At 40.5% G+C, this 70888-nt stretch overlaps 4 protein-coding genes across 4 annotated transcripts; all 4 read right to left on the bottom strand.

Annotated features, from left to right (window-relative positions):
• Nucleotides 1-28776: 28776 nt before the first annotated feature.
• LOC139469277 (ras-related protein Rap-2b-like) lies at nucleotides 28777-30853 on the bottom strand. Its single transcript, XM_071251421.1, has 2 exons — nucleotides 30839-30853; nucleotides 28777-29154 (listed from the first exon to the last, which is right to left on the bottom strand). The coding sequence occupies exons 1-2, from the start codon at nucleotides 30851-30853 to the stop codon at nucleotides 28777-28779; spliced, it is 393 nt and encodes a 130-aa protein (XP_071107522.1).
• Nucleotides 30854-42790: 11937 nt separating this feature from the next.
• LOC139469266 (ras-related protein Rap-2c-like) lies at nucleotides 42791-43438 on the bottom strand. The gene has a single exon (XM_071251411.1). The coding sequence runs from the start codon at nucleotides 43436-43438 to the stop codon at nucleotides 42791-42793; it is 648 nt and encodes a 215-aa protein (XP_071107512.1).
• Nucleotides 43439-50692: 7254 nt separating this feature from the next.
• Nucleotides 50693-62583, bottom strand: LOC139468650 (mitotic spindle assembly checkpoint protein MAD2A-like). Its single transcript, XM_071250772.1, has 5 exons — nucleotides 62506-62583; nucleotides 59066-59212; nucleotides 54997-55117; nucleotides 53748-53848; nucleotides 50693-52814 (listed from the first exon to the last, which is right to left on the bottom strand). Exons 1-5 carry the CDS (start codon nucleotides 62573-62575, stop codon nucleotides 52648-52650), a joined length of 606 nt encoding a protein of 201 aa, XP_071106873.1. The 5' UTR covers nucleotides 62576-62583; the 3' UTR covers nucleotides 50693-52647.
• Nucleotides 62584-65655: 3072 nt separating this feature from the next.
• On the bottom strand, nucleotides 65656-69439 carry LOC139468567 (ras-related protein Rap-2c-like). The gene is made up of 2 exons (XM_071250628.1): nucleotides 69068-69439; nucleotides 65656-65946 (listed from the first exon to the last, which is right to left on the bottom strand). Exons 1-2 carry the CDS (start codon nucleotides 69437-69439, stop codon nucleotides 65656-65658), a joined length of 663 nt encoding a protein of 220 aa, XP_071106729.1.
• Nucleotides 69440-70888: the final 1449 nt, after the last annotated feature.

Raw genomic sequence — 70888 nt, 5'->3', positions numbered from 1 at the left:
TAACTTTAAATACACTTTCACACCCATGCAACATTGTTTTACTAGTTTTAGATGTGCCGAGCGTCTTTTTCAACATACATGGAGACGTGTAACCCACATTCCCTGATAACTGGATACTGTTGAAAGCGGCCATTAGTCCAACATAATCACGCACCTATCTTGCATGTGTTCCTCTTTGTGTTTCAGATTAAGCTGGTCTTGAGTTCAAACGATCTTCATCTTTTTTAAACGAAGGGCGTGTTTACGTCACTACATTCACCATGAATAGGCTAGACAAACCCTATGAATTCCACAAGTGTGAAGGGAATGGAACCCAGGTCTTGACGAACGCATGTGGTAACCATGGCAGCAAAGCGCAACTTGATTGGTAACATACTGGCCTTTCCTCCTGAAGAGAAGTCTGGAAACACACAAAAACAAAGTCTGATGAGATAGGATCTGATATACTGATGTTTGCCTATGTTTTCAATGGAAGGGATGCACCCAGCACACAGAACGGACTGCTACCACGGACTGCCACCTGGTGCACCATCGGTCCTAAAGAACATCGGGTCTGGGATTCCCAATGACACTCAGACCGTTTCCATAACAAACATTGCACCATGTTGAGTATCGGCCTATGTAGCCGGGATATAAAAAGGTTCTCCTGTCAATGACTCCGTGAATACGTTTACATGAGGTACGTGAGATATCTCCTGCATTCCACACAGAGAACATCAAGGAATTCAATGCTAGACATGCGTGGGTACACAGCCAGGATCCTATGATGGAACTTCACTGTGGGAACCTAGAGTAGAACAGGTCGCCGGGAGTTGACGGATTTTGGAAACTCAAGACGTGATGCAGTTGAAATTTGGCTTAACAGATTGTCTGCACTGATTAACAGAACTATAAGTCTATTACAGATAATAACACACAGATCTTTGTGGATGTGCAAATCCTTGGATTCGCTGCAAAACTTACACAAGTACCTGTATATGCATATCATGGCTCACGTGCTTGTGTCACAGAGGAAGACTCGGGGGAAATGAGTTGGAAGACCAAAGGATGAAAGTTAGACAACACCTAGTCCGGTCGTGCTTGCCTTGCCATGTTCGAATATTCGATCTGAATCGACAGCTTGACATTAACGCTGGCAGAATTGGAGCTGACCACAGCAGAAGAAATAGAAATAGTAATGATGGCCGTAGTAGAAGTTGTAGTAGTTGGCAACTTGCAGTAGTTGACGTTGGCGACTTCCTTCGACCTCCACATAAGTATAGTTATAGCAGTATCTGTACTGATATGAAATGTCGGTGTTAAACATTCAAGGCTTCAAACAATGATAGTGATGGACGTAATAGAAGTAGAAGTATTAAGCTGCAGTAGTAAGAGTAGTAGAAGCTACAGGAGGCGGAGTGGTGACAAGGATTGCATCATTAACATAGGTACTGCTGTATGATACTACAGTAAACTACGTTTATAACGAACTCAAAGGGACCACTAATTTTAGTTCGTAATAACCGTAAGTCCTTATATTCATATATACGGCATATATACAACAAGGCCGGGACTAAAAAATAATTTGTTATATCGGGAAGTTCGTTATAAACGTAGTTTACTGTACATGCAGATCTACTAGTGGTGGTGGTGATGACACCGATGTTATGTTAGTGTTAGTGGGGCTACGGTGATGGCAGTCATATTAGTCTTAGCTTTCATGGTACAGGCGGTGTGGTGATGGCAATGATACTAATCTTAGCGTTCTTGGTAGAGGCGGTGTGGTGATTGGCAGTGATACTAGTCTTAGCTTTCATTGTAGCGGCGGTGTGGTGATGGCAGTGATACTAGTGTTAGAGGTCATGGTAGTATGTGTGTGCCGATGGCATTGATGCTAGTGTTAGAAGTCGTGGTTGTGGTGGTGGTGGTGGGGTTGCGATGGCAGTGATACTAGTCTTAGAGGTCGTTGTAGGGGGTGGGTGTTCATGGCAGTGGTACTAGTGTTAGACGTGTTCGATGGAGTAGTAGTAGTGGTGATGGTGGTAGTGGTAGTGGTAGTGGTAGTAGTTGTAGTTGTCGTGGTGGTAGTAGTAGTAGTTGTAGTAGTAGTAGTAGAAATGGCAGTGGTGGTAATACTAATAGTGGTGGTGGTATTTGTAGTTGTAGTTGTAGTAGTAGTGGTGGTGGTAGTAGTAGTAGAGGTGGTTGTAGTAGTAGTAGTAGCAGTAGTAGATGTGGATGTGGAAGTAGTAGTAGTAGTAGTAGTAGTTGTAGTACTAGTAGTGGTGGTGTTGGTGGTGGTAGTACCAGTGGTGGTATTACTTATAGTGGTGGTGGTATTTGTATTTGTAGTTGTAGTAGTAGTGGTGGTGGTAGCAGTAGTAGATGTGGATGTGGAAGTAGTAGTAGTAGTACTAGTAGTGGTGGTGTTGGTGGTGGTAGTACCAGAGGTGGTAGTTGTAGCAGCAGCAGTACTTGTAGTAGTAGTAGAAGTAGTGGTAGTAATAGTAGAAGTAGTAGTAGTAGTAGTAGTAGTAGAAGTAGTAGTAGTAGTAGTAGTGGTGGTGGTAGTAGTGGTAGTAGTAGTAGAAGTAGTAGTAGTAGTAGTAGTAGAAGTAGTAGTAGTAGTAGTAGTAGTAGTAGTAGTAGTAGTAGTAGTAGTAGTAGTAGAAGTAGTAGTAGTAGTAGTAGTAGTAGTATTAGAGGTAGTAGAAATGGCAGTGGTGGTAATACTAATATTGCTGGTGGTGGTAGTAGTAGTAAATAAATGTAACAGTCGAAGTAAAAGTGGCAGTGGTACTAGTTGTGGTGGTAGTAGTTGTAGTAGTAGTAGTGGTGGTGTTGGCGGTGGTAGTAGCAGTGGTGGTGTTTGTGGTGGTGGTGGTAGTAGTTGTAGTAGTAGTAGTGGTGGTGGTGTTTGTGGTGGTGGTGGTAGTAGTTGTAGTAGTAGTAGTGGTGGTGTTGGTCGTGTTGGTGGTGGTGGTAGTAGTAGAAGTAGTGGTAGTGGTGGTGGTAGTAGTAGTGGTTGTTGTTGGCAGTAGTTGTAGTAGTAGTAATGTTGGTGGTGATAGTAGTAGTGGTGGTAGTGGTAGTAGTAGTGTTGTTGTTGTTGGTGGTTGTAGCAGAAGTAGTAGTAGTTATGGTGGTGGTGGTAGTAGTAGTAGTAGTAGTAGAGATGGTTGTAGTAGTAGAAGTAGTGCTGTTGTTGTTGGTGGTAGCAGTAGTAGTAGTGGTGGTGGTGGTAGTAGCTCTAGTAGTAGTAGTATTAGTATTAGTGGTAGTAGTAGTATAAGTATTAGTGGTAGTAGTAGTAGTAGTAGTATTAGTGGTAGTAGTAGTAGTAGTATTAGTGGTACTTGTAGTAGTAGTAGAGGTGGTGGTGGTAGTAGCTCTAGTAGTAGTAGTAGTAGTAGGAGTAGTAGTAGAGGTTGTTGTAGTAGTAGTAGTAGTAGTAGTAGTAGTAGTGGTAGTAGTAGTAGTAGTGGTAGTAGTAGTAGTCGTAGTAGTAGTAGTAGTCGTAGTAGTAGTAGTAGTAGTAGAAATGGCAGTGGTGGTAATACTAATAGTGGTGGTGGTATTTGTAGTTGTAGTTGTAGTTGTAGTAGTAGTAGAGGTGGTTGTAGTAGTAGTAGTAGTAGTAGTAGTAGTTCTTGTAGTAGTAGTGGTGGTGGTAGTAGCACTATTAGTAGTAGTAGTAGTAGTAGAAATGGCAGTGGTGGTAATACTAATAGTGGTGGTGGTATTTGTAGTTGTAGCTGTTATTGTAGTAGAAGTATTAGTGGCTGTGGTGGTGGTAGATGGAGTAGTAGTAGTGGTGATGGTGGTAGTGGTAGTAGTTGTAGTTGTCGTGGTGGTAGTAGTTGTAGTTCTTGTAGTAGTAGTGGTGGTGGTAGTAGCACTATTAGTAGTAGTAGTTGTAGTAGAAGAAGGGGTGGTTGTAGTTGTAGTAGTAGTAGAAATGGCAGGGGTGGTAATACTAATAGTGGTGGTGGTATTTGTAGTTGTAGTTGTAGTAGTAGTAGAGGTGGTTGTAGTAGTAGTTGTAGTAGCAGTAGTAGTAGAAGTAGTAGTATTAGTGGTAGTAGAAGTAGTACTAGTAGTAGAAGTAGTAGTAGAAGAAGTAGTAGTAGTAGTAGAAGTAGTAGTAGTAGTTGTGGTAGTAGTGGTGGTAGTAGTAGTAGAAGTAGTAGTAGTAGTGGTAGTAGTAGTAGAAGTAGGGGTACTAGTAGTAGAAGTAGTAGAAGAAGTAGTATTAGTGGTGGTAGTAGTAGTAGAAGTAGTAGTAGTAGTAGTAGTGGTAGTAGTAGTAGAAGTAGTAGTAGTAGTAGTAGTAGTAGTAGAAGAACAGGTGGTGGTAGTAGTAGTAGAGGTGGTTGTAGTAGTAGTAGTAGAAATGGCAGTGGTGGTAATACTAATAGTGGTGGTGGTATTTGTAGTTGTAGTTGTAGTAGTAGTGGTGGTGGTAGTAGTAGTAGAGGTGGTTGTAGTAGTAGTAGTAGCAGTAGTAGATGTGGATGTGGAAGTAGTAGTAGTAGTAGTAGTAGTTGTAGTACTAGTAGTGGTGGTGTTGGTGGTGGTAGTACCAGTGGTGGTATTGCTTATAGTGGTGGTGGTATTTGTATTTGTAGTTGTAGTAGTAGTGGTGGTGGTAGCAGTAGTAGATGTGGATGTGGAAGTAGTAGTAGTAGTACTAGTAGTGGTGGTGTTGGTGGTGGTAGTACCAGAGGTGGTAGTTGTAGCAGCAGCAGTACTTGTAGTAGTAGTAGAAGTAGTGGTAGTAATAGTAGAAGTAGTAGTAGTAGTAGTAGTAGTAGTAGTAGTAGTAGTAGTGGTGGTGGTGGTAGTAGTGGTAGTAGTAGTAGAAGTAGTAGTAGTAGTAGTAGTAGTAGAAGTAGTAGTAGTAGTAGTAGTAGTAGTAGTAGTAGTAGTAGTAGTAGTAGTAGTAGTAGTAGTAGAAGTAGTAGTAGTAGTAGTAGTAGTAGTAGTAGTAGTAGTAGAAATGGCAGTGGTGGTAATACTAATATTGCTGGTGGTGGTAGTAGTAGTAAATAAATGTAACAGTCGAAGTAAAAGTGGCAGTGGTACTAGTTGTGGTGGTAGTAGTTGTAGTAGTAGTAGTGGTGGTGTTGGCGGTTGTAGTAGCAGTGGTGGTGTTTGTGGTGGTGGTGGTAGTAGTTGTAGTAGTAGTAGTGGTGGTGGTGTTTGTGGTGGTGGTGGTAGTAGTTGTAGTAGTAGTAGTGGTGGTGTTGGTCGTGTTGGTGGTGGTGGTAGTAGTAGAAGTAGTGGTAGTGGTGGTGGTGGTGGTGGTGGTAGTAGTAGTGGTTGTTGTTGGCAGTAGTTGTAGTAGTAGTAATGTTGGTGGTGATAGTAGTAGTGGTGGTAGTGGTAGTAGTAGTGTTGTTGTTGTTGGTGGTTGTAGCAGAAGTAGTAGTAGTTATGGTGGTGGTGGTAGTAGTAGTAGTAGTAGAGATGGTTGTAGTAGTAGAAGTAGTGCTGTTGTTGTTGGTGGTAGCAGTAGTAGTAGTGGTGGTGGTGGTAGTAGCTCTAGTAGTAGTAGTATTAGTATTAGTGGTAGTAGTAGTATAAGTATTAGTGGTAGTAGTAGTAGTAGTAGTATTAGTGGTACTTGTAGTAGTAGTAGAGGTGGTGGTGGTAGTAGCTCTAGTAGTAGTAGTAGTAGTAGGAGTAGTAGTAGAGGTTGTTGTAGTAGTAGTAGTAGTAGTAGTAGTAGTAGTGGTAGTAGTAGTAGTAGTGGTAGTAGTAGTAGTCGTAGTAGTAGTAGTAGTCGTAGTAGTAGTAGTAGTAGTAGAAATGGCAGTGGTGGTAATACTAATAGTGGTGGTGGTATTTGTAGTTGTAGTTGTAGTTGTAGTAGTAGTAGAGGTGGTTGTAGTAGTAGTAGTAGTAGTAGTAGTAGTAGTTCTTGTAGTAGTAGTGGTGGTGGTAGTAGCACTATTAGTAGTAGTAGTAGTAGAAATGGCAGTGGTGGTAATACTAATAGTGGTGGTGGTATTTGTAGTTGTAGCTGTTATTGTAGTAGAAGTATTAGTGGCTGTGGTGGTGGTAGATGGAGTAGTAGTAGTGGTGATGGTGGTAGTGGTAGTAGTTGTAGTTGTCGTGGTGGTAGTAGTTGTAGTTCTTGTAGTAGTAGTGGTGGTGGTAGTAGCACTATTAGTAGTAGTAGTTGTAGTAGAAGAAGGGGTGGTTGTAGTTGTAGTAGTAGTAGAAATGGCAGGGGTGGTAATACTAATAGTGGTGGTGGTATTTGTAGTTGTAGTTGTAGTAGTAGTAGAGGTGGTTGTAGTAGTAGTTGTAGTAGCAGTAGTAGTAGTGGAAGCAGTAGTAGTAGAAGTAGTAGTATTAGTGGTAGTAGAAGTAGTACTAGTAGTAGAAGTAGTAGTAGAAGAAGTAGTAGTAGTAGTAGTAGTAGTAGTTGTGGTAGTAGTGGTGGTAGTAGTATTAGAAGTAGTAGTAGTAGTGGTAGTAGTAGTAGAAGTAGGGGTACTAGTAGTAGAAGTAGTAGAAGAAGTAGTATTAGTGGTGGTAGTAGTAGTAGAAGTAGTAGTAGTAGTGGTAGTAGTAGTAGAAGTAGTAGTAGTAGTAGTAGTAGTAGAAGAACAGGTGGTGGTAGTAGTAGTAGAGGTGGTTGTAGTAGTAGTAGTAGAAATTGCAGTGGTGGTAATACTAATAGTGGTGGTGGTATTTGTAGTTGTAGTTGTAGTAGTAGTGGTGGTGGTAGTAGTAGTAGAGGTGGTTGTAGTAGTAGTAGTAGCAGTAGTAGATGTGGATGTGGAAGTAGTAGTAGTAGTAGTAGTAGTTGTAGTACTAGTAGTGGTGGTGTTGGTGGTGGTAGTACCAGTGGTGGTATTACTTATACTGGTGGTGGTATTTGTAGTTGTAGTTGTAGTAGTACTGGTGGTGGTAGCAGTAGTAGATGTGGATGTGGAAGTAGTAGTAGTAGTAGTAGTAGTAGTTGTAGTACTAGTAGTGGTGGTGTTGGTGGTGGTAGTACCAGAGGTGGTAGTTGTAGCAGCAGCAGTACTTTTAGTATTAGTAGAAGTAGTGGTAGTAGTAGTAGAAGTAGTAGTAGTAGTAGTAGTAGTAGAAGTAGTAGTAGTAGTAGTAGTGGTGGTGGTAGTAGTGGTAGTAGTAGTAGAAGTAGTAGTAGTAGTAGTAGAAGTAGTAGTAGTAGTAGTAGAAGTAGTAGTAGTAGTAGTAGTAGTAGTAGTAGTAGTAGTAGTAGTAGTAGTATTAGAGGTAGTAGAAATGGCAGTGGTGGTAATACTAATATTGCTGGTGGTGGTAGTAGTAGTAAATAAATGTAACAGTCGAAGTAAAAGTGGCAGTGGTACTAGTTGTGGTGGTAGTAGTTGTAGTAGTAGTAGTGGTGGTGTTGGCGGTGGTAGTAGCAGTGGTGGTGTTTGTGGTGGTGGTGGTAGTAGTTGTAGTAGTAGTAGTGGTGGTGTTTGTGGTGGTGGTGGTAGTAGTTGTAGTAGTAGTAGTGGTGGTGTTGGTCGTGTTGGTGGTGGTGGTAGTAGTAGAAGTAGTGGTAGTGGTGGTGGTGGTGGTAGTAGTAGTGGTTGTTGTTGGCAGTAGTTGTAGTAGTAGTAATGTTGGTGGTGATAGTAGTAGTGGTGGTAGTGGTAGTAGTAGTGTTGTTGTTGTTGGTGGTTGTAGCAGAAGTAGTAGTAGTTATGGTGGTGGTGGTAGTAGTAGTAGTAGTAGTAGTAGTAGAGATGGTTGTAGTAGCAGAAGTAGTGCTGTTGTTGTTGGTGGTAGCAGTAGTAGTAGTGGTGGTGGTGGTAGTAGCTCTAGTAGTAGTAGTATTAGTATTAGTGGTAGTAGTAGTATAAGTATTAGTGGTAGTAGTAGTAGTAGTAGTAGTAGTAGTAGTGGTAGTAGTTGTATTAGTATTAGTGGTAGTTGTAGTAGTAGTAGAGGTGGTGGTGGTAGTAGCTCTAGTAGTAGTAGTAGTAGTAGTAGTAGGAGTAGTAGTAGAGGTGGTTGTAGTAGTAGTAGTAGTGGTAGTAGTAGTAGTAGTGGTAGTAGTAGTAGTCGTAGTAGTAGTAGTAGTCGTAGTAGTAGTAGTAGTAGTAGTAGTAGAAATGGCAGTGGTGGTAATACTAATAGTAGTGGTGGTATTTGTAGTTGTAGTTGTAGTTGTAGTAGTAGTAGAGGTGGTTGTAGTAGTAGTAGTAGTAGTAGTAGTAGTAGTAGTAGTAGTAGTTCTTGTAGTAGTAGTGGTGGTGGTAGTAGCACTATTAGTAGTAGTAGTAGTAGTAGAAATGGCAGTGGTGGTAATACTAATAGTGGTGGTGGTATTTGTAGTTGTAGCTGTAATTGTAGTAGAAGTATTAGTGGCTGTGGTGGTGGTAGATGGAGTAGTAGTAGTGGTGATGGTGGTAGTGGTAGTAGTTGTAGTTGTCGTGGTGGTAGTAGTTGTAGTTCTTGTAGTAGTAGTGGTGGTGGTAGTAGCACTATTAGTAGTAGTAGTTGTAGTAGAAGAAGGGGTGGTTGTAGTTGTAGTAGTAGTAGAAATGGCAGGGGTGGTAATACTAATAGTGGTGGTGGTATTTGTAGTTGTAGTTGTAGTAGTAGCAGAGGTGGTTGTAGTAGTAGTTGTAGTAGCAGTAGTAGTAGTGGAAGCAGTAGTAGTAGAAGTAGTAGTATTAGTGGTAGTAGAAGTAGTACTAGTAGTAGAAGTAGTAGTAGAAGAAGTAGTAGTAGTAGTAGTAGTAGTTGTGGTAGTAGTGGTGGTAGTAGTATTAGAAGTAGTAGTAGTAGTGGTAGTAGTAGTAGAAGTAGGGGTACTAGTAGTAGAAGTAGTAGAAGAAGTAGTATTAGTGGTGGTAGTAGTAGTAGAAGTAGTAGTAGTAGTGGTAGTAGTAGTAGAAGAAGTAGTAGTAGTAGTAGTAGTAGTAGTAGAAGAACAGGTGGTGGTAGTAGTAGTAGAGGTGGTTGTAGTAGTAGTAGTAGTAGTAGATGTGGAATTAGTAGTAGTAGTAGTAGTGGTGGTAGAAGTAGTAGTAGTAGTAGTAGTAGTAGTAGTAGTAGTAGTAGTAGTAGTAGAAGTAGTAGTAGTAGTAGTAGTAGTATTAGAGGTAGTAGAAATGGCAGTGGTACTAATACTAATATTGCTGGTGGTGGTAGTAGTAGTAAATAAATGTAACAGTCGAAGTAAAAGTGGCAGTGGTACTAGTTTTGGTGGTAGTAGTTGTAGTAGTAGTAGTGGTGGTGTTGGTGGTGGTAGTAGCAGTGGTGGTGTTTGTGGTGGTGGTAGTAGTAGTTGTAGTAGTAGTAGTGGTGGTGTTTGTGGTGGTGGTAGTAGTAGTGGTGGTGTTGGTCGTGTTGGTGGTGGTAGTAGTAGTAGTAGTAGTAGTGGTAGTGGTGGTGGTGGTAGTAGGAGTAAAGGTTGTGTTGGTGGTGGTGGTAGTAGTAGTAGTGGTGGTGGTGGTGGTAGTAGTAGCAGTAGTAGTGGTGGTGGTAGTAGCAGTAGTGGTGGTAGTAGGTAGTTGTTGTGATGGCGGTAGTAGTAGGTGTAGTGGTGTTGTTTGTAGTAGTTGAAGTAGTGATGGTGGTTGTGGAAGGGGTAGTAGTAGTGGTAGTGGTGGTGGTGGTGATGGCTGTAGTAGTAGGAGTAGTGTTGTTGTTGGTAGTAGTTGTAGTAGTAGTAATGGTGGTGGTAATAGTAGTAGTGGTGGTAGTAGTTGTAGAAGTAGTGTTGTTGTTGTTGGTGGTAGCAGTAGTAGTAGTAGTTATGGTGGTGGTGGTAGTAGTAGTAGAGGTGGTTGTAGTAGTAGTAGTAGTAGTAGTAGTAGTAGTAGTAGAAGTAGTGGTAGTGGTAGTACTGGTGGTGGTAGTAGCTCTAGTAGCAGTAGTAGTAGTAGTAGTAGTAGAGGTAGTTGTAGTAGTAGTAGAAGTAGTGGTAGTAGTAGTAGTGGTACTAGTAGTAGTAGAGGTGGTTGTATTAGTAGTAGAAGTAGTAGTAGTAGTAGTAGTAGTAGTAGTAGGAGGAGGAGTAGTGGTAGTAGTAGTAGTGGTGGTGGTAGTAGTAGTAGTAGTAGTAGAGGTGGTTGTAGTAGTAGTAGTAGGAGTAGTGGTAGTAGTAGCAGTAGTAGTAGTAGTAGTAGTAGTCGTAGTAGTAGTAGAAGTAGTAGTAGTAGTAGTAGTAGTAGTAGTAGTAGTAGTAGTAGTAGGAGTAGAAGGAGCAGTAGTAGATGTGGTTGTAGTAGTAGTAGTACGAGTAATGGTAGTAGTAGTAGTAGAAGTAGTAGTATTAGTGGTAGTAGAAGTAGTACTAGTAGTAGAAGTAGTAGTAGAAGAAGTAGTAGTAGTAGTAGTAGTAGTAGTAGTAGTTGTGGTAGTAGTGGTGGTAGAAGTAGTAGAAGTAGTAGTAGTAGTGGTAGTAGTAGTAGAAGTAGGGGTACTAGTAGTAGAAGTAGTAGAAGAAGTAGTATTAGTGGTGGTAGTAGTAGTAGAAGTAGTAGTAGTAGTGGTAGTAGTAGTAGAAGAAGTAGTAGTAGTAGTAGTAGTAGTAGTAGAAGAACAGGTGGTGGTAGTAGTAGTAGAGGTGGTTGTAGTAGTAGTAGCAGTAGTAGATGTGGAATTAGTAGTAGTAGTAGTAGTGGTGGTAGAAGTAGTAGTAGTAGTAGTAGTAGTAGTAGTAGTAGTAGTAGTAGTAGTAGAAGTAGTAGTAGTAGTAGTAGTAGTATTAGAGGTAGTAGAAATGGCAGTGGTACTAATACTAATATTGCTGGTGGTGGTAGTAGTAGTAAATAAATGTAACAGTCGAAGTAAAAGTGGCAGTGGTACTAGTTTTGGTGGTAGTAGTTGTAGTAGTAGTAGTGGTGGTGTTGGTGGTGGTAGTAGCAGTGGTGGTGTTTGTGGTGGTGGTAGTAGTAGTTGTAGTAGTAGTAGTGGTGGTGTTTGTGGTGGTGGTAGTAGTAGTGGTGGTGTTGGTCGTGTTGGTGGTGGTAGTAGTAGTAGTAGTAGTAGTGGTAGTGGTGGTGGTGGTAGTAGGAGTAAAGGTTGTGTTGGTGGTGGTGGTAGTAGTAGTAGTGGTGGTGGTGGTGGTAGTAGTAGCAGTAGTAGTGGTGGTGGTAGTAGCAGTAGTGGTGGTAGTAGGTAGTTGTTGTGATGGCGGTAGTAGTAGGTGTAGTGGTGTTGTTTGTAGTAGTTGAAGTAGTGATGGTGGTTGTGGAAGGGGTAGTAGTAGTGGTAGTGGTGGTGGTGGTGATGGCTGTAGTAGTAGGAGTAGTGTTGTTGTTGGTAGTAGTTGTAGTAGTAGTAATGGTGGTGGTAATAGTAGTAGTGGTGGTAGTAGTTGTAGAAGTAGTGTTGTTGTTGTTGGTGGTAGCAGTAGTAGTAGTAGTTATGGTGGTGGTGGTAGTAGTAGTAGAGGTGGTTGTAGTAGTAGTAGTAGTAGTAGTAGTAGAAGTAGTGGTAGTGGTAGTACTGGTGGTGGTAGTAGCTCTAGTAGCAGTAGTAGTAGTAGTAGTAGTAGAGGTAGTTGTAGTAGTAGTAGAAGTAGTGGTAGTAGTAGTAGTGGTACTAGTAGTAGTAGAGGTGGTTGTATTAGTAGTAGAAGTAGTAGTAGTAGTAGTAGTAGTAGTAGTAGTAGGAGGAGGAGTAGTGGTAGTAGTAGTAGTGGTGGTGGTAGTAGTAGTAGTAGTAGTAGAGGTGGTTGTAGTAGTAGTAGTAGGAGTAGTGGTAGTAGTAGCAGTAGTAGTAGTAGTAGTAGTAGTCGTAGTAGTAGTAGAAGTAGTAGTAGTAGTAGTAGTAGTAGTAGTAGTAGTAGTAGTAGGAGTAGAAGGAGCAGTAGTAGATGTGGTTGTAGTAGTAGTAGTACGAGTAATGGTAGTAGTAGTAGTAGAAGTAGTAGTATTAGTGGTAGTAGAAGTAGTACTAGTAGTAGAAGTAGTAGTAGAAGAAGTAGTAGTAGTAGTAGTAGTAGTAGTAGTAGTTGTGGTAGTAGTGGTGGTAGAAGTAGTAGAAGTAGTAGTAGTAGTGGTAGTAGTAGTAGAAGTAGGGGTACTAGTAGTAGAAGTAGTAGAAGAAGTAGTATTAGTGGTGGTAGTAGTAGTAGAAGTAGTAGTAGTAGTGGTAGTAGTAGTAGAAGTAGTAGTAGTAGTAGTAGTAGAAGAACAGGTGGTGGTAGTAGTAGTAGAGGTGGTTGTAGTAGTAGTAGTAGAAATTGCAGTGGTGGTAATACTAATAGTGGTGGTGGTATTTGTAGTTGTAGTTGTAGTAGTAGTGGTGGTGGTAGTAGTAGTAGAGGTGGTTGTAGTAGTAGTAGTAGCAGTAGTAGATGTGGATGTGGAAGTAGTAGTAGTAGTAGTAGTAGTTGTAGTACTAGTAGTGGTGGTGTTGGTGGTGGTAGTACCAGTGGTGGTATTACTTATAGTGGTGGTGGTATTTGTATTTGTAGTTGTAGTAGTACTGGTGGTGGTAGCAGTAGTAGATGTGGATGTGGAAGTAGTAGTAGTAGTAGTAGTAGTAGTAGTAGTAGTTGTAGTACTAGTAGTGGTGGTGTTGGTGGTGGTAGTACCAGAGGTGGTAGTTGTAGCAGCAGCAGTACTTGTAGTATTAGTAGAAGTAGTGGTAGTAGTAGTAGAAGTAGTAGTAGTAGTAGTAGTAGTAGTAGTAGAAGTAGTAGTAGTAGTAGTAGTGGTGGTGGTAGTAGTGGTAGTAGTAGTAGAAGTAGTAGTAGTAGTAGAAGTAGTAGTAGTAGTAGTAGTAGTAGTAGTAGAAGTAGTAGTAGTAGTAGTAGTAGTAGTAGTAGTAGTAGTAGTAGTAGTAGTAGTAGTATTAGAGGTAGTAGAAATGGCAGTGGTGGTAATAGTAATATTGCTGGTGGTGGTAGTAGTAGTAAATAAATGTAACAGTCGAAGTAAAAGTGGCAGTGGTACTAGTTGTGGTGGTAGTAGTTGTAGTAGTAGTAGTGGTGGTGTTGGCGGTGGTAGTAGCAGTGGTGGTGTTTGTGGTGGTGGTGGTAGTAGTTGTAGTAGTAGTAGTGGTGGTGTTTGTGGTGTTGGTGGTAGTAGTTGTAGTAGTGGTAGTGGTGGTGTTGGTCGTGTTGGTGGTGGTGGTAGTAGTAGAAGTAGTGGTAGTGGTGGTGGTGGTGGTAGTAGTAGTGGTTGTTGTTGGCAGTAGTTGTAGTAGTAGTAATGTTGGTGGTGATAGTAGTAGTGGTGGTAGTGGTAGTAGTAGTGTTGTTGTTGTTGGTGGTTGTAGCAGAAGTAGTAGTAGTTATGGTGGTGGTGGTAGTAGTAGTAGTAGTAGTAGTAGTAGTAGTAGTAGAGATGGTTGTAGTAGCAGAAGTAGTGCTGTTGTTGTTGGTGGTAGCAGTAGTAGTAGTGGTGGTGGTGGTAGTAGCTCTAGTAGTAGTAGTATTAGTATTAGTGGTAGTAGTAGTATAAGTATTAGTGGTAGTAGTAGTAGTAGTAGTAGTAGTATTAGTGGTAGTAGTTGTATTAGTATTAGTGGTAGTTGTAGTAGTAGTAGAGGTGGTGGTGGTAGTAGCTCTAGTAGTAGTAGTAGTAGTAGTAGTAGTAGGAGTAGTAGTAGAGGTGGTTGTAGTAGTAGTAGTAGTGGTAGTGGTAGTAGTAGTGGTAGTAGTAGTAGTCGTAGTAGTAGTAGTAGTCGTAGTAGTAGTAGTAGTAGTAGTAGTAGAAATGGCAGTGGTGGTAATACTAATAGTGGTGGTGGTATTTGTAGTTGTAGTTGTAGTTGTAGTAGTAGTAGAGGTGGTTGTAGTAGTAGTAGTAGTAGTAGTAGTAGTAGTAGTAGTTCTTGTAGTAGTAGTGGTGGTGGTAGTAGCACTATTAGTAGTAGTAGTAGTAGTAGAAATGGCAGTGGTGGTAATACTAATAGTGGTGGTGGTATTTGTAGTTGTAGCTGTAATTGTAGTAGAAGTATTAGTGGCTGTGGTGGTGGTAGATGGAGTAGTAGTAGTGGTGATGGTGGTAGTGGTAGTAGTTGTAGTTGTCGTGGTGGTAGTAGTTGTAGTTCTTGTAGTAGTAGTGGTGGTGGTAGTAGCACTATTAGTAGTAGTAGTTGTAGTAGAAGAAGGGGTGGTTGTAGTTGTAGTAGTAGTAGAAATGGCAGGGGTGGTAATACTAATAGTGGTGGTGGTATTTGTAGTTGTAGTTGTAGTAGTAGTAGAGGTGGTTGTAGTAGTAGTTGTAGTAGCAGTAGTAGTAGTGGAAGCAGTAGTAGTAGAAGTAGTAGTATTAGTGGTAGTAGAAGTAGTACTAGTAGTAGAAGTAGTAGTAGAAGAAGTAGTAGTAGTAGTAGTAGTAGTTGTGGTAGTAGTGGTGGTAGTAGTATTAGAAGTAGTAGTAGTAGTGGTAGTAGTAGTAGAAGTAGGGGTACTAGTAGTAGAAGTAGTAGAAGAAGTAGTATTAGTGGTGGTAGTAGTAGTAGAAGTAGTAGTAGTAGTGGTAGTAGTAGTAGAAGTAGTAGTAGTAGTAGTAGTAGTAGTAGTAGAAGAACAGGTGGTGGTAGTAGTAGTAGAGGTGGTTGTAGTAGTAGTAGCAGTAGTAGATGTGGAATTAGTAGTAGTAGTAGTAGTGGTGGTAGAAGTAGTAGTAGTAGTAGTAGTAGTAGTAGTAGTAGAAGTAGTAGTAGTAGTAGTAGTAGTAGTAGTAGTATTAGAGGTAGTAGAAATGGCAGTGGTACTAATACTAATATTGCTGGTGGTGGTAGTAGTAGTAAATAAATGTAACAGTCGAAGTAAAAGTGGCAGTGGTACTAGTTTTGGTGGTAGTAGTTGTAGTAGTAGTAGTGGTGGTGTTGGTGGTGGTAGTAGCAGTGGTTGTGTTTGTGGTGGTGGTAGTAGTAGTTGTAGTAGTAGTAGTGGTGGTGTTTGTGGTGGTGGTAGTAGCAGTGGTGGTGTTGGTCGTGTTGGTGGTGGTAGTAGTAGTAGTAGTAGTAGTGGTAGTGGTGGTGGTGGTAGTAGGAGTAAAGGTTGTGTTGGTGGTGGTGGTAGTAGTAGTAGTGGTGGTGGTGGTGGTAGTAGTAGCAGTAGTAGTGGTGGTGGTAGTAGCAGTAGTGGTGGTAGTAGGTAGTTGTTGTGATGGCGGTAGTAGTAGGAATAGTGGTGTTGTTTGTAGTAGTTGAAGTAGTGATGGTGGTTGTGGAAGGGGTAGTAGTAGTGGTAGTGGTGGTGGTGGTGATGGCTGTAGTAGTAGGAGTAGTGTTGTTGTTGGTAGTAGTTGTAGTAGTAGTAATGGTGGTGGTAATAGTAGTAGTGGTGGTAGTAGTTGTAGAAGTAGTGTTGTTGTTGGTGGTGGTAGCAGTAGTAGTAGTAGTTATGGTGGTGGTGGTAGTAGTAGTAGAGGTGGTTGTAGTAGTAGTAGTAGTAGTAGTAGTAGTAGTAGTAGTAGTAGTAGTAGTAGTAGAAGTAGTAGTAGTAGTAGTAGTAGTAGTAGTAGTAGTAGTAGTAGGAGGAGTAGTGGTAGTAGTAGTAGTGGTGGTGGTAGTAGTAGTAGTAGTAGTAGAGGTGGTTGTAGTAGTAGTAGTAGGAGTAGTGGTAGTAGTAGCAGTAGTAGTAGTAGTAGTAGTAGTCGTAGTAGTAGTAGAAGTAGTAGTAGTAGTAGTAGTAGTAGTAGTAGTAGTAGTAGTAGGAGTAGAAGGAGCAGTAGTAGATGTGGTTGTAGTAGTAGTAGTACGAGTAATGGTAGTAGTAGTAGTAGAAGTAGTAGTATTAGTGGTAGTAGAAGTAGTACTAGTAGTAGAAGTAGTAGTAGAAGAAGTAGTAGTAGTAGTAGTAGTAGTAGTAGTAGTTGTGGTAGTAGTGGTGGTAGAAGTAGTAGAAGTAGTAGTAGTAGTGGTAGTAGTAGTAGAAGTAGGGGTACTAGTAGTAGAAGTAGTAGAAGAAGTAGTATTAGTGGTGGTAGTAGTAGTAGAAGTAGTAGTAGTAGTGGTAGTAGTAGTAGAAGTAGTAGTAGTAGTAGTAGTAGAAGAACAGGTGGTGGTAGTAGTAGTAGAGGTGGTTGTAGTAGTAGTAGTAGAAATTGCAGTGGTGGTAATACTAATAGTGGTGGTGGTATTTGTAGTTGTAGTTGTAGTAGTAGTGGTGGTGGTAGTAGTAGTAGAGGTGGTTGTAGTAGTAGTAGTAGCAGTAGTAGATGTGGATGTGGAAGTAGTAGTAGTAGTAGTAGTAGTTGTAGTACTAGTAGTGGTGGTGTTGGTGGTGGTAGTACCAGTGGTGGTATTACTTATAGTGGTGGTGGTATTTGTAGTTGTAGTTGTAGTAGTACTGGTGGTGGTAGCAGTAGTAGATGTGGATGTGGAAGTAGTAGTAGTAGTAGTAGTAGTAGTAGTAGTAGTTGTAGTACTAGTAGTGGTGGTGTTGGTGGTGGTAGTACCAGAGGTGGTAGTTGTAGCAGCAGCAGTACTTGTAGTATTAGTAGAAGTAGTGGTAGTAGTAGTAGAAGTAGTAGTAGTAGTAGTAGTAGTAGTAGTAGAAGTAGTAGTAGTAGTAGTAGTGGTGGTGGTAGTAGTGGTAGTAGTAGTAGAAGTAGTAGTAGTAGTAGAAGTAGTAGTAGTAGTAGTAGTAGTAGTAGTAGAAGTAGTAGTAGTAGTAGTAGTAGTAGTAGTAGTAGTAGTAGTAGTAGTAGTAGTATTAGAGGTAGTAGAAATGGCAGTGGTGGTAATAGTAATATTGCTGGTGGTGGTAGTAGTAGTAAATAAATGTAACAGTCGAAGTAAAAGTGGCAGTGGTACTAGTTGTGGTGGTAGTAGTTGTAGTAGTAGTAGTGGTGGTGTTGGCGGTGGTAGTAGCAGTGGTGGTGTTTGTGGTGGTGGTGGTAGTAGTTGTAGTAGTAGTAGTGGTGGTGTTTGTGGTGTTGGTGGTAGTAGTTGTAGTAGTGGTAGTGGTGGTGTCGGTCGTGTTGGTGGTGGTGGTAGTAGTAGAAGTAGTGGTAGTGGTGGTGGTGGTGGTAGTAGTAGTGGTTGTTGTTGGCAGTAGTTGTAGTAGTAGTAATGTTGGTGGTGATAGTAGTAGTGGTGGTAGTGGTAGTAGTAGTGTTGTTGTTGTTGGTGGTTGTAGCAGAAGTAGTAGTAGTTATGGTGGTGGTGGTAGTAGTAGTAGTAGTAGTAGTAGTAGTAGTAGTAGTAGAGATGGTTGTAGTAGCAGAAGTAGTGCTGTTGTTGTTGGTGGTAGCAGTAGTAGTAGTGGTGGTGGTGGTAGTAGCTCTAGTAGTAGTAGTATTAGTATTAGTGGTAGTAGTAGTATAAGTATTAGTGGTAGTAGTAGTAGTAGTAGTAGTAGTAGTAGTATTAGTGGTAGTAGTTGTATTAGTATTAGTGGTAGTTGTAGTAGTAGTAGAGGTGGTGGTGGTAGTAGCTCTAGTAGTAGTAGTAGTAGTAGGAGTAGTAGTAGAGGTGGTTGTAGTAGTAGTAGTAGTGGTAGTGGTAGTAGTAGTGGTAGTAGTAGTAGTCGTAGTAGTAGTAGTAGTCGTAGTAGTAGTAGTAGTAGTAGTAGAAATGGCAGTGGTGGTAATACTAATAGTGGTGGTGGTATTTGTAGTTGTAGTTGTAGTTGTAGTAGTAGTAGAGGTGGTTGTAGTAGTAGTAGTAGTAGTAGTAGTAGTAGTAGTTCTTGTAGTAGTAGTGGTGGTGGTAGTAGCACTATTAGTAGTAGTAGTAGTAGTAGAAATGGCAGTGGTGGTAATACTAATAGTGGTGGTGGTATTTGTAGTTGTAGCTGTAATTGTAGTAGAAGTATTAGTGGCTGTGGTGGTGGTAGATGGAGTAGTAGTAGTGGTGATGGTGGTAGTGGTAGTAGTTGTAGTTGTCGTGGTGGTAGTAGTTGTAGTTCTTGTAGTAGTAGTGGTGGTGGTAGTAGCACTATTAGTAGTAGTAGTTGTAGTAGAAGAAGGGGTGGTTGTAGTTGTAGTAGTAGTAGAAATGGCAGGGGTGGTAATACTAATAGTGGTGGTGGTATTTGTAGTTGTAGTTGTAGTAGTAGCAGAGGTGGTTGTAGTAGTAGTTGTAGTAGCAGTAGTAGTAGTGGAAGCAGTAGTAGTAGAAGTAGTAGTATTAGTGGTAGTAGAAGTAGTACTAGTAGTAGAAGTAGTAGTAGAAGAAGTAGTAGTAGTAGTAGTAGTAGTTGTGGTAGTAGTGGTGGTAGTAGTATTAGAAGTAGTAGTAGTAGTGGTAGTAGTAGTAGAAGTAGGGGTACTAGTAGTAGAAGTAGTAGAAGAAGTAGTATTAGTGGTGGTAGTAGTAGTAGAAGTAGTAGTAGTAGTGGTAGTAGTAGTAGAAGTAGTAGTAGTAGTAGTAGTAGTAGTAGTAGAAGAACAGGTGGTGGTAGTAGTAGTAGAGGTGGTTGTAGTAGTAGTAGCAGTAGTAGATGTGGAATTAGTAGTAGTAGTAGTAGTGGTGGTAGAAGTAGTAGTAGTAGTAGTAGTAGTAGTAGTAGTAGTAGTAGAAGTAGTAGTAGTAGTAGTAGTAGTAGTAGTAGTAGTAGTAGTAGTAGAGGTAGTAGAAATGGCAGTGGTACTAATACTAATATTGCTGGTGGTGGTAGTAGTAGTAAATAAATGTAACAGTCGAAGTAAAAGTGGCAGTGGTACTAGTTTTGGTGGTAGTAGTTGTAGTAGTAGTAGTGGTGGTGTTGGTGGTGGTAGTAGCAGTGGTTGTGTTTGTGGTGGTGGTAGTAGTAGTTGTAGTAGTAGTAGTGGTGGTGTTTGTGGTGGTGGTAGTAGCAGTGGTGGTGTTGGTCGTGTTGGTGGTGGTAGTAGTAGTAGTAGTAGTAGTGGTAGTGGTGGTGGTGGTAGTAGGAGTAAAGGTTGTGTTGGTGGTGGTGGTAGTAGTAGTAGTGGTGGTGGTGGTGGTAGTAGTAGCAGTAGTAGTGGTGGTGGTAGTAGCAGTAGTGGTGGTAGTAGGTAGTTGTTGTGATGGCGGTAGTAGTAGGAATAGTGGTGTTGTTTGTAGTAGTTGAAGTAGTGATGGTGGTTGTGGAAGGGGTAGTAGTAGTGGTAGTGGTGGTGGTGGTGATGGCTGTAGTAGTAGGAGTAGTGTTGTTGTTGGTAGTAGTTGTAGTAGTAGTAATGGTGGTGGTAATAGTAGTAGTGGTGGTAGTAGTTGTAGAAGTAGTGTTGTTGTTGGTGGTGGTAGCAGTAGTAGTAGTAGTTATGGTGGCGGTGGTAGTAGTAGTAGAGGTGGTTGTAGTAGTAGTAGTAGTAGTAGTAGTAGTAGTAGTAGTAGAAGTAGTGGTAGTGGTAGTACTGGTGGTGGTGGTAGTAGCTCTAGTAGCAGTAGTAGTAGTAGTAGTAGTAGTAGAGGTGGTTGTAGTAGTAGTAGTAGTAGAAGTAGTGGTAGTAGTAGTAGTGGTAGTAGTAGTAGTAGAGGTGGTTGTAGTAGTAGTAGTAGTAGTAGTAGAGGTGGTTGTAGTAGTAGTAGTAGTAGTAGTGGTAGTAGTAGTAGTAGTAGTAGTAGTAGTAGTTGTAGTAGTAGTAGTAGTAGTAGGTGTAGTGGTAGTAGTAGTAGTGGCGGTGGTAGTAGTAGTAGTAGTAGTAGAAGTAGTAGTAGTAGTAGTGGTAGTAGTAGTAGTAGTAGTAGTAGTAGTAGTAGAAGTAGTAGTAGTAGTAGTAGTAGTAGTAGTAGTAGTAGGAGGAGTAGTGGTAGTAGTAGTAGTGGTGGTGGTAGTAGTAGTAGTAGTAGTAGAGGTGGTTGTAGTAGTAGTAGTAGGAGTAGTGGTAGTAGTAGCAGTAGTAGTAGTAGTAGTAGTAGTCGTAGTAGTAGTAGAAGTAGTAGTAGTAGTAGTAGTAGTAATAGTAGTAGTAGGAGTAGAAGGAGCAGTAGTAGATGTGGTTGTAGTAGTAGTAGTAGTACGAGTAATGGTAGTAGTAGTAGTAGTAATAGTAGTAGTAGTAGTAGTGGTAGTAGTAGTAGTGGTCGTAGTAGTAGTAGTAGTAGTAGTAGTAGTAGTAGTTCTTGTAGTAGTAGTGGTGGTGGTAGTAGCACTATTAGTAGTAGTAGTAGTAGTAGAAATGGCAGTGGTGGTAATACTAATAGTGGTGGTGGTATTTGTAGTTGTAGCTGTAATTGTAGTAGAAGTATTAGTGGCTGTGGTGGTGGTAGATGGAGTAGTAGTAGTGGTGATGGTGGTAGTGGTAGTAGTTGTAGTTGTCGTGGTGGTAGTAGTAATAGTTCTTGTAGTAGTAGTGGTGGTGGTAGTAGCACTAGTAGTAGTAGTATTAGTAGTAGTAGAAATGGCAGGGGTGGTAATACTAATAGTGGTGGTGGTATTTGTAGTTGTAGTTGTAGTTGTAGTAGTAGTAGTGGAAGCTGTAGTAGTAGAAGTAGTAGTAGTAGTGGTAGTAGAAGTAGTACTAGTAGTAGAAGTAGTGGTGTTGTTGGTCGTGTTGGTGGTGGTAGTAGTAGTAGTAGTAGTAGTGGTAGTGGTGGTGGTGGTAGTAGGAGTAAAGGTTGTGTTGGTGGTGGTGGTAGTAGTAGTAGTGGTGGTGGTGGTGGTAGTAGTAGCAGTAGTAGTGGTGGTGGTAGTAGCAGTAGTGGTGGTAGTAGGTAGTTGTTGTGATGGCGGTAGTAGTAGGAGTAGTGGTGTTGTTGGTAGTAGTTGAAGTAGTGATGGTGGTGGTGGAAGGGGTAGTAGTAGTGGTAGTGGTGGTGGTGGTGATGGCTGTAGTAGTAGCAGTAGTGTTGTTGTTGGTAGTAGTTGTAGAAGTAGTAATGGTAGTGGTGTTGGTGGTGGTAGTAGCAGTGGTGGTGTTTGTGGTTGCGGTAGTAGTAGTTGTAGTAGTAGTAGTGGTGGTGGTGGAAGTAGTAGAAGTAGTAGTAGAAGAAGTAGTTGTAGTAGTAGTAGTAGTAGTAGTGGTGGTGGTAGTAGTAGAAGTAGTAGTAGTAGTGGTAGTAGTAGTAGAAGAAGAAGAAGTAGTAGTAGTAGTAGTAGTAGTAGTAGTAGTAGTAGTAGAATAAATGTAACAGTCGAAGTAAAAGTGGCAGTGGTACTAGTTGTGGTGGTAGTAGTTGTAGTAGTAGTAGTGGTGGTGTTGGCGGTGGTAGTAGCAGTGGTGGTGTTTGTGGTGGTGGTAGTAGTAGTGGTGGTGTTGGTCGTGTTGGTGGTGGTGGTAGTAGTAGTAGTAGTAGTGGTAGTGGTGGTGGTGGTGGTGGTGGTAGTAGTAGTGGTTGTTGTTGGCAGTAGTTGTAGTAGTAGTAATGTTGGTGGTGATAGTAGTAGTGGTGGTAGTGGTAGTAGTAGTGTTGTTGTTGGTGGTTGTAGCAGAAGTAGTAGTAGTTATGGTGGTGGTGGTAGTAGTAGTAGTAGTAGTAGTAGTAGTAGTAGTAGTAGAGATGGTTGTAGTAGTAGAAGTAGTGCTGTTTTTGGTGGTGGTAGCAGTAGTAGTAGTGGTGATGGTGGTAGTAGTATTAGTGGTAGTAGTAGTAGTAGTAGAAATGGCAATGGTGGTAATACTAATAGTGGTGGTGGTATTTGTAGTTGTAGCTGTAGTTGTAGTAGAAGTAGTGGTGGTGGTGGTAGATTGAGTAGTAGTACTGGTAGTAGTAGAAGAAGTAGTAGTAGTAGCACTAGCAGTAGTAGCAGTAGTAGTAGTAGTAGTACAGGTGGCGGTAGTAGCACTAGTAGTAGTGGTAGTAGTAGAAGGAGTAGAAGAAGTAGCACTAGTAGTAGTAGTAGTAGTAGTAGTAGTGGTGGTTGTAGTAGTAGTAGTAGTAGAAGTAGCACTAGTAGTAGTGGTAGTAGGTGGTGGTGAGTTTTTTTTAGTAGTAATAGTAGTGGTAGTAGTAGTAGTAGTAGTAGTAGTAGTAGTAGTAGTAGTAGTAGTAGTAGTAGTAGTAGTAGAAGTAGTAGTAGTAGTAGAAGTAGTAGTAGTAGAAGTAGTAGTAGTGGCAGTAGTAGTAGTAGTAGTAGAGGTAGTAGAAATGGCAGTGGTAGTGATACTAATAGTTTTGGTGGTATTTGTAGTAGAAGTAGTAGTAATGGTTGTAGTAGTAGTGGTAGTGGTCGTGGTGGTAGTTGTAGCAGCAGTACTTGTAGTAGTAGTAGAAGTAGTGGTAGTAGTAGTATAGGTAGTTGTAGTAGTAGTGGTAGTAGTAGTAGTAGTAGTAGTAGTAGTAGTAGTAGTAGTAGTAGAAGAAGAAGAAGAAGAAGAGTAGTAGTAGTAGTGGTGGTGGTGGTAGTAGAAGAAGAAGTAGTACTAGTAGTAGTAGTAGTAGTAGAAGAAGTAGTAGCAGTAGTAGCACTAGTAGTAGTAGTAGTAGTAGTAGTATTAGTGGTGGTGGTAGTAGCACTACTAGTAGTAGTAGTAATAGTAGAAGTAACAGTAGTAGTAGGAGTAGAAGTAATGGTAGTAGTAGTAGTGGTGATGGTGGTAGTGGTAGTAATTGTGGTTGTCGTGGTGGTAGTAGTTGTAGTAGTACTGGTAGTAGTAGAAGAAGTAGTAGAAGTAGCACTAGCGGTAGTAGTAGTAGTAGTAGTAGTACATGTTGTGGTAGTAGCACTAGTAGTCGTAGTAGTGGTAGTAGTAGTAGAAGAAGTAGTAGTAGTAGCACTAGTAGTAGTAGTAGTAGTAGTAGTAGTAGTAGTGGTGGAGGTAGTAGCACTAGTAGTAGTAGAAGTAGTAGTAGTAGTACAGGTGGTGGTAGTAGCACTAGTAGTAGTAGTAGTAGTAGTAGAAGAAGAAGTAGTAGTAGTAGTAGTAGTAGTGGTGGTGGTGGTAGTAGCACTAGTAGTAGTAGTAGAAGAAGAAGAAGTAGTAGTAGTAGTAGTAGTAGTAGTGGCGGTGGCGGTGGTGGTAGTAGACTAAATAGTGGTATTTATGATAGTAGGAAGGGAACCAGTAACATTAGCAGTAGTACATGTAGGAGTAGGTGTAAGAGTAGCATCAGTAGTAGAAGTAGCAGTAATAGGAGTAGATTTAGATGTTAGTCGCCAGTTACGACAAGTAGTAGTAGGAGTAGTAGTAGAAGGAGTATTAGTAGTATTTGAAGTAGAAGTAGCAGTCGCAATAGTAGTAGTAGTAGAAGCAGTAGTAGTAGTAGTTGTAGTAGTAGTATACGTAGCAGTAATAGGAGTAGTTTAAGATGTTAGTCGCCAGTTACGACAAGTAGTAGTAGGAGTAGTATTAGTATTAGTAGTAGAAGTAGTATTAGTAGTATTAATAGTAGAAGTAATAGTTGCAATAGTAGTAGTAGTAGCAGTAGTAGTAGTAGTAGTAGTAGTAGTAGTAGTGGTAGAAGTAGTAGTGGTAGTGGTTTTTATTATTATTATGATTATGATTATTATCTTATTATTATTATTATTACTAGTAGTAATAGAAGTAGTAGTAGTAGTAGTAGTAGTAGTAGTAGCAGTAGTGTAGTAGTAGTAGTAGTGATTTTAGACCACAGTAGTAGTGTATTTAGTAATAGCAGTGTTAAGAGCGAACAAGGTCGTGTTTTTAACAGCAGTGGTAGTACCAGTACATTTAGAAATAGTAGTATACACATAAGTTTTAGTACTGTACACATAAACGTTCTTGTAGTAGTTTGTAAATTAAAACATTCATGCATGCGCATCAGGTTCCTAAATGGGATCACTTCGTCCGTGGTGTTGGGCCGATGACTGCCTTTACCACAACTATTCTATCTATCTTAGGAACCGAAAAGGAAACTTAAAACATCATTTGTCAACATGTTTATGATCCAAACATACTTTCCATGAACCTAAGGAAAATGGGCGTAAGATAGATGTTGCTGGCGTACGGTTCTTGAAAAAGACATTCGAAAAAGCATTGCGATTTGTCAGAGCCTCGGGACGCTCATTGCGCTACAGATAAACAGATTGCGTGTTCGATCCTCGGGAATATTACGAAAACATTTGTCATTTGAATTCACTTAAGTTGTATAAATAAAATCCCTGGGATATCATAAGACATGATATAGCAAATAGGCCTGGAGTATCCTATAAAATCCCGGGACATTACAACACCCCTGTTTATGATATTTAACCTGACTGGAGAACAGTACGATGACGTCACTGGAGGGTTATAATTCACGATAAACTTTGTTCTATCATGACGTCATTCTGGAGATTCGAACATGTGCTCGCATCTCGATGACGTCGGAAATTTGAGAGGGTAGTGAGTTGTCCACCTCAGATGTAGATGTAGTGAGTGAAATATGGCACTCATAATTGGTAGAAAAGTTACAGATATTCGCCGTGAGAATTGTGAGAACATTCAGGAAATACCAAACTTACCCTACCCGATAAGTGATTGACATTCTTGTAATGGAACATCCGTAAAATACGAAAAGTGTCTCCTGTTCAATCCATATGTATGATTTTGTGAATAAAATGTTATGTTATTTATTCATTCCTGATGTTGAGGATCACGGCACTGATATCCAGCGGAAAGTTACAAGGTAAATTTGATATGTTGTAAGAGCCTAGAACACATGCACACACAGTACATGTCTGCCTTCCACTCTAACAACATCCCACCAGAACGACAGGGCTACTGTAATCACGAACGACTCATCACTGCCACAATAAATTAGAACGCAACAGAAAACAACTCAACACAACACAATACGAATACATGTCTCAACAACTGTACCTAAATAACGTTGCGAAGAGCAGGGCACATTAAAAACAAGTTGTAAAAATGCCACAAGCAGGTCATACACGCACGAACGAAAGCAAAAGCCTCCATCCCCAATTTCTGTTCGGGTTGGCAAAGTCAAAACAAAGAAATTTGGCCTAGAAGTTTAACCGAAGATTCAGGTATATCGATGATCTTATATCGCTCAATAACATTCTTATTACAATATGGTATTTATGTTTCCGAGATTACAATGTGGAGTTTATATCCCTGAGATTACAATATAGTCGGAATCGTACAGTCGACTCTGCTTTATGCAGATATTTCTATTGGATATGGAAAGGGTTTTGTCACTTTATTAAACTAACTGCACTGATTTCGGTTTAAGATGGAGAGAACAAATGTCCGTATTTGAAAAGCATGTAGGTTACCAGTTTATTCCCGATGCATTGCCCTTGGTCATTCCAGAGGTCAGGTGACCACTTCTCCGTATCTATGGCGACTAACTACTGTTTGACCAGTTCCAACTGGGTGTTTGGAATGTCGTATACTTCTGGAATATGTCATCTCTATGGACTCGATCATTAACCAAAGACAGAGGAGCCAGACACATGGTTCTACTACTAGACAAGAAAATAATACTGGTATTGCTCACTGATTTATGAATTTGTGACATTTGCATACAGGTAATAACAGAGAGCGATACTATTTGATATTAACTTATACACGTACAAGAGGTATTCTCAATGTGCCTATCAAACAAGAAGAAATATGAAAAATACAAAAAATCCCCTGGAATAGAGGATACCATTTCTGGATTATCCATGTGCTCGGCTGTTCTCCTTGTGCCACATTTAAAATTGTTATTTGACAAAACGTTTTATAAGGGACACTTCCCTGAAGCATGGTCTACAGGCGCTTTAATTCCATATTATTATTAACAAGCGACTTGTATCTTGGGCCGATATATGCTGGCTTTAGTGGGGAGTATTCAGCAGTTGATAGCAGTTTTGTACTACAATCTCTAATACAGAGTTAAAAAAGTGTAGTGGATGTGATCAGACGTCATATGCCTTGTCCTCATGACCAAAGAGATTAACACCGTCAGTAAGCTGACAAGGTAAGGGTTGGATGACTCCAAGTCCTGCTACATGCGCATGAAAGGTGGAACTGTTATTGCCTTATAAGTTTGATTCTGTGGAACGTTACAAATTATGGAGGTTGTTCAGTGCCCGTGGACTAAGAACCATTTGTAAATGAATAAATAGTATTTATACTCACGGAACAAAGTAATTGTGTTGTTCAATAATACATTATTCTCAAATTAAATAATGTATCTTTCAATACATATTAGTCATAACGACTCAACGACTTTAAGGTCGTTATTCGCAATTTGCACGTGCATGTTAATGTGCACAATTTGGATGTTTGCGTGTTTGTTGCGAGCATGATACTCATACAAGTGCTTGTTTTAAGTGATTGTTTAGCTATCAGGTCACACAAAAACACTTTGTACAGTAAATAGAGCCCACGCAACGCCGCTCGTCACGCCGAAGACCCGGGTTCGATTCCCGACATGGGTACAATGTGTGAAGCCCATTTCTGGTGTCCCCCGCCGTGATATTGCTGGAATATTGCTAAAAGCGGCGTTAAACCATACTCCATAACCAACAGGGTAAACCAGAATGTCAGTATCTACTGTGGTCACCACGAGCACTGTCCTAAATAACGCGTTGAGGAATGTTCTGCCACTATTGCTGAAGCCATAAGCAGTGCTTGTAGTCTCTGCAGTGGTGGATTCCGTCCAACAGATGCTCAATCAGGGCTACGTCCGTTGATCGTGCAGGCCATGGTGCTGTCAGTATGTTGTTTTCCTGTGGGAAGGATCGGCACACCCGTGCAATATTAGGGCGGTCCTCGGGTCCTTGTTTTCGCACATTAACCTCGTCAAGTGAATATGAATATGGAAATATCGCTTTTCTTTACATGCATACAAGTTACATCAGCATCATATAGTAAAATTAGGTTAATTCTGACCCCCCAGAAAACGTAAAGATACCTAGTCAATGACGTTTCAAATCTGGAAATGCCACACACATGTCTATCATAAAACATTTTGAAAGCTTTTCTTAGGGCTTGAATGTTGCAATCTTGCATCGAACAACTTTTGAGCAAGTGACGTATGATGTTCTTTGAAATCTTTGTAGAAAAAGCACGCTCGATTGTACCTCATAAGTTGTGATATGTTGACATTTGGCTACAGGAATGCTGCTCGACATCATGGGACAGCGGAAGTATCTTGCCATGCAGTCTTGTGGAGAGTGTTTTGTCACTCTGAATCGTTATGTATAGATATACACATGGAACAGATGAGGATATCCTTTATTTCTGGTTCAGGTGGGTAAATCAGTGGAAGAGAATTGGCTATTTGATTGTTATTTAACAATATCAGATCATCGACATACCTGATGCTTAAGTTCAACTTCTTGGCCAAATTACCTTTGCCAATTAAAGAAAAAAATTCGATTCATGCGCATAAACAAACAGATCCGCAAGAAGGGGAACATAATTGGTGTCTATGTGGAGGTCTACTTCTATCCGAAATGTCTTGCCCCCACATTTTACATAGATGTCCAGCATTTCACATATTTCAGAAGACGTTTGTATTCATTTTTGTCAAGTGTACAAAATTGAAGAATCAAATGTTTTGACAGAATTAAACATTGCCCTTTTCTGAGTTTGACTAAAAGAATCAAGCAAATCCTTTGATATGGATAGATGGTAGATAGAAAGGGTCTTCAAGTGTAAAGTATGAATTCCATTTCTTTCAAATACTTTCTGTGAATATAAAGCAAGTCCCTTTTTAAATTGTATTAAGTATTAGGGTTAATCTTTGCGACAGGGATTTGGTGGTACATTTGCTGGACCAAGCAATATAAATATCCCTTTGTTCAGATCTTTATGGAGGTAAATGTTACTTATTTCATTAGAGGTTGAACATGAAATGTATCGCGTTAAATTACCTTAAAGTTTAACTGTATTGACTAGTCATTTGAGCTCTTCGTAAACAAATGGTATCATCAACTGTCATGCAGCCTGAAAGACGGCGAGACGAGCATAAGTTTAAATGTGATTTCAAATGGATCCAACTATGAGATGTATGAACGTTCCATGTCCCCATCGAACATTTGATGAACTGTTCTATTGTCCAACCTGCATTGTTGCAGCATGTGCTGGCAAGAATTAAAAGATTCCATTGTATCAGTAAACGTGGGTCGAATTAAAAAGTGTTTCACTTGGGACATGAGCTTTTATTATCTCAAACATCAAATAATATCATATTTAACGTTTTGTTAACGTTTATAACGTAGCCCACATTCTGACATTCTCAAGACACACAAACACGCATAAGCCCGTAGCCCTTTATTAAATAATAGGGAAATGTGTTCATGAGGACACTCTGACAAAGAATTTCATTCCGGAGATATGTAGTTTCACTGCAATTCACAATCACATAATATTCAAGTGGATGACTTGAGTTAAGAAGTTTGTTGAGTCAGCAAAGATGAAAAGATAGGTGAGGTGAGGTGAGGTGAGGTGAAATAGGGTTTAACGCCGCATCCAAGATTATTGCACTTATAAAACATGCATGCCCTGATTCAATTTTTTACAGACTGCCGTCATATAGCTGGAATATTTCTTGAGTCAGCAAAGATAAAAAGACGACCTAGGATGAGCAGAAACACGTGCGTGTCTATCAGAATGGACACTATGGACTTAATAGTTGAGTGGACGAGAGGACAAGAACATCAACACAGGGGATTGGCTTCCACAACATCCATACGCCTTTTACAGAAGTGCCCACGGGATAATGTATCTGGAAACAGTCACACTGTAATAGTAGGTGTGATCATGTGCCCCTAGTGTGGTTAAAATGGAAGCAGTGTTAGGAATCACATCATTTACTCCTCTGGATTATATTTACACAGAGATACAAGAGTTAAAAAAACAAATGCTTGAAAGATATCGTAACATGAGAATGTACATTGGATGCCCCATGAACCACACTCGTTCAAATGTTCATTAAAACATGTTCAAAAAGCTGATTTTTGTTTGTTGGCAGAGAGCTTCTTCCTCATCAGTGAGAAGAGATACGCAGGCGTTGTCATTCGTCTCGGTGGCTTTACAAACCGTTCCTTGTAAACTGAGACAGCATGGGCATTACACTTCAAAATAGTTCAGACATCTGCGACGGGTTTTCAGCTGACACTTCAGAGTACTTGTGCTCCCAATCTATTGTCACAATAGCATCAGCGACCTGCCAAATGGGTGTCTTCCTTTCTTCTGCAATGTCTATTTTATTGGCAACCATATAAATGGGAACATTTATTTCCCTCTTTTCTTCCAGAATGAGATCTCGCAAGGTGTAAATTTGCTCAAAAGAGTCGGCATCATCCACAGAATTAACGAGAACAAAGGCATCCCCTTTTGCAATAGCTTGCTTTCTTACAGTCGGAACTGCATCCACATTGATTATTTCCACGATTTCTACTGTCAAGTCCATTCCTGATGAGTCTGTGGATCTCCTCGAACGTTCCTTTACACTCTGTAACAGAATTGTGGTCCAGGAATTGAGAGATAATGGTTGTCTTGCCTACTCTAGAGGCTCCAAGGACTACAAGGCACAGGTCCTCTTCCTTGTCCTGATTGCTAGCGACGTGAAACGACTTTCCTCTATTAGCCATCATCAAAAGAACTTCAAAGACAATATAGATTTGTCAGAAAACAGTAAACCAGTCGTCTTATATATGGTAGGAAATCTTCATTAACAACATTCAAGTGTCATTGATGTGTTGTGAGGGTGTATGATGCACACAATTGGTGGCAGGAGATTCAACACATCCTGCATTTTGCTGTACAGTCACATAATTCAAAACATTTTAGACGACTGGATTACTGTTTTCTCAGACAAATCGACAATTTGACGAACGTTTATTGATACAATAGAATTTTGAAATCGGAACTCGTCAGTACAGACTTCTTCAATGCTGGTTGGACAATAGAACAGTTCATCGGATGTTTTTAACTGGACACATGGCGTGTCTTTTAGATGGATCTATTTGAAATCGCATGCAAACTTATACTAGTGTCACCGTCTTTCTCCCAGTATGATACACGATGATACCAGCTGAATACGAAGAGATTAGTCAATGTTGCTAAACTTTAAAGTAATTTAACGCGATTCATTTCGTGTTGAACCTCTAATGAAAAGAGTAACATTTACATGAGAGTGAAACTTTGTATTTGGAGCTTGCACGATCATGGATTAACGATGTACTTAAAACATTTTAGGGAACAATTTCTCAAGTTTCCTTTTAGTAATTTGTGTTATGTAGGGTTTTTACATGACCCTGCCAAGTGATGCCACCACGGATATCTATCCAAACAACAGAGTCAATGCGTATGAAATCAAATTGCCTTATCCCCTGCATCTGGACCGTCATCATTTGGAGTTGGGAGTCAGCAAATTTCACTTTCCAATGACATGGTTCAACGTCGCCCCACCCTTTGACTGGTTTGCTCTGAACCTCAAATTGAAAAAAGACACCCTTGTGTATGAAAGCTCGTCGGCCATACCGCAGCCACAGTTTGGTGTCGTCCATTATGAAAGCCAGAAGATTCCTATTGAGAAAGGAGTCTATTGATCTGAAGATTTGGTGAAAACCCTCAACCGTTTGATTCAGGAACCTATTACGGGTGTCTTGAAAGAACAGCCCTCAGACAGAGTCCAAAGTGATGGCAGACAGTTTGTCATTGATGTCAAGTATCCCCAAGATAGTCTTCGATTTGACATGCTTGAAGATTGAAAGGTGCAATTCCAAGCCCCTGAAGAAGTAGCAATCAATCATCCTATCATGGGAAATATTGGTGGACCACTCTATACCACAGAAGTGATCATGCCAAATCCACTCTTGAGAATGCTCGGATTTGTTCAACTACCACCCCTCGGTGAGGAGGAATATGAAAGCTGCACAGATACTGCTATTCCCTTGAGTGCATTGGTCCAGTGGCAAGAGGGTGCTACTCTCATGGCTGTGGCTATGTAGAAATCACAGGTGATACAAAAGCTCATCGCCTGTCAGGATTTGATACTGAGTACATTTACACCAACCTGGTCGAAGATCAAATTGTGGGCAATACGATCGCCCCATTGCTGTTATACGTGCCTGTGTCAAAGAAGATGATGCAAGATAGTGTGGTGCTTAAGGTGTCCTCAGCACATTTGCTACCTTGGACTGTGTCATGGTTCCGGTATTCAACTCTATATCATGGATGACACGGGGCGCCCAGTGCCATTTCAAATGGGGAAAGCAATCGTGACCCTTCACTTCAGACACCATTGCTAACACAGAAGAAACATGTTTGGACAACAGCAGGGGAATGGCATGTTTTATCGAGGGCAGTTCGGCCAACGTGGGAGTGGCATCAAAGTATACAAAGGACAGTATCTTCAACGTGGCATTGGTCTTGGTGGTATCTTGAAAATGGCGTTGTCTTTCCTTTAATCTGCTTGAACATCGGTGCTTAAGATGGGTAAAAAGATCCTACCAGGGTTGGTGAGTTATGTGGTTGCAGGCAAACGCAAATGGTCAGAGAGTCTGAAACATCGTGGAACAGCTGCCCTGATGGATGCCTTGAAGGAAAGTGGGTAGCCTAGACCACCTAAAAGATGTAAAGTTCTCTCAACCACCACCACCACCCACAAGAAACAGCGTAAAAAGAAAAAAAAACATCGTTTAAAGGTCAGTCCTCATCAGACATTCAACCTGACCAGACGTCCTTAAAGGCAGGGAAAGGGAGGAGCATCCATCATCATGATGCGCCAAGATGCTTCCGAATGTTCAAAGGCCCAGTTGGATCTCTTTACTGTACCCCCTGTGTCCAACTCTGAGCAAGAGGGTCAGTGGATTTGCTATAGTCCCTTGGTGCCATCCTTTGTTGCAGGACCACTCCAGTTTAACATTTCCAATCCTGTGAATGCTTACATTGATTTGAGACAGTGTCACCTGAGAGTATGTCTTCGAGTGACTCAAGAAGATGGGACAGATACCGTTCTAGCGGATCACCTCATATTGACAGTCAACAACTTGATGCATTCCCTGTTTCCAGAAGTGCTTCTGCAAGTGGGACATAATCAGTTGGAGATCACACCTTCCATGGGCACCTACCCTTACAGAGCCTACTTGGAAACCCTTCTGAGTTATGTTGCAGGAGCCAAAACATCTCACCTTCAATGTCCTTAATGGTATGCTGATGATGCTGGTAAAATGGACGCCTTCAATCCTGCTGCAAATGCTGACAAGAAATGAGGGCGTCAGAACTCGGCCTAACCTTAATCGTGCCCAGAAAAGAAGTGGAACTGACAGGGCGTCTACACTGTGACCCGTTTCTTCAAGACCATTATCTGCTGGATGGTGTCCCTATGAAATTGGAATTGCTACGAAGTCCCGATGAAGTCTTCTTCATGTGTGCTGCTGATGGTGTCTACAAAATAGCCCTGACCAAAGGCAAAATATATGTTCGTCAACTCAACATAGATCCTGCTGTCCGAGAAACACATGTGTCCAGTCTGAACGTAGGAGTGACTGCCAACTATCTCCTTTCCTGTGTGCAAGTGACAGCCCATGACATCCCGAGCCGCGGTAGGGACTTTCACAAGGATCAGCTCATCGGTGGCCAATTACCAAACGAGTGGTCCTGGGACTAGTGGACAATAGTGCCTACGAAGGAAGCAAAGAGAAGAATCCGTACAACTTCAAACACAACCATGTCTACATGATGAAAGTGAAACTCAATGGCCAGGAAGTCCATGGCACGGAAATGAAAAGTGGCTTCAGCAACAACAGCGCCTTTTTGAAACAAGTCAACATGAATCTGTTCCAAAACACTGGACAGCTGTGGCGGCCTGAGACCTGTGAGGTGTCACTCAAGGCCTTTGCTCAATGTTACACCTTGTGGGTGGTGGAACTCACACTGATGAAGGCATCAACTATCCTCGACACACTGGCAAGTTGGGTTTGGAAATCCAGTTTGGACAAGCTCTCGAGAACCTGGTCACCCACATCTGCTATGAGGAATACGAAAATGGTCTGGAAATAGATGGTATGCGATGATGGTATTAAAAGAGCAGAGACAGACGGTCATGCCACACTTTTTTCCCCTCCTACATGAGACCATGGATGAACCACTCAGGTTGAGCACCTTGGATTTAGAAGCCATCGTGGCTGATGACGTCCATGCCATCTACCGGGGCACCCAGGCCAGAGATAACTTTGCCAGACTGGGATGGCAGCAGGATGACCCCTTTTACCCCAAAACATACATGGTCAACACAGATCCAAGCGATCAACCTGGCATACACTGAGTGGGCATCTATCGTCCAGCTCCTGGATCCTTGGAAATGGTGGATAGCTATGGACTGTATTTATTACCTGTGTTTAAAGAGACTTTGAATCGCATGTCGCATACAACATGGAAACAGCATTTCTTTTTATAAGAAATGTGTAACAGTAAAGACATATTTTTTTTATTGGAATGGCATTTTGCAATTGAAAAGGTATAAAGAAACGAAGTAAATTACTCTCTGTTCTTTTTCAATATTCCAATTAATTATTTAAATTCAGTAATTTGAAGGATAAACGTGTACTTCATCATTTTTTTGCAAAATTAAAAACCTAATTAGTATAAGAAATGTGTTACAGCAAAGACAGTTTTGCTACGCTAATGACATTCTACATTTCCATGAGTCAATAAGCAATAAAGTCACTACTCTATGTTATGATTGAATATATATTGTACTAAGGGGATCAATGAGATCAATCCTAAGCTTGCTAAAAATAAGAGTTTATAACTTCTGAGTTAATATGGTACCGTGGTGACAGGGAAGACAAAATCTACATTTGATATAGAATCATGACAGTGATCTTGAAGTACCTAATAGCTTATGGGTATTTTCTATTATAAAAGGTCAAAGAAGTTGTAGAAAACGAGTTTAGGAAAAAACTTCACTGCGCTAAACTTCATCTCTCCACACTTCTATATTTTCTGAAAAGGCCTAATAATATTCTTGATATATTGATGTTATGGCAAAGACAAACACTCAAGTATGATAATGTATAGATTTCATTACATCACCAAAATAATTTGAATTTCACTAATGGTGATTTCATGAAGGTTTACTGAATAACAATGTGTGTTTGACTGGAATACAAAGCAACTCCAGGGTGGAATTTCAGAGTAGAACTGTACAACTAAATTAACCATGACAATGACAAATAGTGAGCTGTATCCTTGTTCTGTGTTATCAAATGTTAACTGCTTACCATCATGTGGCAGTGTACATTGCTTTTGGGACAATTGACAGAGCAGCAGAAATGAGAGTGAGAGTAGTCTCTGAACTTGTTGCCAATGAAGCCAAACATCTTGATGGAAATGTCCTGTCTCAAGGCATAAGTCAGTGTAAAAAGAGATAAGTTGCCACGTGATTATGCTCAGTATTCTGACATATATGTTCCAGAAACCCGTCTCACAGACAAAACACATTTTGAGTCAAAACCCTCAAAGTGAAGAGGGACAAGTCTTTCATGGGAATCTAGCAAGTTCACACTTTGGCCAATGTTCTGAACAGACCACTGTACACATTATATCCCAAACTCAGTTAGTAATGGGGAGAAGGTGAAGGCTGTAGATGAGGCTGGTGATGGGGAGAAGGTGAAGGTTGAAGACAAGGAGGCTAGTGATAGAGAGAAGGTGACGGCTGAAGATGAGGAGGCTAGTGATAGAGATAAGGTGAAGGCTGAAGATGACGTTAGTGATGGAGAGAAGGTGAAGACTGAAGATAAGGAGGGAAGTGATGGAAAGATAAAGGCTGAAGATGGTATTAGTTTTGGGGAGAAGATGAAGGCTGAAGATGAGGAGGCTAGTGATGGAGAGAAGGTGAAGGCTGAAGATGAGGTGCCTAGTGGTGGAGAAAAGGTGAAGGCTGAAGATGAGGAGGCTAGTGATGGAGAGAAGGTGAAGGCTGAAGATGAGAGGGGCTAGAGATGGAGAGAACGTGAAGGCTGAAGATGAGAAGGGTAGTGATGGAAAGATAAAGGCTGAAGATGCTGTTAGTTTTGGAGACATGGTGAAGGCTGCAGAGGAAGGGTAAATAGTGGAGAGAAAGTGGAAAATTCTTAGAGCATCAAAGTTAACACTACCTTTGCAGCTGTCCATTACCAAAATACCGTTAAGCCATATATGTCATTGTTGAATTAAATGAAATACCATGCCCAGGGTTTGTTGAAGATGTAGATGAATCTGAAGTTTATGTTGAATGCATGCATCGGGTTGGGAAGAAAGGACGGAATGACTGTTACTGGCCAAAAACAAAAGGACAAAAGCTGGTATGACCATACAAGTGTGTTGGCAAGCATCTCAGAGCCACGGAAGATTCCAGGATCATCTCATTGAGAGGTTGACAATAACATTTGGTCTACAGTTAAAAGCCACTATAAAGGCATGTAATGTCTTGGGAAGGCAGCTATAATCTTTCAACTTTCTTCTTAGATAGCTTGATGTTAAAAGTGTTGCATTCCAGGTTGTAGTTTTAGATTCTTACTTAGAGTTAAAAATTGTGTTCTTCTAATTATAATTTATAGGTCATGTGTTTTCTTACATTTACTGAATTATTCATTCTCCAAGTTGACTAAGTCTTCATTGTTACAAGTAACACAATATAAGAAAAAATAATACTCAATCTCAAACACTTTGGATTTGATTGTTGATCACAGAAACCATGACATGACATGAAAACTATTCTCTAAATGTCTTTCATGTAACATAATGTTGTCTTGAGCATGACTGTCTTCTATGATATCAATCTGGAGATTTCATAATGAGATGGAAATATAACTACACCTTGAGGTACCCCTGTTTAGTAAACCTTTGTTTACTTATGATAGTGAACTAACTAGGCTGACTATAACTTCATCTGAAAATTCAAATTTCATTTCACATTGTCACATAGGTAACATTCTTCATATTAAACATTTAAAAATATAACTATCACAAACATGTGCGCTGTTATTCAAAGTAAGACATTTTCTATTACAGTAAAAATGCAGAAACTGTTTTGTGATCTAAAATGTCATTGTATGGTAATTTGATTTGTCATGTAACAAACGTTTGTCCTCACTTTAACAGATTTTGAAATTTATCCTTTAAAAAGGTGGAATAAATATATTAATATCATTGAAAATGATAATGACTGGTATTACTTTTGCAAACATTATTATATACATGAGAAAAATGTAAGATGTTCTTTACCACTCTCTTCATACTGATGATATGAATTTGCAATCTCTTTTGTGTAACAAATATAGTCAATCCTGTAACATGCATGTCTCTCCTATATCTTTGCTTATCAAAAGATGGAAAAGAAACTTACCAGCGGTTTGATAAGCTGGTTATTGATGGGAAGTCATATGACTTAAACCACAAAACCAGTACATTGACTGAGTTTAGATAGAGGTTAGGCCAGGCCCAGTCACTAACAGACTACCCAGAGACTGAAATTTATACTGATGCTTCATCTGCTACAGATATATTCTCTATCTTCACATGGAACTGCCAATCTCTAAAACGACATCTACAGGATAAACTATTGGAACATATACTGGCACAACACTCAGTGGTAGGATTATGTGAGACATGGTTGTATTCTGTACATGACTACAGCACATTTCTCTCAGACACACATCAACTATTTGCTGCATGCAGAGATGAGGAGTTGATGTGTATGTTGATAAGCGTTTGTGTTGTACAAGAATACTGTCACATATTCAAGATGCTGTCTACTTACTGTTTGACAAGAAAGTCTTTGGCTATACCAGAGATGTAGTAATGGGAGTGCTATATGTTTCACCAGAATATTTACAGTATTATGTAGGAAAAGATATTGACAGTTTAGATACATTAGATGAATGTCTTCATGATATTAAAACGTGTTATGAGGCTGACATAATACTTACAGGTGACTCTAACTCTAGAACAGGTATCAGTGATGATTGTATTATTGATGACAGTGCCGACTATCTTCCAGGTGGTGAGTGGTATGAAAGTGACGATTTACACACCAAGAGAAACAACAGAGACTTAGAGGTCAATAACTTTGGTAGACGTCTTTTGAATATATGTACATCACACTCTTTGCAAATAGCCAATGGTAGATTTCAGGGTGATGCCCTCGGTGATTTTACATGTGTTTCAAGAAATGGGCAAAGTTCATCTTTATTTCCAGTGATAAATGCTTTCAAGATTGGTAACTTGGATGATTCAGATCATTTTCCAGTCATAGGTGAATTTATAGCAAAACAGCCAGGTATTAAAAGAAGTGTATCGGACAATCTCATCTCAGTTAAACACAATACTGACGATCTCTGGAAGGAAATGGTGTAAAGCTATAATATGTCCTCTCCACAAGAATGGATCATTGAATGACGTAAACAACTATAGAGTTATCTCACTTTTATCGATAATTGGAAAAGTCTTCACAAAAATATTGAACGAAAGATTATAACAGTGGACATCCGATAACAATATCATATACGAAAACCAAGCTGGATTTAGGAAGAGCTACGCAACCGTAGATAACATGTTCACTTTATATATGTAATGATCAGGAAATATCTCTCGAAATCGGGTGGACGATTTTATTGTTTGTTTCATAGACGTCTCGAAAGATTTCGACAATGTAAACCATTCTCATCTTTGGTACACATCAACTACGATATACATGGTAATATCTTGACTATTCTACGAAATATGTATTCCAAATTAAAGTCGTGTGTCAGAACTTCCTGTGGTTTAATAGAATTCTTCCAGTGTTTTCAAGGAACAAGACAAGGCTGTATGCTAAGCCCGTTACTTTTCAGCTATCTATAAATGAACTTACAACGGAGATGACAATATCAGACTGTAAAGGTATATATATTTCAGAAGATGCTCCAAATGTATGTTCTCTCCTATATGCAGATGACGTGGCAAACACTACAGATACGGTTGGGAGGCTTCAGCAACAAATTGATGTTCTCAGCACATTCTGTGACAAATGGGGGCTTTCTCTTAATTTAGATAAATCCCAGATTGTAGTATTTCGGAACGGAGGATACCAACTACGAAAAGTGGTTTTACAAAGGGACACAGGTTAAAATTGTGCCATTCTATAAGTACTTGGGACTCGTCTTTACGCCTAACAACGGCATTAGCACAGCAAGCCGAAAAAGCATGCCAGCTTATCTATAAACTCCATTTTAAGTGTGGTGGACTGCAATTAAATGTTGCTGCAAACCTATTTGACAGAATGATATTAGCAATCCTTACCTACGGCGCTGAAATTTGGGGTTTTCAACGAATTCAATGTATCGAAACAGTTCAGCTAAAATATTTCAAGAAGATTATCTGCGTTCCTCAAAATGCATGCAATGCTGCTGTTCTTGGTGACTGTGGAAGAAATACTGTCTTCGTGACGCAAGTGAAACTGTAATCTTTTTGGACTATACTTATCTCAATGGACAACAATCGACTTCCAAAGCAAACGTACATAGTGTTAAATGGACTGGACAGTGTAAACCGTACATCGTGGGGGTCATATGTTAAAGAAACTTTATTTAGATATGGATTTGGATACCATTGGATCGTGCAGGACTCTGGAAATAAATCAGTATTCTTATCAGAAATAAAACAACGTATCGTCGACGTAGATATTCAACAATGGCAAGCAGACATTACAGGCAACTCTAAACTATCTTCCTACTCTACTTATAAATCTGTTTTAAATGTTGATTATGTTCATACTGTAGCCATTATGGAATAGATGTTATTGAAAAGGAATATCATTTTTTACTTGTCTGCAAAGCCTTCTCTCAACTCCAGGAATCTTATATTCAACCTATTTATTATAAACATCCTTCTGTTACAACATTTGTAAAGCTAATTAATTCCAAATGCCCTCAAACACTGTTAAATTTAAGTAAATACATATTTTTCACTTTTAAACTGTATCCTACACTTCATGAATAATTGCTTGTTGTTATGTATATATATTGTTTTAATCCTCTCGTGTATATTGTAACTATCTATTTTGTTTTAATATTGACAATGTATGTCCTGTGGGCCAGTGGCCTTTTTGACTTGAATAAACACCACCATGCAGCTTATCAAATAAAAACCTCCAAGAAATCTTGAAATGTTGGAAATCGTAATAATTATGTTGAAGGGGTAACAGTATTTCATAGAATTCACTCGGTGTACATATTGGTCATTAAGAGACTTAATAAATGCCCTTCATCCTCACTTCAAGTTTAACATACAAAATCGGGAAGAAACACATATGTTTTAGGTGTTTTTTTTGCATTTTCATGAATTTCAAACCAAAATAATTCACACAAACATTTTAAGGGAAAGACATGCCAATTTTCAGTTGCCATGGTAATTGGTTTTTCCTTTTTTCTTAAAAGCATTATTAAAAATTCCATTTGATGTTACTGACAGCTTTAGATACGTGTTAGTCCAAACAAAAAAATCACTAACCTTCAGGAACCTTCCTTAACAACATTCAAGTGTCATTGACGTGTTTTGAGGGTTTACGACACAGTCAAAGTCAATGCGTGATATTGTAATTGGTAGAATACACAAACTGTAAAAGTGGAAACAGAATTAAAATATAAGTTTGTAGTTGTTCCCACTGCCGAGGCTTGGAATAACACTGAGCGTCACTACATTTATTTTTTGATCTTCTATTTTTTATCAAGTATGTGTTTTAATTTGCAGATAAATAGTCAAGATATACATGTAGCCCCTACATTCCCACCTGACCAGGGGGTGGTGGGGCATTTTCAATCTTTTGAAAAAGAAGTAGGCGATATTATACAGTATCAGAAAGATAAGATAAGATAGGCCACAAGGATGAGAGATTCTGTATTTGAAGATAGATATAGAAGACAGGGGTATCTTAATGTTTCTAAAGGAGGGGACTGCTCAGGATAGTTTGGTCCACATATGAGCAGCTGATGAAGGTTATTTTTTGTCAACATTAGAGAAGTCACCCTCCTCGGGTTACATTAACAAATCTAGTGCAATCATTTATGTAGAATGTGGTACGTAACTCCTCTGCACTATCGTCCTGTGGCCCCAAGAAAAATGTTGTAAGTGCAAATAGGAGCAGCAGGTGCTGTTGACATAGGTCATATCAGTTTTACTTATTTCCAACTGGGAAGGTGACCCTTAATCCCTGCAAGTGCGAGCTTTAAATACAAAGTTTCACTCTCATGTAAATGATACTCTTTTCATTAGAGGTTGAACATGAAATGTATCGCGTTAAATTACCTTAAAGTTTAACAACAATGTCAAGTCGCTTGCGCTCTTCGAAACTAGAGATTACCTATACGAGTGTCTGTAAGGTACCATTTATAAATGGTATGTGACAGGCACGGGTGCAGTAATCTGTTTCTTACACACCCTAAAATCGCACCTTTTTAGCATCGAACTAATGCATTTTGTCTATTCTCATGATTGCAGTAGCGCATTAATATATAACACCACTGTCATCCTATGTACTGCTTACTACACGTAAATAATGTGAATTTACCACATTATTGTACATATATGTGTAATTTCAAAATTAGTGCAACGATACTCTTCCGATGAATATTCTCATATGCGTGAACGAGCCAATGTGTGCAATAATTAGACGAAAGTACCTCTAAAAATGCGACACAGTGTAAAATCTGAATTTTGCATTGTTTACATTTCAGTTTTCCGAGCACAGTTTTCGTTTCCAGACCTGATTTATTTCGCATGATTTCATCTAGATAATTTGCATTGGTGACAAAGACCATTTGCCATTTGTTTTTAAAATATATGAAGAATTTAGGGATGCATGTATAGCAGCTGAGTTTGAAATATACCTGATATTTCACAGGCGTCTCATAACCGGCATTTTGGAAACACAATCCAATATGGCGGAACGTACACTTCAGCGTTCGTGTATTCGTATATTCCAAAACATTGTAGGGGCGCCGCGATTCGCTGTGCAGAGTTGCGTCCCTTGTGCATTCCATAAACCTATGATTGTGGGTTCGAATCCCGGTTCGCCCTAATTATGTTTCTAGGTTTGTCAGCACCATACCCGTGCTCGTGGGTTTCACCGAAGTGGTAAACGTCTTAGACCTGCATCACTTCGGGCTTTCCTCCCACATTAATTTGACATGCCGTGATATAACTGGAATAATGTTAAAAGCAGCGTTAAACCCAACTCACTCACTCACTCACTCCCAAACATTCTAAACTATTCCAGGCTTATCAGCGACGTTTCAGAATTATCATTTGTGATTTGATACCCGTGATCACTTATATGCTATTTTTCTACTTTAATTATTCGAGTAAATATCCAATATTTAGATTTGTAAGCACAAAGTTAAAAACGCCGCGAATTGTGATTTGGCTAGATGTAGATCTACCTAATTTTCAGAAGTCACTTTCAGAATGTGCTATGCTTAAAATGACCATAAATGATAAACAGAAGGGGGAATTCAAAACTGTGAAGCGAATTCGTTTGCGTGATGTATATTGAATTTTATTCTACTTCGAAATGAGGGTTGAAGAGGAGGGACATATGTGTCCCTGTGGCATCCAGGGTGTTTTCACTCTGAAAAACGATAATGTTGACATAACATCAGATAATGTAACTGACAACAATAACAACGGACGAGGACGAATTTGTTTCTTTTTATTATCAATTACACAGTCCTGTTGTTCAATGCAGACGTAGGTGAACATTCAACTGAAGCACGAGCAACTTATAAATTACTTACACTTAGGAAAGAGGTCAGTCATCATCTGACCTCAGGCCATCACCATGGTGTAGCCAATCACGGGCCTGGAATTCGATCTCACACAAATGTTTGATACCAGTTATCTCAAATGGGTTTCTTACCTTCAGGTGTGTACGAAACAAATGGTATCGTCACCTGTCATGCAGCCTGGAAGACGGCGAGACTAGCATAAGTTTAAATGTGATTTCAAATAGATCCATCTGCGAGATGTATAAACATGGCATCTCCCAATCGAACATTTGATGAACTGTTCTATTGTCCAATCTGCATTGTTGCAGCATGTGCTGGCAAGAATTAAAAAAATCCATTGTATCAGTAAACGTGGGTCGAATTAAAAAGTGTTTCACTTGGGACATGATCTTTTATTATCTCAAACATCAAATGATATCATTTTTAACATTTCGTTAACGTTTATACCGTAGCCCACATTCTTACATTCTCAAGACACACAAACACGTATAAACCCGTAGCCCTATATTAATTAATAGGGAAATGTGTTCATGAGGACACTCTGACAAAGAATTTTTATTCCGGAGATATGTAGTTTCACTGCAATACACAATCACATTATATTCAAATGGATGATTTCAGTTAAGAAGTTTCTTGAGTCAGCAAATTAAAGATGAAAAGATAGGTGAGGTGAGGTGAAAAGGGGTTTAACGCCGCATCCAAGATTATTGCACTTATATATGCACTTTTTATACGTGCATGCCCTGATTCAATTATTTACAGACTGCCGTCATATAACTGGAATATTTCTTGAGTCAGCAAAGATAAAAAGACGACCTAGGATGAACAGAAACACGTGCGTGTCTATCAGGATGGACACTGTGAACTTGATAGTTGAGTGGACGAGTGGACGAGAGGACTAGAACATCAACACAGGGGATTGGCTTCCACAACATCCATACGCCTTTTACAGAAGTGCCCACGGGATAACGTACTGGAAACAGTCACACTGTAATAGTAGGTGTGATCATGTGCCCCTAGTGTGGTTGGATAAATGTTTCAAATGGTAAATAACAGCTAGAATGTTGTCTTCCTGATATAAACAGGGTCAATGTATGCTATAACTGAGACACATTCTGAAGTAAATTGCATTAATAATATGAAACATACAAATCAAAATGGAAACAGTGTTAGGAATCACATCATTTACTCCTCTGGCTTATATTTACACAGAGATACATAAGTACAAGAGTAAATAACAAATTCTTGAAAGGTATCGTAACATGAGAATTTACATTGGTTGCCCGAAGAACCACACTCGTTCAAATGTTCATTAAAACATGTTCAAAAAGCTGATTTTTATTTCCTGGCAGAGAGCTTCTTTCTCATCAGTGAGAAGAGATATGCAGGCGTTGTCATTCGTCTCGGTTGCATTACAAACCTTTCCTTATAAACTGAGACAGCATGGGCAATAACATTTCCAAATAGATCAGCAATCTGCGACGGGTGTTCAGCTGACACTTCAGAGTACTTGTGCTCCCAATCTATTGTCACAATAGCATCAGCGACCTGCCAGATGGGTGTCTTCCTTTCTTCTGCAATGTCTATTTTATTGGCAACCACATAAATGGGAACATTTATTTCCTTCTTTTCTTCCAGAATGAGATCTCGCAAGGTGTAAATTTGCTCAAAAGAGTCGGCATCATCCACGGAATAAACAAGAACAAAGGCATCCCCTTTTGCAATAGCCTGCTTCCTTACAGTCGGAACTGCGTCCCCATTGATTATTTCCACGATTTCTACTGTCAAGTTCAATCCTGATGAGTCGTATTTGCGCCTGTGGATCTCCTCGAACGTTCCTTTATACTCTGTAATAGAATTGTGGTCCAGGAATTGAGAGATAATGGTTGTCTTGCCTACTCTAGAGGCTCCAAGGACTACAAGGCACAGGTCATCTTCCTTCTCCTGATTGCCAGCGACGTGAAACGACTTTCCTCTTTTAGCCATCATCAAAAGAACTTCAAAGACAATATCGATTTGTCTGAGAAAACAGTAAACCAGTCGTTTTATATATATGGCAGGAAATCTCCATTCACAACATTCAAGTGTCAATGACGTGTTTTGTGGGTGTATGACGCACACAATTGGTGGCAGGAAATTCAACGCATCCTGTTTATTGCTGTACTGTCACAGAATTCAAAACATTTTAGACGACTGGATTACTGTTTTCTCAGACAAATCGACAAGTTGACGAACGTTTACTGATACAATAGAATTTTGAACTCGGAACTCGTCAGTACAGACTGCTTCAATGCTGGTTGGAGAATAGAACAGTTCATCAGATGTTTCACTGGACACATAGCACGTCTTGTTGATGGATTTATTTGAAATCACATTCAAACTTATACTCGTCTTGCCCTCTTTCGGGCTGTATGACAGGTGATGATGCCATTTGTTTACGAGAGCTCAAGCGACTAGTCAATGAAGTTAAACATTAAAGAAATTTAACGCAATACATTTCTTAAAGAATCTCTAAGGAAAAGAGTAACATTCACATGAGGGTGAAACTTTGTATTTAGAGCTCGCACGAGCATAGATTAACGATGACATTGCAATTTTCAGTTGCAATGGTAATTGGTTATTCCTTAAAGCATCATTAAGAATTCCATTTGATGTTACTGACAGCTTTAGATACGTGTTAGTCAAAAAAAAAATCATTAACCTTCAGGAATTTTCATTAACAACATTCAAGTGTCATTGACGTTTTTCTGAGGGTGTATGACGCAGACATCAAACTACATGCTGACAGGAGATTCAACACATCCTGTTTATTGCTGTACAGTCACACGTTTACTGATACAATAGAATTTTGAACTAGGAACTCGTCAGTACACACTGCTTCAATGCTGGTTGGAAAACAGAACAGTTCACTGGACACATGCCATTTGGAGCTCGCACTAGCATTATTAACGATGACCTTCAAAGTCGGCAACATCTCAGGTTGTTGTAACGGAGACGTCGGATCACAGTGTCCCGGCTAATGTGTCGATTATGTGTTCCTATGGTCTGTCGAGCACTTTCACTTGCAGTTAGGAACAGATATCATGGTGTTGACGGGTAATCTGCCGATCTTGTCGAGGTGTGGTGACCTTAGGACGACCGCTCCGAGGAAGGTCATCTGTAGTCTGTGTAGCATTGTATCGATGCAGGAGACGGTAAATTGTGGTTATGTTAACGTTGAAATGACAGGAAGCATCTTGGACAGACTCTCCAGCTTAAAAACGTCCGATAGCCTGGTTTCTGTGAATTTGAGTTAAGCGTGGCATTGTTGACCAAGGAGTGGTAGGTCGAAGAATCGGCGACAGTTTTATACCCACTACAGTTCGTGACAGTTCGTGACAGTTCGTGACAGTTCGTGCATTTTCGATTTTGCGAGAAATGGGTGCATGATACCTACATATTCATTGAAATGGTTCCGTGTTTGTTACCTATTTGCTTAAAACCACTTGCGTTTCTTATAGCTTTTCAAGTGAAGAAAGTCATTACCATAACAAAATATGTCTTAGCCGTAACACACATTGTGTGTGGGACTGGTTCTTTTGGGGTTGGGTTGTTTGTGTGTGGCAAAGCAATGATCAATGCGTTTCTCTCGGGAGAGTTGGGTGGCCCTGAAAAGGGCTGTTGGCCAAAACAAAAACTGGAACAGGAACGGGAATGGAACGGAACTGGAACGGGAACAGAAACTTCATCCTAGTTTTCTAGGGCTGTTAGAGAAAATAAAGTTTAACAGCATGGTGGCCAACGTCCAACGGCTTAACAGCATGGCGTCTTCTTGCCGGGTTCTGGGTTGAACACGAAGGTTGATCTCAAAAACAGAAAATAATACGGACCATCCGAGCAGTCTGGTACGTCATCCCAAGGTTTGACAAGATTCAACGATTCGATACACTCCGATTTCGTCTTAAACCATTGTGGACTGTGCCAAAATCGTCTCCGCTTCCCAGGGTGGGCAGGCCACTATTGTGCACGAATAGACTTTACTCATGTTTCATCAGTATTCAGTGCGAGTGTCAGAGAGTGGAATTTCCCCCTGGAAAAAGGGCTATACTTACCACGGAAAGCACACTATATGGCCATATTTCCCACCCGGAAAATACACTATATAGCCATTTTTCCGCGTTGGAGTCAGATGTCCCCAATAATTAAATATATCTCTATTATCAAAAGTACCTAGATGTACAGTTGGCTGATGGAGTAATTTACAAGAGAAACCATGATCAAAATCTTGTCTTTTTTTGCGTCGTACATTTTTAATTTGAATAAATAGAGGATAGTTCATTTCGACAGTGAGATATGGCGGATCTGTCACTCGATTTTGTTGTTGTGTATTTGAGGTAAATCAGCGAATCTAAAATCTTCCAACTGTCTTCACATTGCTAGTTCAAACACACTTTGCTAGTTGATTTCTATCAGGTCTGCACTGTAAACTTGAACGGCAGTCGTTCTCCTTATCATGGTTGCAGAGCAATATCACTTTTCTGTCATCGAGAATCCTCAAGTCTCTCACTGCCAAGTATATTATAAAGTATATTTACAACGTATATAGCGCATATATCTGTGCGTGCTCATGGCGTTTCTTGCCCCGATCAGAGGTCCGTATATTTTGCATTCCAGAACTTCCCAGCTACATGTGAAATAGGCAACCAAAGCGGCCAATCAGGCGCTAGAAGATTACCCATTCACATTACCATTACCACATTAAGTCCTTGGTACGCATTTACTGTTTGTGGACAGAGGCATGCATGAACAAGATCGCTTGCCAAAGGTGACGCCGCAAGTTTGTTGTTTGTTGATTCCAACACACCCTTAATCACTGCATTGTAGAAAATCACTGACGTGAAGTATTTAGTAGTATCCAGCAACAGTTCATAAATAAGTTCTCTGGCATGAATAACAAGTGGCAAGTCGGAATCGTCTATGTTTTCAACACTAAACTTGTTATACAAGATTCCTAAAAGATTGTTTTCAATTGAGACACGTTTAACTCCAATTTCTTTGTCAAATATGGCATGCAAGAAGTTCGCTTTTGCCATTGCTGTCTCATCAGTGTTTGTTAAATGGCGCAGTAGGTTATGTTTTTTAATACTGCATTGAAAAATCTGAGGGATATAGGGGAAATTCTGCTATATAGCCATACTTCCCCCTTGTGTTAAGGGGGGAAATCTGACTCTAAAGCGGAAATATGGCTATGTAGTCATTATTCCCCGGGGGAAATTTAGCTATATAGCCCTTTTTTCCTCGGGAAATATGGCTAAATAGCCCCTTTTCCGGGGGAATTTAGGCTAGGGGGAAAATCCCACTCTCTGACACCAGGACTGTGTCAGTGTGAGTGGCTTCGCTCTTTTTGGAGTAGAGGTAGCATATCGAACATACCGGCACGGTGATGGGTCCATCATGCTGTGCGCTGATTGGTCCAGCAAGCAGCGCGCGGACTGGTCCGTTCCAGAGCCTGGCCTGAGCCTCGGTTTGCCAAACCGGTCCGACCCTTGTTCCATGGGAGAGAAAGCACAACTCATCTCGGGTGCTGTCTTCTGATTGATTGGTGCAGTTTTCCAATAAAACCCAAGCTTCTGATTGGCTCCCTTGTCGATCCTGTTTATTTTTGGTGTGCATGTCAATCCACATCCTAAAGACAACACAACACATATTTTTTTTCAACTTTTTAATTCCCCCCTCACATGAACAAACCAACAAAACAAAAGTCACAGGATTAGGGGCATCCCTGTGATTTTTGTGAACAGGAACTTTGTCACTAGAGTGAACGTATGTACACTCATAAAACTCAGTGAACAGGAACTTTGTAACTAGGGTGAGTGAGTGAGTTGGGTTTAACACCGCTTTAAACAGTATTCCAGTTATATCACGGCATGTCAGTTTAATGTGGGAGGAAAGCCCGAAGTGATGCAGGTCTCAGATGTTTACCACTTCGGTGAAACCCACGAGCACGGGTATGGTGCTGACAATCCTAGAAACATAATCGGGGAGAACTGGGAATCGAACCCATAATCATAGGTTTCTGGCATGCCCAAGGGACGCAACTCTGCACAGAGAATTGTGACGCCTTAGACGACTGGGCCACCCGTGTCCCCCACTAGGGTGAACGTATGTACACTCATGAAACTCAGTGAACAGGAACTTTGACAGTAAGGTGATCATTGGTTCAGTGAACAAGTGTCAGGTCAATAAGGGCAGAAAGATTGGTTCTTTTGATGTAGGGTACGCGTCTGGGCACTCAGTCTCAGGCATCTCATCCACAGAAACAGAGGTAGACACTTTGGTATGAAACCATTCTAATACAGTGGCATCATTCTTGACGGTGTCATTCAAGTCCAACGTATCTAACACTTGATTAAAAGTCCACCCGCGCACGCGATTGGTCAACATGTAGAGACAGTACATGCCACACAACACGCCCTATCCATCTTGTAAGGGGTGTGTATTCCATCGTTGTTGAATCTGGCCCATGCAATTCAAAGTCTCTTTAAACAGAGGTAATAAATACAGTCCAGAGCTATCAATCATTTCCACGGATCCAGGAGCTGGACGAAAGATGTGTGCCAGGTTGATCGCTTGGATCTGTGTTGACCATGTCTGTTTTGGGGTAAAAGGGGTCATCCTGCTGCCATCCCAGTCTGGCAAAGTCATCTCTTGCCAGGGTGCACTGGTAGATGGCATGGACGTCATCAGCCACGATGGCTTCTAAATCCAAGGTGCTCAACCCGAGTGGTTCATCCATGGTCTCATGTAGGAGGTGGGGTGTTAAGTGTGGCATGACTGTCTGTCTCTGCTCTTTTAATACCATCATCACATTATGGATACGATCTATTCACAGAACATTTTCGTATTCCTCATAGCAGATGAGGGTGACCGGGTTCTCGAGAGCTTGTCCAAACTGGATTTTCAAACCCAACTTGCCTGTGTGTCGAGGATAGTTGAAGCCTTCATCAGCGCCAAGGTCTGGTGTGAGATCCACCACCCACAAGGTGTAAACCTCTGAGCAAAGGCATTGAGTGACACCTCACAGGTCTCAGGCCGCCACAGCTGTCCAGTGTTTTGGAACAGATTCATGTTGACTTGTTTAAAAAAGGCACTGTTGTTCCTGAAGATGCTTTTCATTTTGTTTGGAGGAAGATGATGAAAAAAACCGGAACTGGAACGGGAACGGGAACGGGAACGGGAAACGGAAACCTCATCCCAGGCAGGTGGCCATGCTACACCATTTGCGTTGCTCTGATTTGCAGGCTCCTGGTAGATCTGATTCTCACACAGATAGTGCAAGAAAGTAGCTGCCACGTTCTTGTGTTTCACTACCCCCGTCAGCTTGAGGTAGGGGCAGTGAGGGGACCGCTTGTGGTGTTCCACCCAAGGATTGTCTTTGGCCGCCCATCTTTTCAGTCGCATTTCACTTACTGCAATGAAAGCAGAACACTATCGGTGCTTTGCGTGTACATGAAGCCCGCATAGGCCATGTCTTTAGCGGTCTGGGCTGTCTGCTTTGGCCACGCCTCAAACGAAGTGACCCTGCTTTTAAAAGATTGGTGACATGGTGACGTCGGCTTACTGGTCGGCGACGATGGTGGTGGCGGCGGAGGCGGCAACCTCTCATCACAAATCAACAGATGAATTTTGGATCCATAAGAATCTGCTTAAAGCAATACAGACAAATTACACCTTTTTGGCCCCGCCCCTCAGCCCCTTGTTGGGTCAGCCGCACCATTTTGTACAAGTTTGAATCCCCACCACCTAGGGATGCTTCCAACCAAACATGGTGGATATCTATCTCTTACTTCCAGAGAAAAAGTCGCTTAAAGCAATATAGACAAATTACACCTTTTTGGCCCCGCCCCTCAGCCCCTTGTGGGGTCAGCACCACCATTTGTAAAATTTTGAATCCTCAACACCTAGGGATGCTTCCAACCAAACATGGTGGATATCTATCTCTTACTTCCAGAGAAAAAGTCGCTTAAAGCAATATAGACAAATTACACCTTTTTGGCCCCGCCCCTCAGCCCCTTGTGGGGTCAGCTGCACGATTTGTACAATTTTGAATCCCCACCACCCGGGATGCCTCCAGTCAAATTTCGTTAATTTCCAATTAGTGGTTCAGAAGAAGAAGTCGTTTGAATAAATTGTTGATGTACAGACGACGGTGAGCTAATAAAGCAGTCATTGTTTACAGGACAGGTTAATTTGAAGGCTCCCAGAAAAACTGAATAAATAGCATGTTTCTGGTAAAAATAATTCAAACCACTGATCTAATTTGTGAGTCAGGTTTCAAATCACAATAACATGCCAATGCCATTGCTTTCAGTCACCAGACAATCATGAAAGTATCAGCTGCAACCTGTTTAAGAGGTGAGGTGAAATTGGGTTTAATGTTGCACCAAGATTAATGCACTTATATAGCAACATGCGTGCATGTGTGTAGTTGTGTGTGGCTGCTTGTACTAGTCTGGACTAATGCCGATTTATAGTGCTAGTTCACTGAGATACCATGCCGCAGTTTAACATAAATACCCCACTCAAACACAGTATACTGACTCCGAGCCGACCAGTCCTTGTTTTAGCCCCCCTTAATGCTGAGCGCCAGACAGGATAACAAGTATCATCTTTTAACGTCTTTTGTTATGATGTGGCAGGGGATTAAACCCGGACCTTCTGCTCTCCGAGCGGATGCTTTACTAGTAGACCACGGAGGCGGTCCCTATTTAAGAGAAATTGGGTAGGTTGGTAGATATTTTTTCAGATAGATCTATTTCTTTGGATGTTTTTTTATGGGACACTATATTGCCATGAAGGGACATAGTAGGAAGAAAGGACACTGCAATTGTTCTCTTTGACAGCCAACATATCTTTTTATCTACCATAAACAGATTAGTTTCCACATTGAATTTTGGTCTCAAACTCAATGCTACTAACCGCAAATCATAACTTTTCTTGATTTATCTCCATGGCTCCTATAATCTTGGACTAAAACACTGAGTGCCTGGCTATATGCACCATGAAGATATACAACAGGTCACAATCAGTTCCATACTGGTCCTCAGCTATTAAAAGGAAAAAAGCATCAACACCTACACACATGTACAGGTTGATAAATAATGGTTTTCTTAAAAAATTGACTGAACAAATTGGAAAGGTATTATAATATACACTTTATTTAACACAACAGACCTGTAAAACATGACTTTTTGTTCTACTTTGGAAGCCATACCTTATTACAAAAAATACATGCTGTAAATACAGCCCTGCCACAAGTGAGATTAAACTTAAGGTCAGCAGGTCTGGACCTGTGAAGATTCCGGGTTAGAATAGGTCTTCAGCAACCCATGCTTAAAAGGTGACTATGCTTGTCGTAAAAGGCGACTAACGGGATCGGGTGGTCAGGCTCGCTGACTTGGTTGATACATGCGTGGAATGATGCTCATGATATTAATTACTGGATTGTCTGATCCAGACTCAATTATTTACAGACCACCGTCATATAGCTGGAATATTGCTGAGTGCGGCGTTAAACAACAAACCAACCAACCAACCAATCAGCAGGTCTGTTCTTAAAAAAAACAAAACCACTACCCTCTTACCCTTGCATCATGTTCGTGCCTTTGTCAGCCTAAGTTCATCTCACGCAAGGCCACATTTACTGTACCGGTATTTCCAAGACAGGTACAAAAAACACAATGATCAATCCTAATTGTTGATCCATACAATTTTCTCTGACACCAAAATATATAATATCCTTAAACATTGAAGTACATGCACTAAAGCACCAATACAATGTCAATATTGATGGTAACATGAGTGAGTGAGTTGGGTTTAGCGCCGCTTTTAACAGTACAATTATATCCAGGCGTGTGTCAGCTTAATGTGGGAGGAAAGCCCGAAGTGATGCAGGTCTTAGACGTTTACCACTTCGAAGAAACCCACGAGCACGGGTATGGTGCTGACAACCTAGAAACATAATCTGGGCAAACTGGGATTTGAACCCACAATCAAAGGTTTCTGGCGTGTCCAAGGGACGCAACTCTGCACAGCAAATTGCGACGCCTTAGATGACAGGGCCACCCGCGCCCCCTTATGGTAACATGAACTGATTAGGATAGTTGCATGAATGGATGTTGGCTTTCTTAAATGTAAAGAACAAAGGTAAATAAATATACTGGCATCACCATGAATAAACTGAATGAATGACAAATGACAGATGCTGACAGGAATGCCCTGAATACATAATCCTCGTGAAATGATTAGAGCTTAAAGTATCACTGAATTAAACAGAATTAAGGTGTGTAACAGTGTGTCAGCTTGATGTGTAAGTAAAGCTGACTGTAACCATGCCCCATGCCGTAGACATTAATCACCTTGCATGTTTTAAAAGCCACAAGCATAGTTATGGTGCTTGATCACAATAGGAGGCAGTCTGGTAGAATAACTCACTATCAGCAAATCCTGGCAAAAAAAGAGACGCAAATCTGCACATCAAACTGCAATGACTTAGATCACTGGGTCACCTGTGTTCCTTGATGTCAGAGAGTGGGTGAGTGAGTAGGGTTAAACGCCGATTTTAACATTATTGCAGTTATATCACAGCGTGTCAGCTTAATGTGGGAGGAAAGCCCGAAGTGATGCATGTCTCAGACATTTACTGCTTCGGTGAAACCCATAGGCGCGGGAATGGTGCTGACAAACCAAGAAACATAATCGAGCCGAACTGGGATTTGAACCCACAATCATAGGTTTCTGGCATGCCCAAGGGACGCAACTCTGCACAGCGAATCATGGCACCTAAGGCGATGTGGCACACGTGTCCCCTTCATGCCATAGATAATAAACATCGTCAAATAGAGACTGCAACTTGTGGACCTCACAGCATAAAGTTAGTCATATATGCTCCCAGTTATTCATTGTTATCAGAATATGAGTCCCACTTCGCTCCATAAACTTATCTTGGGCCCATGCTTGTCTGTAAACTGCAGCATCTGTTGCTGGATACAGAGACCAATCTGTTACGTGAATGGTAGCCACTCCTTCATCTACCTACATAGATGCTGTGTCTATTCTTCATGCTTGTACTCCCACTTAAAGAGGCCTTCACAGTTCTTGGGTTTACATCAGCAAATAGGCTTAGGAAATTCACTCCAGGAGTAATTGATATGGTGTCAGTCTGTTTTCTTGTAGGCTACCATAGCATCCACTTTATGTATAGATGTAGAAAAAGACCTAAGTCGAACTTCCTCTGAATTCACCACAAAATGGGGCCCTGATTCTCCCCAGGCATCTGGAACATCCATGTCTTTGTCTGTGTACACCAGGATATCAAACGCACCTGGAGATACAAGCAAGTAGAAATTTCTAATAAATTGTATTGATAAAACTTATCACATCTCACACAAAGCATTTCAGCAGTGTTTGAGGTTTGTGCAGTATTTGAGGTCTAGCGTCCATATGGGGTGTTTGAATAAGTGAGTGAATGTGCTTGGGACAGTATTCCAGTTATATTAAGGCGTGTCAGTTGGTGCGGGAGAAAAGCCCAAAGTGATGCAGGTCTCAGATGTTTACAACTTTGGTGAAACCCATGAGCATGTATGGTGCTGACAAAACTAGACACATAATCGGGGTGAACAGGGATTGTAACCCATAATCATAGGTTTCTGGCGTGCCCAAGGGGTGCAACTCTGCAGAGGGAACTGCGGTGCCTTAGACAACTGGGTCACCTGTGCCCCCTCCTAATAAGAGTTTAAAAACAAACATTGTGAGTTTTGATTAACTGTAGAGTCAAGATGCAAGGACTGCCAATTAGCCTGAGCCTGGTCTCCTTTCAATATTATTAACTTTTTCAGATTATATAAGAAAAGATTATAATATCTAAACATTAGTTTGCTAAGTTTTCTGCAGTTCAATAAAAATAGGAACATTTGTGTATTTCCATCAATGTATAACGTACTGCAAAATTCTAGCTGAAAGTAGGACATATCACCATCACACAGCATTTGGGCCCAATACATCCACAGTTGATGGAGTTACATAGTGAGTGGGTATGGTTTTACGCCGCTTTATAGCAATATTCCAGCAATATCATACCGGGGAACACCAGAAATATTCTTCACGCATCAAAACCCAGGCCTTTGATGTGACTAGCAAACACAAGGCTACCCCACCGCCACGTATGAAGTAACCATGAAGTATTGATGATGAAGAAGATTAGTTGTTAGTTAACAAGAGTTACCACATTGAAATACAACAGGGTAAGGAAACTCACACGCAGTCTCTAGAAGCGGGAGGAATGTCACCGATGCTGTTATTTGCCTGATCACAGAGCGGATTTCTTCCTTGATTGCTTTGTCTGATTTGTCCTTTTTACTGAAAATAGAAACATGCACAAATTTACTGACAATGATTGGAGAATTATTAATATTATTGCAAAAAAATGGCACTAAAAGTATAAACTTAAAATATCAATATTATCAATACATTATGATACATAGTTCCTGATCCATGGATCAGGTCTCACACAGGACATGGTCCTCATGTCCTCATGTTATTAGGGCTGGCAAAAAAGATTGAAAATCACAAATATCGTCGATTGGGAAAAAATATTAACAATTATCTTGTGATTTGGATAGGTGGGTGCGTGGGGTTTGGGGGAGTTGAATTGTAAATGTGTCTTTTTCACCAGCAGTTCAGTTACATCGCTGTCATCTTCAGTTTGCTGTGATGTAGATGTTTACCACTTCGGTGCAACGTATGTACAAAGGTGGTCTGGTGACACAATCAAGGATCAGTCTTGCATTCCTACCCATGACCTGCTGGTCCTTACCATGCTAAGGACAAAATCTAGAGCAAACTGAAAACGATAGTCAGACATCCTCGATAAACGGCCCAGTGCCCAGGATGCTTTACACAGTAGGTGAGGTGAAATTGGGTTTAACGTTGCGTCCAAGATTATTGCACTTATATAGCGACGTGCATGCATGTGTGTGTGTGGCTGCTTGTACTAGTCCGGACTGATGCCAATTTATAGCGTCAGCTCACTGAGATACCATGCCGCAGTTTAACATGTATACCCCACTCAAACACAGTATACTGACTCCGAGCCGACCAGTCCTTGTTTGAGCCCCTTAATGCCGAGTGCAAGACAGGGTAACAACAAGTACCATCTTTTAACGTCTTTTGGTATGACGCGGCCGGGGATCGAACCCTGGATCTTCTGCTCTCCGGGTGGACGCTCTACCACTAGACCACGGAGGCGGGCCATTACTCAGTAACAGAACAGACAAAGAACACATGCCTTTGAAAGGCATTTAGAAGTGATATACACGAGGAAGAAAATTTATGGATGTCAACTTCTTTATTATGAGGAACACAACCTTTGGAAGTATATGCTTACTCCTTCATCAGGTGAATGAACCATTCACCTGATGAAGAGTAAATATATACTCTGTAATGTTGTGTTCCTCATAATAAAGAAGTCCTCCTTAAAGAATTCATGGACACAAGGTAATACTCACGTGTCAGCTGTCACTGTCTTATCACACTCGATATCAAACTGCCATCTCTCCAGGACCTCATTTGTATACACACTCTTGATGACAAGGACCAGCTTCTGTACCGTCATACCAAGCAGCCAGTCTAGAACAGAACACCCAGAACGATGTTTCAAATGTTTGTGACTGTCATATTCCACCATGACAAAATGTAAATGGAATAACACTAATGGGTATTAATATGTGTATGTCACTATCTTATTCAGTTTAGCGCCGTCACATCTACAGTTATCTACAACATCTTTATCTCTATTCAACCATAACACAAACTCTTTGGTGTTAGCAAGGGTAAGGGTAAGGCAGCATTGGTAGAGTCCTATGATAATCGAGCCATCTTTGCTGCTGTATGTCACCAACCATAGTTTGTAACACATCACAATACTTTACTTGAAAGTGTATAGCAGAGCTACTTTAAAAGCAAACATAACGTGGACACCCCCTATTGAAGAAACATGAAGTGAGCCTCCCAAGGTATCGTTTTAAACTGTCACAATCAGAGGCAAAGGAGAGCCAAACTTAAAAGCTGTTCTCACCAAAATTTGAAATACCATATTCGACGTAATAAGCGCCCCGCTCTAATAAGCGCCCACAGCAACATTTGCTAATATATTTGCTAGTGAACAATACCAATTAGCACCCCTTCCGATTGATCAATGCACACAACACTTATTTATTCGCGTGTAATACACACTCTTGTGTTATATGCACCCTTAATTATGGGCAATTAAATTCTTGAAAAATGTATCTCTCGTATTTAAACACTTCAGGCTGTCAGCATAAACCACAAAATCTATCCTTCTACTGTTTTTTTTCCACCAAAATAATATCCTAATAAGAGCCCCCTATTTCTAATTTTGAGAGCGCCCTGGGCGCTTATTACGTCGAATACAGTACACACTTTGTCATTTTTATCATGTTTTCTGCCTAAAATGAAATGCCATCCCCTATTACAATGAACAGCAAATTTATTAATGTCCAGTGTATATTATATTTGATATATATCCTGCATCACACATTGCATTCCCCTCTATTTCCTGCAGAATATGATTCGAAACGTACATGAAGATAGGCGTCCAAGATCGTTGCTGATCCAGAAATCACCCGAGTTGATCCTAGTCCGGTGGAGCAACAAAGGTGTCCTCTTAAACCAAGGTGACCTCTCGGGGAAGTAACGATTGAAGGCATCCATGTTGTTAATAATTACGAAGTGTCCTTCTTGGGGACAAACAATATGGGGGAGTAAAACCCCAGCGTCACTGATGGTGAAGTCCTTCAAAAGTGTACTTCCCTAGAACGTCGCTGTTCTCCTGCAATATGGGATAGTACATCCCCTCCTGGGTGGTCGACGTTTTTTCACATATGAGAGGTGGCTCGGCAAGAAAGTTGAGTCGGTATCTGAGTCGGACAGTATTTGTCATAAACTTGTGTCCGAGAAGACACCAACTCTGCAAGGGTACCTGCCTGAGGTGTCTCATGTGTATCTCCATATCTATCGCCATTATTTGCAAGTCCTGCACCTTGCAAAATGTGGCCATCGTGATTCCATTACGCGATGAATGTCCACATCGACAGGAGGTGCACAGGTGGCATAATCCATGCCATGGATGGGTGGGGATCCTTTCCTCCAGCACGGTTGTTTGAAAACTGCTGATCATCCCAGGGAGGCGAAGTTGCCATCAAGCACCTGAGGTGTGCCGTATAAACCTGTCCACCAGTAGGTATAACCCATCCTCTACAGATTGCACCATCTGGATTCAGGCCCCGGGGACAAAACGGGAAGCCTATCAGCCAGACACTCTATGATGTTATAGTCGGCCAAGTGATTATGAATTTATCGTCTTCCTCATGATCTGGGCAGAAGTACTGTTCTGAGGAAGGAGAACAGCGAGGGTCAGAAGATCTGCTCGATGAAGTAGATGGTCAAAGATCATGACGATCATCGTACGATCTGTCAGGTGCAGTAGGAAGGAGGTATTGCTCCTTTAAAACATCATATGTTTATACTGCAGGAAACTGATTCTCAAACTAAATGAAAACAATAAATTGGCATATACTTAATTTAATAACACACCTGAAAAAGATGTGTAGAATACCCAAGCTCACATATTCCGACTTGGGCAACCTCGCCAAACACCACTCAGGCACTATTGTCTCACACCCTTAAACTAAATAAGTAGATCCCAAGCGGTTACCATGCAAGGCTGGCTAGTCTCGGCTGTCAAAGCATCTCTGATCCTCTGAAACATGTTAAGAGGTAGGATGATCGTTGTTGAATCTCCCATTCTTCCGAACTCAACAATCGATATGGTGAACGTTGTTTTCTTTCTTGATCGATCTATTCGTAGCTATGTCTCTTCTCCTGATTCGATGAGTGTGATAAACGACAGAATCGTCTGTGAGGCATTGTAACGACTTGTCCGATCCTCCATCAGAACCTCTGGCAAGGGGAGTATAGTGGAACACGAAGCCAATCTACAACAGACTGTCTTAGTGGTCTTGACAACTATGACCGAATGTTGGCCTTCTGATGTCACTCTCTGTACACAGTAATATCAGGTTGCTGGTAGAACGAGGTCTGATCCCTCATCTAACGAAGGTGCAGACACACTTACAATAATGTCCCGATGTCTTAGATACAGAGGAGCCTGATTTTGAACTTTTCAGCGCAGTCCTCTTTGTCTTATTAACAGTGAGTGAGTTGGGTTTAACACCGCTTTTAACAGTATTACAGTTATATCGCGGCGTGTCAGCTTAATGTGGGAGGAAAGCCTGAAGTGATGCAGGTCTCAGACGTTTACCACTTCTGTGAAACCCACGAGCACGGGTATGGTGCTGACAAACCTAGAAACATAATCGGGGCGAACCGGGATTCGAACCCACAATCATAGGTTTCTGGTGTGCCCAAGGGACGCAACTCTGCACAGCTAATCGCGGCGCCTTAGATGACTGGGCTACCCGTGCCACCTTCTTATTAACAGACAACGGCTTATGTTCTTCCAAGATTAAAAAGGAACGCCTGTCATCATTTTCATGTGTTTCACACTAACAGCTGTAAACTTCTGATAGAAAAATCGAACAAAATATAATTCTTCTCCAACAAGAAAACGTCTTCACACAAGAACGTTAAGAAAGAGAATGAGTTAGCTGGGGACGCTGGGAAGTGTTTGGGTGAGGTGTTTTGTAAAGCTTGAAACTTGTTTTAAGGTTGTTTGCACACATGGATAAAAAAAGAATGAAGCTGGATCAATATTTATGAGAAGCACATCAACGTTCCTGTCTACCAGTAATTACCAGCCTTTTACAGGCAAAGTTAGGCTTGGACCGGTGTTTCATGTGAAGGTCATTCACTGTGAACCTTATGTTACCTTATAAAACTTTGTTGTTGAACAAAAGATTGGCAATGATTATTAATAAAGCATATTCTTCTAAAGAAGTCAGCTAGTCTTTACTCATCAGGGTTTACCGTTGTCTATATTCAGTGCAAGGAAATAACATTTCGCTTTGCTTTGAGATTTAATATCTATTTGTAGTGACTTAGTCTCAAATAAAAGTAGAATATTAAAAAAACAAAAACATTGTGTGCGAGTGAGTGAGTGAGTGAGTGAGTGAGTGAGTGAGTGAGTGAGTGAGTGAGTGGTTTTACGCCGCTTTAGGCAATATTGCAGCAATATCACGGTGGGGGACACCAGAAATGGGCTTCACATATGTGTATGATTTTACTCATGTCAGGAATCGAACCCGGGTCTTTGGCGTGACGAGCGAATGCTTTACCCGACTGCCTGAAAAAGCGTTTGAGGGAATTGTCACAGTTAATAACTATTTGCAAAAAGCTATTTTCTGACTGTTTAGGTTATCAAACTATTGCTAGTTTTATTGATGCAAGATTATCAAAGATAATTTGCTTTAGTCTCCAGTCCATCCATGTGATCATGAAATAAGGCTTCTGGGCAAGTGTCAAGAACTCGCACAGTGGCCTTTTGTGCATCCTTACCATCTTACAACAAAGTCTATGATAGAAGCCCTATTTCTATACCTCTAATTTGACCAATAACTTCAGTGAGATATTTCTTTAGATCATCATCTGTTGTCACAAGCAAGGTCAGGCCATAGTTCTGGACTCGAGTGAAGGATTCTGGCGGGTAGATTCCTCGTTGGTATAGTATACTGTTGATGCCATATTCTGCAAAGAATGGGACATAATAAAGACAAATAACATTATTGCAGCAAGTGAAGAGTGAGCTAGTTGGGTTTAACGCCGCTTTTAGCGGTATTCCAATTGGGATACAATGACATGCATCAAGCAAGCCAGCAAGCCTGACCACCCCATAATTTTTAGTCGCCTCTTACAACCAGCATAGCTGCCTTTTACGTCAAGCATGGGTTGCTCAGGACCTATTCTACCACGGATCTCCAAAAGGTTTAAGATGGTTTTATATATGTGACCTTATCTCTCTTCAAACAACAATTAATACTTGTAGAATATCTTCTATGTTACAATCAGAAAGGTTTGAGTCTCACTAGCTCAATTCAGAACAGGAAATTATGATCTAAAGATCTTTAAAGACATATTTCAAAAGTCTTCACAATATCTGTACGTATTGTAACATTAATGTTGAACAAAATGAGAATCACTTTATGCTTGTTTGTCTGTTTTAATTAAGAAACTACTATGTTCCAAAGAGGTTTATCAATTTGTTTTGCATACAAATATTGCATTGAACATAGATCATGCATTGTTAGAAACATGCATACCTAATAATTAGACCCGTGTAGATCCGGGTTAGAATAGGTCTTCAGCAAACCATGCTTGCCTTAAATGGTGACAATGCTTGTCGTAAGAGGAAACTAACGGGATCGGTCAGTCAGGCTCGCAGACTTGGTTGATACATGTCATCGTAACCTAATTGCGTGTATCGATGCTCCTGTCACTCACTGGACTGTCTGGTCCAGACACGATTATTTACAGACCGATGTCATATAGCTGGAATATTGCCGAGTGTGGTGTTAAACAACAAACAACGATGATTTATGTTGAACGACGGGCATGCGGCCTCTCAGGTTGCCATGAAATGACATAACAAAATAGTATGGCTGTCTGAATCACTAAAACTGTCAGTTGCACTTGTAGCACGCAATATATATATCCAATTTTGAGGTTTATTCGTATTAATGGCCCCCTGCCAAAATTGCCCCTAATTTAAGTGAAAATGGTCCCAAATTTTGGAGAAAACGGCCCCATGTTTTGGTTAACATGACCCTGAAAAGGGTCCCTAATAAAACTTAGATAGTTGATACAATTGTCACATGAGACCCTTGTCTCCCATTTGACATTTGGCCTGGTCACAATCAGGGGTAATATTTTTAGACCAGCTTGTTATAAGGACCTATATGGTTACTTACAGGATGGAAAAAAAAGAGGTCCATTGTACTTCTTCATTTTGCAGTTGCATTGTCTTGATGTGACGTTAAGTACTTTCAGCTTCCAATCTGCCATTAGAATTTTTAGCCATGTGATTTATCCGTTATATTTTGTAGCCTAAATTTACACTAACTTTGATGAAGATTGATTGTTAGGATTCAAAGAGCATAATATGTTACTTCATTCGTATGAAAGAGTAGCAATCTCTCTTCAATTGAAGGTACAGCTGAATGTTGTAACTGAAAATTTGGCAAGTTGACACTTCCTCACAAAAAAGGTATGCTTGTAATATTTTCTTATATTTTACAAATTGTGCTTAAATATTACAGCTTTTATCTTTTTTCCAGCATTCGGAAAACCAACTTTGTGAAAAATGGCATGATCATCAGATTTGCAAAATGTAGTGACCGCAGCCCTTAATACAGGGGAGGTGAGTCAGTTGCCTAGATATTTGTCTTTGCACTTATCGGTTAACAAGTTTGTCATATACTACTACTGTAAATCTTGAAATTAACGCGAGTGTGAATTAAATGAAAAAAAAACAAAAACGGATGACAATAAGGAAAACCCCTTTCAGGCAATAAAAATGCCAATATAGACCTTTTATTTTCTAACACCAGTAAGCATTTTAATTGCACTAGATTTTTCAAGAAAAGTGCGACAAAAATGTGCCCCCGGATTGTGACTAGGCCAATTAATAATTGTTATTTTCTTTGTTTTTCAATTAGTACTAGTAGTAAGCATTGTTATATAAAAGAGGGCCAGAGGCCAGAGACCATGACACATACAGGAAAACTGAGGATTAGTGAAGGCCCCATGTATTAATTGTTACTGTATTCCTCAATTCCATGGTCGCTATTCTGTTGTTGCAGAAATCACAGCTAAAGTCAAACTGACCAGAGCTCCAGATAAGCTGCGTATCTGCGTGAAATACGCATCAGAAATGCAGAAATACACAGTAAAATATAATCCAAGCGTATCAAATACACAACGAACATTACAGATACGCTACAAAAATAAAACTTGTGCGTATCATCAAAATATTGTGAAGTAACCCTGCGTATTCGATTAGCAAATCAGCAACTTATTTTGAAATTATAAAGGGGCATTCCGTCAACCTTGCCAAACTCCACGATGACAATTACATCATGATCATTTGCCATCACACTTTCTTGTGGAAGTATCGTGGTATTTTTGAGTCCTATAAAGCTCTCAAACCTACACGACACCAGTTTGCAGGGACTAGATGAATAGTGTTTTTAAATATTTAACTTAAATACCCACATGTGTAAAAACTAGTGGGTAACAGAAATTTGAATACGCAGGTAGAATTACTGATACCCAATGATTTTAAAATGCATGGGTAAAATACCCACAACATCAAAAGCTTATCTGGAGCTCTGATGACTGTTCATTTCAACAAGTAACAAGATAAATCAGCTGACTTTATCCTGTGACTTTTGTCTGGGATGATTCACAGAGTATGCGAACTTAAGTTACTGTCACTTAGTAAAGAATAAATAAACTAGGCCAATAAACTACATCACTACGTTTTGTTTCTTCAAAATTTGGGTCCATTTGTGCCAATATTTTGAGTCCATTTTCACTCAAATTTGGAGCCGTTTTCTCCCAATTGCCAGGAGACAGTTTTGCATGGGGTGATTTTCTCCTGCACCCCATACATTTGTATTACAAATGCATGCAGATTAAAGGTTTCTGCTTGTTTTGAGCATTTATCCCCTACTTTTCATGTGTCGCGTGTCACTATATTACTATTAGCAGTAAAAGACATGGAGGATCCTCATCGTGTGCATGTCGGCATGACTTAACACAATAACACCGAGGGCGACGTCATATGATATTCCAAGCAAACCTGCGATGAAAACATTCGCAATTATGACAGACAGCGTAGGCCTACAGCCTCTTGCCTCTAATATCTCTGTCCAGTGGTAGAACATAAATAGTGTATCAATCATTTAAAGCATGTTCTTTTTCTTGCGACACCTTTCAACGAGGCTCTGGTGGGTTCTGTCTATTTCGAAACGCCAGTTTACCAAAGAATTCTGTGACAATTTCAGTCGATCCCTTCAGAGTTATCGCATTCTGTGTTTTGGTACCCGCCATGTTTGAACTCCCGCTGCTACCACAGCGCCTCTATTTTCAAAGGGAGTTAACTCTAATTCCTCATCAAACCTACTCAGAACTCCATGGAAGGCATACAGATCGAACCCGAACCAAGGTATTATTGTCATGAATAGTTTTATTTGTAAATTTCATGAAGTATTTTTCATTTGTTTTTCTGCCCATTCAGTAACTTGTTATGTAAGTTATGTAAGTTGGTATGTAATTTATTTGTTTAAGTTGTTTAGAGGCATGCACATGAGCGTATATCCTGTATATCGGCATGCATAGTGTTAATCTGTAGGTAAAGTCGAACGGAACAGCAGAATGTGCCATTTGCATACATGATGTTTGCTTCACACAAATGGTCCAGATTCTCTCTTGTGGCGAAGATGAGAAATGTGTCATTATCGACTTGGTCAGAAATCGTGAACGGCTTGCTTACGTCAGTTAGAACCCAGTCGCCACCCAGTTGCACAGTAGGTCGTGTCCTGGGGAGGCCGGGAATTGTCCATAGGCGATTTGATGGAGTCGAATGTAGGGAAGTGCTGGAGGCATACCTCTGGAATCACGTCCGCTGTCTTCCCCAGAGTCGAGAGCTCGTCGTCGTCGGGGGTGGTCGGGTAGCCTAGTGGTTAGAGTGTTCGCTCGTCACGCCGAAGACGCGGGTTCTAATCCCGACATATCAGAGCTGGGTACACCAGAAATGGGCTTCATACATTGTACCCAGCTCTGATATTGCTGGAATATTGCTAAAAGCGGCTTAAAACCATACTCACTCACTCACTCGTCGTCATAGATCTTGGAAATTGACGTTGTAGAAAATCCTATATTTTGATACCCTTATTTTGACAATGGTAAATCAAATTGTGCCCCCAAAACAGTTAGTATTATGATCAGGTTTTGTTTATCTCTGGAAACAACAATCAGTTCCAAACATTTCAAGTCTTTTGTCAGGTATATTTAAAAAATATTTTTTTGAGGTATATTTATGTTGCAATTGTCTAGTTACAGTAGTATCATGGACCTATAAACGGTTATATAGGTCCGTGGTAGGTACCCAGCAGGTGTCGTTGCGTCGCGTAGTGCAGCTGACATGGACGACAGAAGACAGAAAACAAAAAACCAACAGTGAAAAGCTTCGTGTTGTAGTGATGGGAAGTCCAGGAGTCGGGAAAAGTCAAATGATATTAACATTAATTTCAAAACAAAACGTCAGTGGCCTTCCCCACAATATAAAGGACTACCACTGACAATGTGTTGGACAGTCTCATTAAATGCATTGCATAATCTACATTTCATATTTACATTTTGATGCAAAATCACACATTGACGGTTTCGAGGGGGAAGTGACTGGTCCTGAACAGCAAACAGAAAGCCTTCTGTTTCACATTTTAGGCCAGCCGACCTCATCCTAGCGAAGGACTGTGCAGGGTTGCCTATCCTCTCAACACACTGCAAATAAACTCGATGCAGTGGTCGTTCTGATAGCCTCTCCTTGAAAAACTGAATCTGGGCCGATTTGATATTATTGGTCGTAAGAGGAGACAATAGGTCTGGTGGACAGGATCAGCGACTTGGTTGATAGCGTGGCATCGTACCCCGACGGCCTTTATTGTTGCTCACAATCTCAATCACTGGATTACAGGCCACCATCATATAGCTCGAAAGTTGCCGAGTGCGACGTTAAACAATAAACTCAAGCGCCCTAGTTTGCCAGCACCGTGTCGTGCCTCTGGGATCACCAACGCGATGAATGTCTGGAGACATGCGACTGCATCCGTGGTCTAGTGGATAGAGTGTCTTCCCGGAAAGTGCACAGTCGCTAGTTCTATCACCGGCCGTGTCACCAAACGGCGTTAAAAGATGGTACTTGTTGTTACCTTGCCTGACGCTCGACTCTTAGGGGACAAAACAAGAGCTGGTCGGCTCGGAGTCAGTATAATTTGTCTGAGTCGGGTATTTATGTTAAACTGTGGCACGGTATCTCAGTGGGCTAGCACTATAAATCGGCATGCATGCATGTCGCTCTCTATTTGCAATTATCTTGAACTCGACGTTAAACTTCATCTCACCTAACCTCACCTCAAATGAACCCACCTCACCTCACTTCACCTCTAAAGACTTGCATCATATCCTCTCATTTCAAGCACAGACACAACGATATGACTGTAATTAAACCCTAAAGCAGCGTCAAATCACTCACTCATTTCAATATCAGGAGGTATGCCATATTGATAAAAGCTGTACATGTTCTTGAATCTTTCAGAATCTTTTATCAGCTTTAGAGTTATAGCAATAATAATGCAGTGTGTTTGTTGTGAGTGTACAAAACAATTTCAATATTTACTGTTATGTCAATTTTAGTATGTTTTCTTCGAATCTGGTAATTTTGCAAGAACTCATATGATCATGCTACCCTTTTTTCATTTAGTTCATTTCTATTGAAGAGCTTGTACACTATCAGCGTGTCATTTTAATGTGTATTGCTGACTGAGACTCGACAATTTACAGTCTGTCGTGACTGATAGTAGACTGGCAACAGTGACATAAAACAACATTCACTCAGCTCATTCCCCTAAGAATGACACACCATAAACGTCAAAGTCAGAGAATAACCTGTCTCGATTATCTGGCAAAACAGATTCTTTTTAGGGTAAAAGACAAAAATAACGGTGAAAATCATATGAATAGACAAGAGCTAGTTTTATTTCCTGAGGCTGCACAGAAAGAGTTGAAATACGATGATAGACGGACTTCCAATCTCGTACAAGAATCTATACAACAACAACAACAACAACAACAAACAGAATAATACAATTGTACTGCCTTCATCCGCTGTAAACCCTGGAGCGTAAATCAGTTGTGAATATGAAATGACAGAACCCATCTAAAATAACACGACGTATTGTTAGTGCGAAACACTGCCTTGACTGTTGACTGTTGACAACGTTGACTGTTGACTGTTGACAACGATGCTGTTACGTACAGGGGCATCGCCACGAAACCCCTGTTCCTTACGGATTAATGGGGTTACTACACTAAATTGTCACCCACAACAATGAAATACAACCCCTGCCCCTTTAAGTATTTGACTTAAGCTTTTTCAGAGTTAGCCTCCTCCGTAGCTTGTGGATGATATCAGCAGGGGAGGTCATTCTCCGTTGTCCCGACGCAGCACTACCATCGCATGCGCATACGTGACGTTGGACCACTTCTTTGAATACCCTGTCGACGGCGTCTTTGTCCTTGGTGGTGATTTCCATATAGCTGTGACCCCAATCCATCTCTACCACAGCTTCCACGATCTCTTTCGGAGGACTACGCGGGGGGACATCAAGATCCATCTTGTTACAAACGACGATTATGGTGTTCTAAAAAGGCAAACAATAACATGTAGGATAATATGCGTGAATAATGAGTGAATATTGAGTAAAGGAGTTTGGTTTTTAAAGTTTTTATCAGTAACGTCACGGCATGACAACATAACCTGGGAGGAAAGCCCGAAGTGATGCTCGTGGCTATGGCAGGGTTTGACAAATGTCTTATCTACATACTAGCCCACTGGTCCAGTAACAAATGTCTTACCTACGTACTAGCCCACTGGTCCAGTAACAAATGTCTTATCTACATACTCGCCCACTGGTCCATTAACAAATGTCTTACCTACATACTCACCCACTGGTCCAGTAAGAAATGTCTTATCTACATACTAGCCCACTGGTCCAGTAACAAAAGTCTTATCTACATACTAGCCCACTGGTCCAGTAACAAATGTCTTATCTACATACTAGCCCACTTGTCCAGTAACAAATGTCTTATCTACATACTAGCCCACTGGTCCAGTAACAAATGTCTTATCTACATACTAGCCCACTTGTCCAGTAACAAATGTCTTATCTACATACTAGCCCACTTGTCCAGTAACAAATGTCTTATCTACATACTAGCCCACTGGTCCAGTAAGAAATGTCTTATCTACATACTAGCCCACTTGTCCAGTAACAAATGTCTTATCTACATACTAGCCCACTGGTCCAGTAAGAAATGTCTTATCTACATACTAGCCCACTGGTCCAGTAACAAATGTCTTATCTACATACTAGCCCACTGGTCCAGTAAGAAATGTCTTATCTACATACTAGCCCACTGGTCCAGTAACAAATGTCTTATCTACATACTAGCCCACTGGTCCAGTAAGAAATATCTTATCTACATACTAGCCCACTGGTCCAGTAAGAAATGTCTTATCTACATACTAGCCCACTTGTCCAGTAACAAATGTCTTATCTACATACTAGACCACTGGTCCAGTAACAAATGTCTTATCTACATACTAGCCCACTGGTCGAGTAACAAATGTCTTATCTACATACTAGCCCACTGGTCCAGTAACAAATGTCTTATCTACATACTAGCCCACTTGTCCAGTAACAAATGTCTTATCTACATACTAGCCCACTGGTCCAGTAAGAAACGTCTTATCTACATACTAGCCCACTGGTCGAGTAACAAATGTCTTATCTACATACTAGCCCACTTGTCCAGTAAGAAATGTCTTATCTACATACTAGCCCACTGGTCCAGTAACAAATGTCTTATCCACATACTAGCCCCCTGGTCCATTAACAAATGTCTTACCTACATACTAGCCCACTGGTCCGGTAAGAAATGTCTTATCTACATACTAGTCCACTGGTCTAGTAACAAATGTCTTATCTACACACTGGACCCCTGGTCCATTAAGAAATAAAAGCTACTGGCCCAGATATTAAGTTACAAGTCCAACAGAAATTCAGACATTTAACAGAGCAAACACTTGTCAATATGGTTTAAGTCATTTTATTCATGACTTTACTGACTTTGTTTATTTCATGTACTTCTAACCATGGACATTTGAGCTTCCACGACTGTTGGAATGTCCTATCCCTCTTTCTTGCACTTTGTGTTGGTTCACAAGGCTTTTCAATTTGCTGCAGTGGCTTTAAAAAATTCCACGAAACGGTTCCGGCCATGACGGCCATTACAGAATACCGGTATGTGAAGCGTAGAAAGTAGCATTAATTTGATTGGTCACAATAATCACTTCCCGTTTGCTACGATGGAATTTATTGGTTATTAACAACTGGTCTCCACTTTGCTATGTAGCGTTGTTATGACAATATATATAATTCTTCTATCATTGCATATCATAAGGCTGGATCCTCCCTGTCCGGCACGGGTATCGCATCTACCTAAGATCACGAATTTGCTGACGACCGGTATCTATTTAAAAGTATTTCTTTCGGAAACGCAATGGTAGGACACTTTAAACATTGATTATTGTATTTAATAAACGTTGCGAAATACCGTCTTGTAGAGCTTAGAAATTTGAAGAAAGTGTAACAAGACATTTTAGACAGAAAAACAACGACTAAAAGAGAGCATTGTATATTTCAGTAACATCAACAAAACTTGACACTTGGCGCTACTCTATGAGTCATAACTACTGCGTCACATGTCTGATCATCCAATGAGGATATGAAAGCAAATATACGACCAACTGAACCAGCTGAAACTGAAATTGAACGAATTGATCCAACGTCATTTAGCACTTCCGCTATGGATGTAGATAAACCTGAACTGTTTAATTGGCATTTTTAGAAGTTGGTAAGTAACAGTATGAACAAGATATTTTTTTGATAACAAGGATGATTAACTTTCCAATAGCCAACTTTACCATACTACCGAGCATGATCTTTCATTCCACAATTTCAAAGAGCGTCATACCACTCTCGGAAGTTGTATGATCAAGGTTACAACATTCATGGCCCCAGTAAAGCTTTCAAAAAGTTTTATGGCAGTTTTATGTGTAGGACGTTACAAATTTGATGCATCAGTGACTAAATGATGTTCGGTGCAATTCCCTTTTTTGACTTTTCAATATGTTCCCTTATTTTTCGGCTGAGCGAGTGAGTGAGTTTAGTTTTACGCCGCTTTTAGCAATATTCCAGCAATATCACCGCGAAGGACACCAGAAATGGGCTTCACACATTGTACCCATGTCGGGAATCGAACCCGGGTCTTCGGCGTGACGAGCGAACGCTTTAACCACTAGGCTATTTTAGGGTGAACAATTGACTTGCTTTTGCGTGTGTTTGTGACGGGTGCCACAGGTGGGGCAGGATACGCTTCCCTTTTTGCGAACACCTGATATCATTACAATTTGATAGTGATTCATACACACAAGCTCATGATATAGTCGGAATCATACAGTCGATTCTGCTTCATGTAGAGATTTCTATTGGATATGGAAAGGGTTTTGTCGCTTTGTTTAATAGAATAAAGAAGTTATCCATACAATATATTGTCTTGACTGTAGATAAACCTGTTTCCAATTTAGAAGTTTCAAACTCAGGTTCAAACGTTAATAGAAACGATTATTATCAGTATCTACGTTTGAAACCTCAAAGTTGAAAAAAGGGTTTATAACCTCAAATTCTGATGTTTGCTTACCTTCCTCTCTTTGCTCTTCCACTTGACCACCATGTCCCGGATACAATTCATCCTGTCAAAGGATGTCTTGTCATTGACCGCGTACATCAGCACAAAGGCATCCCCCGTTTGTATGGCGAGCTTCATCATCTGAGGAAACTCTAGGTCCCCGTGGGTGTCCAGGATGTCCGCAGACACATTCACATCTCCGTCTGTAATTTTGCAACTGTAGAAGTCTTTTGGTGTGTCGCTGGTGGAGTTTTTAGTCCGACCATGGACAAACTGTGAAATCAGCGACGTTTTCCCGACTGAAGTTGCCCCCATCACTATTATCTTAAACTTAATGTTATCAGGTTGGTCTTTCTCAAGAGATTTTGCCTCTGCGGATGCCATCTTTGAAAATCAAATCAGAGAAGACGAAACAGTTCCCTACATGTCAGAGTGACGCGGGTGTGTAATCACCATGGTTATATGAAGTTTGTCACGCTACAAGATAAAGCCCCTCCTTGTGAACAGGAGTGGTTAAGTGTGTACGTTTTACGCTCATTAGCTAACTAATTATCATATAACGCATAGGGGTTTAGTCGCACTCAGTGAACGTTTTAGCCACTGTTCTACCCACATGTATCTGGCATACTGGTCAGAACATACTCGCAATGTATATGAGACCGCGGCAGAGCCCCAGATAAGCTGCGTATCTGCGGAAAATACGCATCAGAAATGCAGAAATATGCAGTAAAATAAAATCCAAGCGTATCAAATACGCAAGGAACATTACAGATACGCTACAGAAATACAGCTTGTGTGCATCATCAAAATATTGTGAAGTAACCCTGCGTATTCGATAAGCAAATCAGCAACTTATTTTGAAATTATAAACGGGCATTCCGTCAACCTTGCCAAACTCCACGATGACAATTACATCATGATCATTTGCCATCACACTTTCTTGTGGAAGTACCGTGGTATTTTTGAGTCCTATAAAGCTCTCGAACCCACACGACACCAGTTTGCAGGGCCTAGATGAATAGTGTGTTAAATATTTAACTTAAATACCCATATGTGTAAAAACGAGAGGGTAACAGAAATTTGAATACCCAGATAGAATTACTGATACCCAAGGATTTTAAAATGCATGGGTAAAATACCCACAACACCAAAAGCTTATCTGGAGCTCTGCCGCGGGAATAAATAACACAATGAAAATGAAAGAGTTACACTACTGGCATGAAAGACAGAACATTGCTTTTGACAAAACAATCAACAAGCACCAACTATATACACGAAACAATATAATCATTAAATACAGGTGGATAAAAGCGAGGATATATTATTTCCATTGTCATACAAAATCTCTGTTAAGAGCAGAATCTATTGCACGACTCCGACTATAGCATGGACATTATATTGGACTCACTCATGTTTATGAATCACGGTCAAATAGTGATGATACCAGGTGTTCGAGAAAAAGAAGAATTATTCACTTGAAAAAAATACGGGAACATATCGTACAAGTAAAAACAGGAATTTGTATCGGATCCGTCACACCTGGAATTGTCCTCCACACGTCTACCATAAAACAAGACGACAACCTTACTGAGGCCTTGAATGTTGTAACCCTGATCGAACAAGTTTTTAGCACGAGTCGTATGACGCTCTTTGAAATCATTGTAGAACAGCTCGAGTGAAGCTTCTGGAATATTGCTCGGCTTAAAGGAAAAGCCAGTATGTCACGGTATCTTAGCGAAAGCACTTTAACTGGAAGTTATTTAAATTAATAGGCGGGTTTAGACGATGCAACTTGATAATTCACTATCAGAACCATAGCCTATTTTTATTTCA

Source organism: Haliotis cracherodii, unplaced genomic scaffold (assembly GCF_022045235.1).
Source record: "Haliotis cracherodii isolate W230 unplaced genomic scaffold, xgHalCrac1.p SCAF_2, whole genome shotgun sequence".
Classification (NCBI taxonomy): Eukaryota; Metazoa; Mollusca; class Gastropoda; order Lepetellida; family Haliotidae; genus Haliotis; species Haliotis cracherodii.
The sequence above is the reverse complement of the archived record's forward strand: the minus strand, read 5'-3'. Positions and strand labels throughout refer to the sequence as shown.

Coding starts and splice junctions, on each gene's coding strand:
- LOC139469266 (XM_071251411.1), bottom strand. CDS start 43,438: ATGGCTAAAAGAGGAAAGTCGTTTCACGTCGCTGGCAATCAGGAGAAG.
- LOC139468650 (XM_071250772.1), bottom strand. CDS start 62,575: ATGGCGGGTACCAAAACACAGAATGCGATAACTCTGAAGGGATCGACT. Junction 55,118..59,065: donor AGTTATTGGTCAAATTAGAG/GTATAGAAATAG, acceptor GTTCTGTTCTAG/ACTGGCTGCTTGGTATGACG. Junction 52,815..53,747: donor CCCGCTTCTAGAGACTGCGT/GTGAGTTTCCTT, acceptor TTGTATCTCCAG/GTGCGTTTGATATCCTGGTG.
- LOC139468567 (XM_071250628.1), bottom strand. CDS start 69,439: ATGGCATCCGCAGAGGCAAAATCTCTTGAGAAAGACCAACCTGATAAC. Junction 65,947..69,067: donor GGAAGAGCAAAGAGAGGAAG/GTAAGCAAACAT, acceptor TTGCCTTTTTAG/AACACCATAATCGTCGTTTG.